Source organism: Bufo gargarizans, chromosome 6 (genome assembly GCF_014858855.1).
Source record: "Bufo gargarizans isolate SCDJY-AF-19 chromosome 6, ASM1485885v1, whole genome shotgun sequence".
In the NCBI taxonomy this organism is placed as follows: Eukaryota; Metazoa; Chordata; class Amphibia; order Anura; family Bufonidae; genus Bufo; species Bufo gargarizans.
In genome coordinates, this window is record NC_058085.1 from 42,287,505 (window position 1) to 42,348,267 (window position 60,763).

Sequence of the window (60,763 nt, forward strand, 5' to 3'; positions counted from 1 at the left end):
TACAATTAACCCCTTTAGGTGCCGCACCTAAAGGGGTTAATTGTGCTATCATATCCCCCAGTAAGAGATCGGGTGCTGCCAGGCAGCAGGGGGCAGTCTTGTACAAAGTTTGTAGTGTATTCTAACCTGAAGCGTCCCCATCACCATGGGAACGCCTCTGTGTTAGAATATACTGTCGGATCTGAGGTTCACGAAGTAGCTCATATCCGACAGTATATTCTAACATAGAGGCGTTCCCATGGTGATGGGGACGCTTCAAGTTAAAATATACCATCGGATTGGAGAAAACTCCAATCCGATGGTATAAAAGAACTCCAGACTTTACATTGAAAGTCAATGGGGACGGATCAGTTTGAAATGGCACCATATTGTGTCAACATCAAACGGATCCGTCCCCATTGACTTGCATTGTAATTCAGGACGGATCCGTTTGGCTCCGCACGGCCAGGCGGACACCAAAACGACTTTTTTTTCATGTCCGTGGATCCTCCAAAAATCAAGGAAGACCCACGGACGAAAAAACGGTCACGGATCACGGACCCACGGACCCCGTTTTTGCGGACCGTGAAAAAAAACGGTCGTGTGCATGAGGCCTAAAGCTGATACATCATGATATGTGTAGCACAGGGTTGGAGGGGGGACATGACACAGGGGGTTCCATCTTTTTGGGTTCTTTCAATCCCTGTGTCATGCTCCACCCCCTCAGGCCCTCCTCTAGACATAACAAAGTAGGGGTCATTTACAAAGACGGGCATTTTACTCCGCTCTGCGATTTGGCTCATTTATGACCAGGAGTGCGTCTCGTCATAAATTAGGCGCACCTCTCCGCCAGTCCGTGCGCCTGGAGTGAAAACCAGTCCAGCCCCTGACTGAGTGGTTTTCACTCCTCTTTCCAGGCATAAAAGAAGTGAAATTTGATGGGGCCGAAATCCGGGCCCGGTCCCTGCCACACCCCACAACTCCCTCGACGCGCCCCCTACAGGCATAGCGCTCTTCGTAAATGACCCCCAGTGTGTCAGATCTACCTGGAGTGTTCTTTTGACTTAACAGGGTGGGACAGAAGGACCACCTAAACAGGGTAGGGGTACTTCCAGCGTAAAATGGCGCCATCAGTGCTGACGCTGATGATGTACTTGGAGAGAGGGCAGATTTTTAGGCGGCTGATGCTGCCGCTGTGACCGATGCCGACTTGGGTTACTTCACCCTCGTTGTAGTCCCAGACTTTTACCAGCTTGTCATCTCCCCCTGGAAGAAACATGAGAAGCAATTAGGATTAGGCCCCATGCACACCACCTCATCCAATTAGGGGTCCACAAATCCCGGATACCGGCTGCGCATCCCGCATTTCCCCTGCCGCTGGTCCCGCACTATGTTACACATTTTTGTCCACAAGAATAGGACATGTTCTATATTTTATTTTTTTGCGGGGCCGTAGAACGGACATATGGATGAAATTAATGGGTCCGCATCCGATCTGCAAAAAATAATGATTGGGCGCAGACGGAAATACGATTGCGTGCACGAGGCCTTAGACGGTGTATTCTCACCTGCCAAATGTGGTTTTTGACTGCAAGGCATACGGGTAAAACCAAGTAGAAAGCACTTGTTTTAACCCATACAAGCTGTGCGGCCAAAAACGGGTGAAATCGCAGTGATTTGAGGTAAACCGCGCACAGCACTGACCAGAATCACGGACGGGCGGCTGGCTGGAAAGAGAGAAGAACCCCTTGCTGATTTTGGCGGCCAAAGGCAGGAGAAGGGTAAAGTCCGTGGCTTAGAGATGCCACAACCAAAGTAAAGGTATGGAAAGAGGGGCTGCACTGCCACCTGGTGGCCATAACTGAGAGCCACAACGGAACAATACCAGAGAAGCTGCCTACGCACATGCAGTGTATGGGTACATGCACACGTTCAGGATTTACGTGCGGATAATCCGCACTAAAATCCGCAGGTGTTCCCAGGGAAATCCGTGCGGACAATCCGCATCAATTGGTGCAGATTTTCTGCATGTGGATTTTACTCTCCCCATTGAAGGAAATGGATAAATCCGGTCATTGACATTCTGCAGATTTTAAAATCCGCGCGGAAATTTGAAATTCTCATAGAATACAATGTGCATGCCCCACGGTGCAGATTTTCCACATTACCTGTGACAAAGTGACTTCCGCTGTCACTTATGTCCATCCCATTGATTGCTCCAGACATGGATCCATCAAGTCCTCTGATAGCGGAGCCGTCAAACACTTCCCAGTACCCGATCTACAAGAGAACGATAAGATGGGCTAAACAGTCAGCAACCTCGCCACTCCAGGTGTTGTGAAACTACATCTCCCATCGTCTACACTTGCTTGGCTGTTCTCTGAGCTTGCGCAGAAGTGAAAGGAGCATGCTGGGAGTTGTAGTATTACAGCAGCTGGAGTGGCGAGGTTGCTGAACCCTGGTGTAGGATCTCTTTACAGCATAATGTCCAAATGACATCTTAAAACAGCGCCACCTGGTGGGCTTATAACAAACTGCGCTGTAAACTATCTGGTGGTGATTGTTGGTACTGCAGATGTTGCACAGGGTCTGGCTTATAGATGAAGACCCCGGCAGGGACCCCCTTGTATTACAGACACCTGTCCTACCTGCAGCAGCCGCCCCCTGGTCGTAGGGAATATAAAGACCACCATCTACGGTGACACTGACCTTTCTGTCGGTGCCGCTGGTGATGATCTGGAACTCCTCGGGGTGGTAGCAGACACAGCGGAACAGCGTGTTGGATAGGACCATCTGTTTCCTTATGAACCTCCTGGAAGAAAGAAGGAGACTTGTCAGGTCCAAGAGGGAAGAAAATGCAGCTTATTAATTCTGAAAGATGTTATAACCTTTCCAAATGCTGTCGGTGTGCTAGTAATGGCGGTGTATCTACAGGGGGCGGAGTCAGGGCCCGTACACGGGAGACAGCCGGTGCTCCCACTGAAATCATCAGCTACAGCCGGCCGTCATCTAATGTGTATGAGCGATTCAATGCATTTCTTACGGTTCAGAATAATGTGCGCGCAGGTGTCATTTACCAACGCTGTGCCCTACACCGCCACCTCAAGACCTGAACCTACATTACAGCCTGTGTTATACCCCAGAGCTGAATTCACCAGTCTGCCGATTCTTACTTGAAGCATTCAGCAAGCTTGTTCATAGACGCATCCCTAATAGTCTGATTTCCAATAATGCGGTGATGTATGACTACACTTCCAAGATTGCTAAACCCCAGTGCAGACAGATTTCAGCTCTGAAGCATGTAGAATAGTTAGTGCAGCTCTGGAGTATAATACAGATATAACTCAGGATCAGTACAGGATAAGTAACGTAATGTATGTACACAGTGACTGCACCAGCAGAATAGTGAGTGCAGCTCTGGAGTATAATACAGATATAACTCAGGATCAGTACAGGATAAGTAATGTATTGTATGTACACAGTGACTGCACCAGCAGAATAGTGAGTGCAGCTCTGGAGTATAATACAGGATGTAACTCAGGATCAGTACAGGATAAGTAATGTAATGTATGTACACAGTGACTTCACCAGCAGAATAGTGAGTGCAGCTCTGGAGTATAATACAGGATGTAACTCAGGATCAGTACAGGATAAGTAATGTAATGTATGTACACAGTGACTGCACCAGCAGAATAGTGAGTGCAGCTCTGGGGTATAATACAGGATATAACTCAGGATCAGTACAGGATAAGTAATGTAATGTATGTACACAGTGACTGCACCAGCAGAATAGTGAGTACAGCTCTGGAGTATAATACAGGATGTAACTCAGGATCAGTACAGGATAAGTAATGTAATGTATGTACACAGCGACTCCACCAGCAGAATAGTGAGTACAGCTCTGGAGTATAATACAGCATGTAACTCAGGATCAGTACAGGATAAGTAATGTAATGTATGTACACAGTGACTGCACCAGCAGAATAGTGAGTGCAGCTCTGGAGTATAATACAGGATGTAACTCAGGATCAGTACAGGATAAGTAATGTAATGTATGTACACAGTGACTCCACCAGTAGAATAGTGAGTGCAGCTCTGGAGTATAATACAGGATGTAACTCAGGATCAGTACAGGATAAGTAATGTAATGTATGTCCACAGTGACTGCACCAGCAGAATAGTGAGTGCAGCTCTGGAGTATAATACAGGATGTAACTCAGGATCAGTACAGGATAAGTAATGTAATGTATGTCCACAGTGACTGCACCAGCAGAATAGTGAGTGCAGCTCTGGAGTATAATACAGGATGTAACTCAGGAGAAGTACAGGGTAAGTAATGTAATGTATGTACACAGTGACTGCACCAGCAGAATAGTGAGTGCAGCTCTGGAGTATAATACAGGATATAACTCAGGATCAGTACAGGATAAGTAATGTATGTACACAGTGACTGCACCAGCAGAATAGTGAGTGCAGCTCTGGAGTATAATACAGGATATAACTCAGGATCAGTACAGGATAAGTAATGTAATGTGGAGTTAGTCTATATGTAAAGTGTTATATAATGTTGGAGATATCCGGTAATAATAAGTTAACCAGTAGGTATACGATACTGACTCAATGTCCCATATGATGCAGGTCCCGTCAGAGCTGGCAGTAACGCACTCGCGGTTGTCGCTCTTCAGTTTGATGCAGGACACTGCTGACTTGTGCTCCTTCATGGACTCCACCATCCTCTGGCTTTCTCTTCCGATCTCCCACACTCGCACCTGCACAGTTATTCTCACTTCAGGGTCTATTTTTCTCACTCCCCAGCAGAATACTGTAATGTTCACATCTACAAACCCTTCCGTCTCCGCCGCCGCTCACAATCCTCTTGCAGTCGCTGGTGGTGGCAACCGCTGTGACTCCCATGTTGTGTGCGTTCTCAATCTGGTACATTAGACGGCCGCTCTCGGGGGTGAATGCTCGGATCTTGCCGTCATTCCAGGCTGAGGAGACAATACTGGGTAATATGTCATACCTGTATCCGATTTCACCATAGTATATGTGAATATAGGAACCACAACCTCCAGCATGTCCCTCTACAGATACCTGTCACCCTGTGCCACATAAAGGGTTACAATGTTGCCACCTAGTGACACAGAATTGTACTACAGCCTCAGCATTTCATTGACGTGTTAAAGGGACATTTAAAGGGCATCTGTCAGCAGTTTTGTCCCTATGACACTGACTGACCTGTTACATGTGCACTCGGCAGCTGAAGGCATCTGTGTTGGTCCCATGTTCATATGTGTCCGCACTGCTGAAATAAAATGATGTTTTTATGTATGCAAATGAGCCTCTAGGAGCAACGGGGGCGTTACCATTACACCTAGAGGCTCTGCTCTCTCTGCAACTGCCGAGCTCTCTGCACTTTGGCAGAGCCAGGCACTATGATTGTCAATCAAAGTGGAGCTGGCACGGCAGTTGCAGAAATTAACAGAGCCTCTAGGTGCAATGGTAACACCCCCGTTGCTCCTAGAGACTCATTTGCATATATTAAAACATACTTTTTCCCAGCACTGCGGGCACATATGAACACGGGGCCAACACAGATGCCTTCAGCTGCCAAGTGCACATGTAACAGGTCAGCCAGTGTCCTAGGTACAAATCTGCTGACAGATGCTGTTTTGTCACACCCCATTTGTGCGCCAAAATGGGCGATATGTCCCCCTTCACAACACTTTTCAGAAGTGGCAAGAAAAGGAAGCCAAAGGCTGCCACATTTATCTTTTTTCATGGCCGGAAGATGCACCAAAATGAGGCCGTGTTGTGCGCTGCTGTAAACCAAGAGCAGGCCACAAACGCATGACCTCTCCATTGACAGCTATGGGACTTCCCAAAATATCCAAGCAGGCGTGTTCAAATAATTTTGGAAGTCCCATACCAGTGAATGAAGAAGCCATTAACCTGCAGATGGGTATTAACCCATTAAGTAGCAATCCAGAGCAACTAAAGGCTGCGGCATCTTCTACTTGTGCCACTGCTGGACTAATGGCATCTTCTGTCCACAGCCTAAAGCCTTTTGGACCGGTATTGCGGCCCACAAACAGCGGGTCTGCAATATGCGGGCACCGGCCGTGTGCTCACCACATCACGGATGCGGATCCATTCACTTTAATTGGACCGCAATCCAGAGGTGCGGTGGGGAACAGAGGTACTGAACCCCTACGGAGTGCTTCCGTGGGGTTTCTTTCCGTGCTTCCGTACCGCAAAAAAAAAAATAGAACAAGTTCAAGTTGAAGGGTCTAGATCCGTCTGCAGAATCCACATGGATGTTGCCCAATGCATTGGGGACCGATAACACGGAACGGCCGAGTGCATGAGGCCTTAAAGGGAATCCGTCACCAGCGCCGTTCCTCTCCAACTGTTTGCACCGACACACAACTGTGCTTCACCTAATTAAAACTCTGGTTCTCCTTTGAAGGTTTAAGGCTCCATTCCAGAGTTATAGTAACTTTTCTTAATATGCAAATTAGGCCTTTGGTGCAATGAGGGCATCACCATTGCTCTTGTTGCACCCAAGCTCCGCTCCTTTCTGTGGTTAGCCCCTTCCTCGATGCGTTAACACTGCCTGGCCCTGTCAATCAAAGCACCCAGAGAGGGGCTGGCCACAGAAAGGAGCAGAGCTTGGGTGCAACAAGAGCAATGGTGACGCCCTCATTGCACAAAAGGCCTAAATTGCACATTGAGAAAAACTATCATAACTCAGGAACGGAGCCTCGGATCAACAAAATAAAAACAGCGTTTGAATCAAGTGAACCATAGCTATGTCTCTGTTGGATAGGAAGGTTGCTAGCGACAGATTCCTTCAGTAAGACCTCATGCACATGGCCGTGCATTGGGGACCGCAATTAATGCACAGGCAACATCCATGAGGATTCCGCAGATGGATCCAGACCCTTCAACTTGAACATGTTCTATTTTTTGCGGTGCGGAGGCACGGAGAGAAACCCCACGGAAGCACTCCGCACCTTCCGGATTGTGGACCCATTTAAGTGCATGGGTCAGCATCCAGGATGCGGCGAGCACACGGCTGGCGCCCGCAGATTGTGGACCCGCTGTTTGCGGTCCGCAATACGGGCACGGCCGGGCAACAGCCATGTGCATGAGCCCTAAATGAGAGTGACATAAGGTGAGATCCTATGGAGGGGATGGGGGCTATTCTCACCTGATAAGATGCTCTTCCCATCTCTCATGAACTGGATGGCGTTACAGGTCACGTTGGGGACGGTAATCCTCAGCAATTCCTTGTGGCTGGTGGTGTGCCAAACACGGATGTCATTCTTGGAACAAGTGGCGAATAGTTCTGACGTACCACTGAAAGAGCAAAGTGTAAAGAGCATCCTGATAACAGAGAGCCATAGAATGGCAGTCTATAGCGGTGCATGTGACACCGCACCAGTATACCGTCATACGGTTATGGAGCACGCCGGCGAGACACAATGAGATACGTACAAGGGGAAGACGATGTCGTTGATGGCCTCGCTGTGACAGGTAGCGATGATCTCCTCTTTGAATTCTGGATAGTTAAAGCGATAGATCTGGGACTGTCCGGTCCCAACGAAAAACTGGTGCCCCTGTCCTCTCAGCGTAATGGAGTTCACAGCTCCCTGCAGGTTCACGCTCCTGAAGAACAAGGAAAACAGCAGGTAAGATAATCATAGTGGTGGATATACTAATGTAGGTCGTCTAAAGACGCGCCAAATTTATCACAGTGGCTTAGACTGGATTTTGTGCACGACCAGATATACTGCTGTATCTCTACGCCACCGATTATTTAACTAACTTTGTGCCAAATTTTTGGTGCACGTTGTCGCATCTTAACCCATGCCCCTTTCCGTTAAAGTTTAATGAGATATTACGCCCCAAAAATGTAGACAAAATCACATTAGTAAATTTGCTTTATTCATTTCAAAGCAAATAAAACTGGACTTTGTCGCCACCTGCAGGACACTGATAAAATTACAGGAACCCGATAATTTCCAGGATTTTTAGATCATGACGGACACTTACTTAACGGCTTTGTAGTTTGGGGCTTTGCAGAGGGATATTTTTCCATCTCCGGAGCCAATAATAAACTCTCCAGTTTTCAGCGAGGTCAGAGAGGTCACCCCCTGGTAAAGGAGAGAAGAATGGGGTACGGGGTGACACTGTTAGTGCAGAGGTTCATCATGAGCACTGAAGACCAGACTGTTATCAGTCATTCATATCTCATCTCCACACATTGTCGCACAGGACCTCGCGATCATCTCACCAGGCTGAATCGGTCCTTCTGAGGTCCGCAGCTGTTCAGCAGCTTGTTCTTGGTGTTGACTTTGAGAATATCTCCTGTAGAAGTGCCGCAGTAAAAGCAGCTGTCGTCTTCTGCCACCTAGGAGGACAAGAGAGCGGTGAGAAACGAGGACCACGATGGAGAAAAGTAGAGATGCGAGGATGTCCATAGTCACTGCAGGTGGGATGCTCATTTAAAGGGGGCTGAATATGTCCATATTTAGAGACACCCTTTAAGGTAGGGAGATGTCTAACTCCAGGAGGAGGATACATGAAAGCTTTTTGCAAATTAGGCCTTTAGTGCACCAAGGTGCGGGGACATACTATGCCCCGCCCCCGAGGTGCCTCATATGCATGAACAGTAAGGCCTCCTGCACATGAATGTATATTCTTTCCGTGTCCATTCCGTTTTTTTTTGCAAACCGTATACGGAACTATTCATTTCAATTGGTCCGCCCAAAAAACGGAAGTTACTCCGTGTGCATTCCGTTTCCGTATGTCCGTATTTACGTTCCGCAAAAAAATAGAACATGTCCTATTATTGTCTGCATTACGGACAAGGACGGTCCTGTTTTATCAGGGACCAGCTGTTCCTTTCCGCAAAATACGGACGTCATTCGTATTTTTTGCAGACCCCAAAATACATACGGTCATGTGCATGAGGCCTAAGTCTTTTTCCCTCAAGAACGCCACAACCGATTTCATTTTAAATCAGCAGGATCAATCCCCCCAGGCAGGTTGGAAGCGAACCCGAGTTCGGGAAAAGGTTTCTAACAGTAGAAATTAACTTTTGAAGTTATTTCCTGAAGTCTCGCGAGACTTCCCAAAGTAATAACTTCGGCTCATTCTAATACTTCGGCTCATTCTAATACTGCTCACTTCGTACATTATTCAAACAAAGTTTTATGCGAATGGACTTCGGATGTTTCATCCGAAGTCGATTCGCTCATCCCTAGTAACTACATTACAAACCTTACAATTTTCCAATATGAGGCATCTTTGGGGTTTCTGAGTCATTATAATAATAATAAAATGTATTTATATAGCGCCACCATATTCCGCAGCAGTTTACAAATTCAGAGGGTTCATGTACAAAACAAAACTAACTGGCTGATATGCAGCTGAAACACTAGGAGTCGGGGGCCAAGCTCGCAAGAGTTTACAATCTATGAGGAATTGGGGGTGACACATAAGGTAGTTGATTGTGATAAGTAGGATTTGAGCCATTATTAAACTGACAGGAGTGGAGCCGGACGATCTGCTTCGGGTTTGGGACTACTAGAGGATTGAGTTTAGGCCAGAGGAGTTGGTGGGGGGGAGGTTTAGTCGGGGAACAGTCAGTTTAGGTAGCTTGATAAGCCTGCCGGAAAAGATGTGTTTTTAAGGCACGTTTAAAGGTGGAGAAGTTGTGAATTGACCTGACATTCCGGGGCAGAGTATTCCAGAGAGTAGGTGCAGCTCGAGAAAAGTCTTGAAGACGAGAAGTACGAATTTTAGAGATTATTAATCTTAGGTCGCTAGCAGAACGGAGAGCACGAGTAGGGTGGTAGATGGAGATGAGGGAGGAGATGTATGGAGATGCAGCACTGTGGAGAGCAGGAGTAGGGTGGTAGATGGAGATGAGGGAGGAGATGTATGGAGGTGCAGCACTGTGGAGAGCAGGAGTAGGGTGGTAGATGGAGATGAGGGAGGAGATGTATGGAGATGCAGCACTGTGGAGAGCAGGAGTAGGGTGGTAGATGGAGATGAGGGAGGAGATGTATGGAGATGCAGCACTGTGGAGAGCAGGAGTAGGGTGGTAGATGGAGATGAGGGAGGAGATGTATGGAGGTGCAGCACTGTGGAGAGCAGGAGTAGGGTGGTAGATGGAGATGAGGGAGGAGATGTATGGCGGTGCAGTACTGTGGAGAACAGGAGTAGGGTGGTAGATGGAGATGAGGGAGGAGATGTATGGAGGTGCAGCACTGTGGAGAGCAGGACTAGGGTGGTAGATGGAGATGAGGGAGGAGATGTATGGAGGTGCAGTACTGTGGAGAACAGGAGTAGGGTGGTAGATGGAGATGAGGGAGGAGATGTATGGAGGTGCAGCACTGTGGAGAGCAGGACTAGGGTGGTAGATGGAGATGAGGGAGGAGATGTATGGAGGTGCAGCACTGTGGAGAGCAGGAGTAGGGTGGTAGATGGAGATGAGGGAGGAGATGTATGGAGGTGCAGTACTGTGGAGAACAGGAGTAGGGTGGTAGATGGAGATGAGGGAGGAGATGTATGGAGGTGCAGTACTGTGGAGAACAGGAGTAGGGTGGTAGATGGAGATGAGGGAGGAGATGTATGGAGGTGCAGCACTGTGGAGAGCAGGACTAGGGTGGTAGATGGAGATGAGGGAGGAGATGTATGGAGGTGCAGCACTGTGGAGAGCAGGAGTAGGGTGGTAGATGGAGATGAGGGAGGAGATGTATGGAGGTGCAGTACTGTGGAGAACAGGAGTAGGGTGGTAGATGGAGATGAGGGAGGAGATGTATGGAGATGCAGCACTGTGGAGAGCAGGAGTAGGGTGGTAGATGGAGATGAGGGAGGAGATGTATGGAGGTGCAGCACTGTGGAGAGCAGGAGTAGGGTGGTAGATGGAGATGAGGGAGGAGATGTATGGAGGTGCAGCACTGTGGAGAGCAGGAGTAGGGTGGTAGATGGAGATGAGGGAGGAGATGTATGGAGATGCAGCACTGTGGAGAGCAGGAGTAGGGTGGTAGATGGAGATGAGGGAGGAGATGTATGGAGGTGCAGCACTGTGGAGAGCACGAGTAGGGTGGTAGATGGAGATGAGGGAGGAGATGTATGGAGGTGCAGAACTGTGGAGAACAGGAGTAGGGTGGTAGATGGAGATGAGGGAGGAGATGTATGGAGGTGCAGCACTGTGGAGAGCACGAGTAGGGTGGTAGATGGAGATGAGGGAGGAGATATATAGAGGTGCAGCACTGTGGACAGCTTTGTGGGTGAGGGTGAGAAGTTTGAACTGTATTCTGTGGTGGATGGGCAACCAGTGAAGTGACTGGCACAGACTAGTGGCATCAGTGTAGCGGTTGGCTGGATAGATTTAGGACAGACTGAAGGGGAGGGTTTAGTGAGAGGGAGACCAATTAGAGAACAGTGTCCTTAAAGGTTTCCTGTCAACAGAATTAACCCTAGCACTAGCTGACATTAGCGATGTGCTAATGTCAGCTGAACCTTACTAGCCTATTCCTACTTTTATCTGTGCCCCCGTTACTCCAGAAATATAACTTTTATAATATGCTAATTGGCCTCTAGGTGCGGGGGGGGGGGGGGGGGGGGGGGTTCCCCCTGCTCCTAGAGGCTCCGTTCTCCCACCTCTGGCCACGCCCTGCTACACTAGATTGACAGGCAGCCTTCACTTCCAACTGCCGGCCCTGTGAACTAGGGAAATCTCACGCCGTTCAGTATTCGGCACAGGCGCAGTGAGGAAGCAGGCCCTTCACTCACTGCGCCGAATACCGAATGGGATAGCGTAGACGCGAGATTTACACAGCAGACAGGGCCGGCAGTAGGAGACCAACGCTGCCTGGCCCTGTCAATCTAGTGTAGCAGAGCGTGGCCAGAGGCGGGAGAACGGAGACTCTAGCAGCAGGGGCAACGGCCCCCCCCCCCCCCCCTGCTCCTAGAGGCTAATAAGCATATTACAAAAGTTATTTTTCTCAAGTAACGGGGGCATAGATAAAAGTAGGAATAGGCTAGTAAGGTTCAGCTGACATTAGCACATCGCTAATGTCCGCTAGTTTAATAGGGTTAATTTTGGTGACAGAAACCCTTTAAGGCCAATTGAGTGGAGCATGGTGAGGAGGAGTTTATGGTCTACGGTATCAAACGCTGCAGAGAGATCCAGCAGAATCAGTAGAGAATAGTCACCATTTCTTTTTGCTGTTAGGAGATCGTTAGACACTTTAGTAAGGGCAGGGTCTGTAGAGTGAAGAGGGCGAAAGGCAGATTGTAAGGGGTCAAGAAGAGAGTTTGCAGAGAGATAGCTTATTAAGCGAGAGTAGACAAGACGTTCAAGGAGTTTAGAGATGAAGGGGAGGTTAGAAACAGGTCTGTAGTTAGCAGCACAGGTCGGGTCAAGAGATGGTTTCTGTAGTAGTAGGGTGATAATAGAGTGTTTGAAAGAGGAGGGAAAGATACCAGAAGAGAGAGTAAAGAGGTTAAAAACTGTAGGTAGGTGAGTGATGACAGCCAGGGAGAGGGACTGGAGGAGGTGTGATGGAATAGGATCACTGCTACAGGTCGTGGGTCGAGAAGAAGAGAGAAGCCTGGAAACTTCTTCCTCTGTTAAAGCGTCAAAAGAGGAGAGAGAGCATGTGGAGGAATGGGAGGGAGGAGGATTGAAATAGTTTGGGGACTGGGAGATTATTTCCGGGCGGATACTGCCAATCTTGTCTCTGAAGTAAGTGGCCATGCCATCAGCGCAGAAGTCAGTGACTGGGTTCTGTAACTTTAGGGCTCAGAAGGGAGTGAAAAGAGTCAAAAAGTTGTTTTGGGTTATTTGAGAGTGAGGAGATGAGAGGTGAAGTACTTTTGTTTGGCAATGTTGAGAGCCGAATTGTATGTTTTGAGCATAAATTATAATGGAGGAAGTCTGCTGGTATTCGTGATTTTCTCCATAAGCACATCTGGAGCAGGGCTGGAGAAAACGTGTTTCAGGTGTGTGCCAGGGCTGCCGTGTTCTGTGTCCAGAGGGTCGGATTGATATTGGAGAAACTTCATCTAGGGTGGTTTTGAGGGTCTGGTTGTAATGATTGGCAGCCAGGTCTGGACAGGGGAGGGAAGGAATTGGGGTAAGAGCTAATTGTAGGGTGCCAATAAGTTGCTGGCAGTTAAAGGGATTGTCCGGATTCAGAGCTGAACCCGGACACACCTCAGTTTTCCCCCCGGCAGCCCCCCTGACTTGAGCATCGGAGCAGTTCATGCTCCGATCCTCTCCTTTGCCCTGCGCTAAATCGCGCACGGCAAAGACATTTTCAGGAGTCCCGGTGACGAACCAGGCTCTCCATGGGGCTGCCAGGAAGCCTGGTGACGTCACCGGCACTGATGGGCGGGCTTTAGCGCTGCCCTAGCCTTGATCATGCGTGGCAGAGGAAGTAAGTTGTGATAGGCCAAGAGAGGAGGTTAAAGAAAGAAAGTGAGCGGCTGATGGGGAGATCGGATCATCAATGTGTACTAATTTCCAGACCTCTCAGATAGGCGAGACCTGTGTTGGTTGGATTATACTTACCTGATCCCCAGCGCTAGGTCCCAGTTAGCTCGCTCCCAGCCTCCGCTGCTGGCGTGAGGTCCCTCCACGTAAACTTCTGGATTGACGCCGCTGCAGCCAATCACTAGCAGCACTGATGTGCTCCCCTTGCATGATGCAACCATTTGACATGACTCAAGGGGAGCAGCGATTGGCTGCAGCGGCATCACACAGGATGTTTACATGGAGGGACCGGGATCCGGTAAGTATGATCACCAATGCGGGCCCGGCCAGTCTGAGAGGTCTGGACAACCCCTTAAAACAAATTAAAAAAAAACAATCAGAAGCCCCCTATAAGGGGCCTCTACACACGGCAGGTTTTGTCCACATATGGCTTGCAGAAATCCATGTCCTTCCTGCCAGAACAACCCTATTCAAATGAGGGGAACTGATTTTCAGTTGCAGAAATTTCTGCACCAAAATCTGCCGCGTGTGAAGGCGTCCTAACGAGTGTCATCCAGAAATACATCTCCCTCTGCCTCCATTATGTCTGCGGGACTCCAGGCGTCTGAGAACACCACTAAAATCCTCCCTGCGAAAAAAGTGGATTCTCTCCGCATGGTACTCACCGTCAGGCAGGTGACCACCCGCTTAAGCTGACCCATCTGACATTCGGTGGGGCGCATTTTCCGGTTGGGCAGATCCACCTCCCACACACGCAGGGTCCCGCTGTGAACAGACGAAGAGGTCAGATTCCATTATGGTCCCTTTCTTGCCGTTTCCAGTGGCAACTAGCAGAATTATGAGTGCAGCTCAGACATTAATGCATACATCTGTCTTTATAAACCACTAGCAAAAGGACCCAGCTTCGCACAGGTTTATTTCAGTTTCCCCCATAACAGTGACCTCTACAGTACCCGCCCCTTTAACATTGACCTCCACAGTGCCCACCCCTTTATCAATGACTTTTACAGTGCCCGCCCCTTTAACAGTGACCACCCCTTTAGCATTGACTACCCCTTTAAAAGTGACCTTCATAGTGGCCGCCCCGTTAACAGTAACCTTCACAGTGCCCGCCCCTTTAACAGTGACTTTCACAGTGCAGCCCCTTTAACAGAGACCTTCACAGTGCCCGCCCCTTTAAAAGTGACTTTCACAGTGCCCGCCCCTTTAACAGTGACTTTTACAGTGACTGGCCCTTTAACAGTGACTTTTACAGTGACCGCCCCTTTAACAGTGACTTTCACAGGGACTTACATATACAGTGTACAGTACTGGAAAAAGATGAAGAACACCTAGAAGGAGATCAAAGCCTCCTCACAGTATGGAGAGGCTGGAGGATGTCACATGTGGAGATCAATGATCCAGGATCCTTACTTTATATACAGAGGCTCCATGGACTTACAGAACTGTTCACTGACTGACAGATCAACTGCAGAAAGTTCTCCAGGGGCTCTTTTATCCTTTCCGCTGGTGCATATTACTTATCCTTTACTGACTAAGCTATACCCTCTGTTATACTCCAGAGCTGCACTCACTATTCTGCTGGTGCAGTCACTGTGTACATACATTACATTACTTATCCTGTACTGATCCTGAGTTACATCCTGTATTATACTCCAGAGCTGCACTCACTATTCTGCTGGTGCAGTCACTGTGTACATACATTACATTACTTATCCTGTACTGATCCTGAGCTACATTCTGTATTATACTCCAGAGCTGCACTCACTATTCTGCTGGTGAAGTCACTGTGTACATACATTACATTACTTATCCTGTACTGATCCTGAGTTACATCCTGTATTATACTCCAGAGCTGCACTCACTATTCTGCTGGTGGAGTCACTGTATACATACATTACATTACTTATCCTGTACTGATCCTGAGTTACATCCTGTATTATACTCCGGAGCTGCACTCACTATTCTGCTGGTGGAGTCACTGTGTACATACATTACATTACTTATCCTGTACTGATCCTGAGTTACATCCTGTATTATACTCCAGAGCTGCACTCACTATTCTGCTATGTGCTATGGCTGTAAGGTCATCCTTTGTAGACCACGCAGAACTTACTTTCCTCCTGTTATAAACACGTCATCGCAGTTGTTGGTGAAGGTGACGGTCAGGGCGTGTCCTGCGCTGACAGAAGACGCTGGGCTGCCACAAATAGCTTCTCTGGTGGCCACGTTCCACAGGACGACACTATGAGACAGAAAAAGACAGTTCAGAAGATAAATACTTACCAGCAGATCAGGAACAGGATGGCAGAGGTAAGTCACTGTGTGAGAAAATGGCCGCAGAACTTATCATAGTCACCTGGTCGGCTTCGCCAACTTACCTGCCATCATCCTGCCCTCCAAGAGACACCAGGAATCGGTCATTTGGAGAGAAGGCTAGCGCCTCCACCTTGACTTTGTGTAGACTGAGCTTCGCGCAGGACTCTCTCTTGGCGTAGTCCCAAAGGAAAATATCTGCCTGTGAAAAAAGATTTTTGTTAGAACTCCAGAGCTTAATTCACAATCATGTAAGCTTCAGAGCTGAAATCTCTCAGCATTTCTTGGATATTCTGTATCTTTACAGAACTTGCTCTGGTGATTTGCATGTAAAAAAAACGACCTTCCTCTCCCTGCATTATAAGGGCTCAGGTAAGAGCTTCCTGACTGTTTCCAATCAGTAGAACTGTGAATTCAGCTCTGGGCTAGAACACAGGCTGTGACCCAGGTTCAGTACAACCAAAATTATGAGTTTCTTACCTTGAAGCCCATGTAGGTGACTTGTCCTGAGGCCAGGTATTTCCCGGACTTGGAGACGGCCACGCAGGACACGTTATTGGTGTGACCGTGCAGGAAGTGCTGCTTGTGTCTGTTCACACTCTGGATAATGACTGTGCACCCCAAGGGGTAGATGAGGTGTTCTCTGTCCGGATGACTGATCAGCCCAGAGGGCACGTGCCCTGGAACAGAAAGGGGTTAAAGTGACACACCCTTAAACTAATCTACACCCCATATATACCTACACACTGCCAGAAAGGTCCGCATAACAGTGTCCTCAACAGATCCCCCATAACAGTGTCATCCACAGATCCCCCATAACAGTGTGTCATCCACAGATCCCCCATAACAGTGTGTCATCCACAGATCCCCCATAACAGTGTGTCATCCACAGACCCATAACAGTGTGTCATCCACAGATCCCCATAACAGTGTCTCACAGATCCCATAACAGTGTCATCCACAGATCCCATAACAGTGTGTCATCCACAGATCCCCCATAACAGTGTTCATCCACAGATCCCCCATAACAGTGTCATCCACAGATCCCCCATAACAGTGTGTCATCCACAGATCCCCATAACAGTGTGTCATCCACAGATCCCATAACAGTGTGTCATCCACAGATCCCCCATAACAGTGTGTCATCCACAGATCCCCCATAACAGTGTGTCATCCACAGATCCCCATAACAGTGTGTCATCCACAGATCCCCCATAACAGTGTCATCCACAGATCCCCATAACAGTGTGTCATCCACAGATCCCCCATAACAGTGTGTCATCCACAGATCCCCATAACAGTGTGTCATCCACAGATCCCTCATAACAGTGTGTCATCCACAGATCCCTCATAACAGTGTGCCTCCACAGATCCCCCATAACAGTGTGCCATCCACAGATCCCCCATAACAGTGTGTCAGCCACAGATCCCCCATAAACAGTGTGTCATCCACAGATCTTCCATAACAGTGTGTCATCCACAGATCCCCCATAACAGTGTGTCATCCACAGATCCCCCATATCAGTGGTGTCATCCACAGATCCCCCATAACAGTGTCATCCAAAAATCCCCCATAAACAGTGTGTCATCCACAGATCCCCATAACAGTGTGTCATCCACAGATCCCCCATAACAGTGTGTCATTCACAGATCCCCCATAACAGTGTGTCATCCACAGATCCCCATAACAGTTTGTCATCCACAAATCCCCCATAACAGTGTCCTCCACAGATGCCCCATAACAGTGTGTCATCCACCAGATCCCCCATAACAGTGTCATTCACAGATCCCCCATAACAGTGTCATCCACAGATCTCCCATAACAGTGTGTCATCCTCAGATGCCCCATAACAGTGTCATCCACAGATCCCCATAACAGTGTGTCACCCACAGATCCCTCTAACAGTGTCCTCCACAGATTCCCCATAACAGTGTGTCATCCCAGATGCCCCATAGACAGTGTCATACACAGATCCCCCATAACAGTGTCATCCACAGGTCCCCCATAACAGTGTCATCCACAGATCTCTCATAACAGTGTGTCAATCCACAGATCTCTCATAACAGTGTGTCATCCACAGATCCCCCATAACAGTGTGTCATCCACAGATCCCCCATAACAGGTGTTCATCCACAGATCCCCCATAACAGTGTGTCATCCAACAGATCCACATAACAGTGTCATCCACAGATCCCCCATAACAGTGTCATCAACAGATCCCCCATACCAGTGGGGTCGATCCACAGATCCCCATAACAGTGTGTCATCCACAGAGTGCCCCATAAACAGTGTTGTCATCCACAGATGCCCCTAAACAGATGTGTCAATCACAGATTCCCCCATAACAGTGTGTCAATCCACAGATGCCCCATAACAGGTGTCATCCACAGATGCCCCCATAACAGTGTCATCCACAGATTCCCCATAACAGTGTCATCCACAGATCCCCCATAACAGTTGTCATCCACAGATCTCCCAGAACAGGTGTCATTCACAGATCTCCCATAACAGTGTGTCATCCACAGATGCCCCATAAAAGTGTGTCCATCCACAGATGCCCCATAACAAGGTGTCATCCAACAGATTCCCCCATAACAGTGTGTCATCCACAAATTCCCCATAACAGTGGTCATCCACAGATGCCCACATAAACAGATGTCATCCACAGATGCCATAACAGTGTGTCATCCACAGACCCATAACAGTGTCATCCACAGATCCCCATAACAGTGTGTCATCCACAGATCCCCCATAACAGTGTGTCATCCACAGATCCCCCATAACAGTGTCATCCACAGACCCCATAACAGTGTGTCATCCACAGATCCCCATAACAGTGTCATCCACAGATCCCCCATAACAGTGTGTCATCCACAGATCCCCATAACAGTGTCATCCACAGATCCCCCATAACATGTGTCATCCACAGATCCCCCATAACAGTGTCATCCACAGATCCCCCATAACAGTGTCATCCACAGATCCCCATAACAGTGTGTCATCCACAGACCCCATAACAGTGTCATCCACAGATCCCCATAACAGTGTCATCCACAGATCCCCATAACAGTGTCATCCACAGATCCCCATAACAGTGTCATCCACAGATCCCCCATAACAGTGTGTCATCCACAGATCCCCATAACAGTGTCATCCACAGCCCCATAACAGTGTCATCCACAGATCCCCCATAACAGTGTGTCATCCACAGATCCCCCATAACAGTGTGTCATCCACAGATCCCCATAACAGTGTCATCCACAGCCCCATAACAGTGTCATCCACAGATCCCCATAACAGTGTGTCCCACAGATCCCCCATAACAGTGTCATCCAGATCCCATAACAGTGTCATCCACAGACCCCATAACAGTGTGTCATCCACAGATCCCCATAACAGTGTGTCATCCACAGATCCCCCATAACAGTGTCATCCACAGATCCCCCATAACAGTGTCATCCACAGATCCCCCATAACAGTGTGTCATCCACAGATCCCATAGTCATCCACAGATCCCCCATAACAGTGTCATCCACAGATCCCCATAACAGTGTGTCATCCACAGATCCCCCATAACAGTGTGTCATCCACAGATCCCCCATAACAGTGTGTCATCCACAGATCCCCATAACAGTGTGTCATCCACAGATCCCCATAACAGTGTGTCATCCACAGCCCCATAACAGTGTGTCATCCACAGATCCCCATAACAGTGTTCATCCACAGATCCCCCATAACAGTGTGTCATCCACAGATCCCCATAACAGTGTGTCATCCACAGATCCCCATAACAGTGTGTCATCCACAGATCCCCCATAACAGTGTCATCACAGATCCCCATAACAGTGTCATCCACAGATCCCCCATAACAGTGCGTCATCCACAGATCCCCCTAACAGTGTGTCATCCCAGATCCCCATAACAGTGTCATCCACAGATCCCCATAACAGTGTGTCACCCAGATCCCCCATAACAGTGTCCTCCACAGATCCCCCTAACAGTGGTCATCCCAGATCCCCATAACAGTGTCATCACAGATCCCCCATAACAGTGTCATCCACAGATCCCCCATAACAGTGCCATCCACAGATCCCCCATAACAGTGTCATCCACAGATCCCCCATAACAGTGTGTCATCCACATATCCCCATAACAGTGTCATCCACAGATCCCCCATAACATGTGTCATCCACAGATCCCCCATAACAGTGTGTCATCCACAGATCCCCATAACAGTGTGTCATCCACAGATCCCCATAACAGTGTCATCCACAGATCCCCCATAACAGTGTCATCCACAGATCCCCATAACATGTGTCATCCACAGATCCCCCATAACAATGTGTCATCCACAGATCCCCCATAACATGTGTCATCCACAGATCCCCCATAACAGTGTCATCCACAGATCCCCATAACAGTGTCATCCACAGATCCCCATAACAGTGTCATCCACAGATCCCCCATAACAGTGTCATCCACAGATCCCCCATAAGTGTCATCCACAGATCCCCCATACAGTGTCATCCACAGATCCCCATAACAGTGTGTCATCCACAGATCCCCCATAACAGTGTGTCATCCACAGATCCCCCATAACAGTGTGTCATCCACAGATCCCCATAACAGTGTGTCATCCACAGATCCCCCATAACAGTGTGTCATCCACAGATCCCCCATAACATGTGTCATCCACAGATCCCCCATAACAGTGTGTCATCCACAGATCCCCCATAAAAGTGGTCATCCACAGATCCCCCATAACAGGTGTCATCCACAGATGCCCCATAACAATGTGTCATCCACAGATGCCCCATAACAATGTGTCATCCACAGATCCCCCATAACAATGTGTCATCCACAGATCCCCCATAACAGTGTCATCCACAGATCCCCCATAACAGTGTCATCCACAGATCCCCCATAACAGTGTCATCCACAGATCCCCCATAACAGTGTCATCCACAGATCCCCCATAACAGTGTTGTCATCCACAGATCCCCATAACAGTGTGTCATCCACAGATGCCCCATAACAATGTGTCATCCACAGATCCCCCATAACAGTGTGTCATCCACAGATTCCCCCATAACAGTGTGTCATCCACAGATTCCCCCATAACAGTGTCATCCACAGATGCCCCCATAACAGTGTCATCCACAGATCCCCCATAACAGTGTCATCCACAGATCCCCCATAACAGTGTCATCCACAGATCCCCATAACAGTGTGTAATCCACAGATCCCCATAACAGTGTCATCCACAGATCCCCATAACATGTGTCATCCACAGATCCCCCATAACAGTTTGTCATCCACAGATCCCCCATAACAGTGTGTCATCCACAGATCCCCCATAACAGTGTCATCCACAGATCCCCATAACAGTGTCATCCACAGATCCCCATAACAGTGTGTCATCCACAGATCCCCATAACAGTGTCATCCACAGATCCCCCATAACAGTGTGTCATCCACAGATCCCCCATAACAGTGTGTCATCCACAGATCCCCCATAACAGTGTCATCCACAGATCCCCATAACAGTGTGTCATCCACAGATCCCCATAACAGTGTCATTCACAGATCCCCCATAACAGTGTGTCATCCACAGATCCCCATAACAGTGTCATCCACAGATCCCCCATAACATGTGTCATCCACAGATCCCCCATAACAATGTGTCATCCACAGATCCCCCATAACAGTGTCATCCACAGATCCCCATAACAGTGTGTCATCCACAGATGCCCCATAACAGTGTCATCCACAGATCCCCCATAACAGTGTCATCCACAGATCCCCCATAACAGTGTCATCCACAGATCCCCCATAACAGTGTCATCCACAGATCCCCCATAACAGTGTGTCACCCACAGATGCCCCATAACAGTGTCATCCACATATCACCCATAACAGTGTCATCCACAGATCCCCCATAACAGTGTGTCATCCACAGATCCCCCATAACAGTGTGTCATCCACAGATCCCCCATAACAGTGTCATCCACAGATCCCCCATAACAGTGTCCATCCACAGATCCCCCATAACAGTGTGTCACCCACAGATCCCCCATAACAGTGTCCATCCCATATCACCCATAACAGTGTCATCCACAGATCCCCCATAACAGTGTGTCATCCACAGATCCCCCATAACAGTGTGTCATCCACAGATCCCCATAACAATGTGTCATCCACCAGATCCCCCATAACAGTGTCATCCACAGATCCCCCATAACAGTGTGTCATCCACAGATCCCCCATAAGTGTATCATCCACAGATCCCCATTACAGTGTCATCCACAGATCCCCCATAACAGTGTGTCATCCACAGATCCCCCATAACAGTGTGTCATCCACAGATCCCCCATAACAGTGTGTCATCCACAGATCCCCATAACAGTGTGTCATCCACAGATCCCCATAACAGTGTGTCATCCACAGATCCCCATAACAGTGTGTCATCCACAGATCCCCCATAACAGTGTCTCATCCACAGATCCCCCATAACAGTGTGTCATCCACAGATCCCCCATAAGTGTGTCATCCACAGATCCCCCATAACAGTGTGTCATCCACAGATCCCCCATAACAGTGTCATTCACAGATCTCCCATAACAGTGTCATCCACAGATCCCCCATAACAGTGCGTCATCCACAGATCCCCCATAACAGTGTGTCATCCCCAGATGCCCCATAACAGTGTCATCCACAGATTCCCCATAACAGTGTGTCACCCACAGATCCCTCATAACAGTGTCCTCCACAGATTCCCCATAACAGTGTGTCATCCCCAGATGCCCCATAACAGTGTCATACACAGATCCCCCATAACAGTGTCATCCACAGATCCCCCATAACAGTGTCATCCACAGATCCCCCATAACAGTGTGTCATCCACAGATTCCCCCATAACAGTGTGTCATCCACAGATTCCCCCATAACAGTGTAATCCACAGATGCCCCATAACAGTGTCATCCACAGATCCCCCATAACAGTGTCATCCACAGATGCCCCATAACAGTGTGTCATCCACATATCACCCATAACAGTGTCATCCACAGATCCCCCATAACAGTGTGTCATCCACAGATCCCCCATAACAGTGTGTCATCCACAGATGCCCCATAACAGTGTCATCCACAGATGCCCCATAACAGTGTCATCCACAGATCCCCCATAACAGTGTGTCATCCACAGATGCCCATAACAATGTGTCATCCACAGATCCCCCATAACAATGTGTCATCCACAGATCCCCCATAACAATGTGTCATCCACAGATCCCCCATAACAGTGTCATCCACAGATCCCTACCCATAACAGATATGTGTCATCCACAGATGCCCCATAACAGTGTCATCCACAGATCCCCCATAACAGTGTCATCCACAGATCCCCCATAAGTGTATCATCCACAAGATCCCCCAATACAGTGTCATCCACAGATCCCCCATAAACAGTGTGTCATCCACAGATCCCACATAACAGTGTGTCATCCACAGATCCCCATAACAGTGTGTCATCCACAGATCCCCATAACAGTGTGTCATCCACAGATCCCCCATAACAGTGTGTCATCCACAGATCCCCCATAACAGTGTGTCCATCCACAGATCCCCCATAACAGTGTGTCATCCACAGATCCCCATAACAGTGTCATCCACAGATCCCCCATAACAGTGTGTCATCCACAGATGCCCCATAACAATGTGTCATCCACAGATGCCCCATAACAATGTGTCATCCACAGATCCCCATACAATGTGTCATCCACAGATCCCCATACAATGTGTCATCCACAGATCCCCCATAACAAGTGTGTCATCCACAGATCCCCCATAACAGTGTGTCATCCACAGATCCCCCATAACATGTGTCCATCCACAGATCCCCATAACAGTGTGTCATCCACAGATCCCCCATACAGTGTGTCATCCACAGGAATCCCCCAGAAGTTGTATCACCACAGATCCCCCATTACAGTGTCATCCACAGATCCCCCATAACAGTGTGTCATCCACAGATCCCACATAACAGTGTGTCATCCACAGATCCCCCATAACAGTGTGTCATCCACAGATCCCCCATAACAGTGTGTCATCCACAGATCCCCCATAACAGTGTGTCCATCCACAGATCCCCCATAACAGTGTGTCATCCCACAGATCCCCCAATAACAGTGTGTCATCCACAGCTCCCCCATAACAGTGTCATCCACAGATCCCCCATAACAGTGTGTCATCCACAGATGCCCCATAACAATGTGTCATCCACAGATGCCCCATAACAATGTGTCATCCACAGATCCCCCATAACAATGTGTCATCCACAGATCCCCCATAACAATGTGTCATCCACAGATCCCCCATAACAGTGTGTCATCCACAGATCCCCCATAACAATGTGTCATCCACAGATCCCCCCATAACAGTGTCATCCACAGATCCCCCATAACAGTGTGTCATCCACAGATCCCCCATAAGTGTATCATCCACAGATCCCCCATTACAGTGTCATCCACAGATCCCCCATAACAGTGTGTCATCCACAGATCCCACATAACAGTGTGTCATCCACAGATCCCCCATAACAGTGTGTCATCCACAGATCCCCCATAACAGTGTGTCATCCACAGATCCCCCATAACAGTGTGTCATCCACAGATCCCCCATAACAGTGTGTCATCCACAGATCCCCATAACAGTGTGTCTCCACAGATCCCCATAACAGGTGTGTCATCCACAGATCCCCATAACAGTGTGTCATCCACAGATCCCCCATAACAGTGGTCTCATCCACATGGATCCCCCAATAAACAATGTGTCATCCACAGATCCCACATAACAATGTGTCATCTCACAGATCCCCCATAACAATGTGTCATCCACGAGATCGCCCCATAACAGTGTGTCATCCACAAGATTCCCCCATAACAATGTGTCATCCACAGATCCCCCCATAACAGTGTCATCCACAGATCCCCCATAACAGTGTGTCATCCACAGATCCCCATAAGTGTATCATCCACAGATCCCCCATTACAGTGTCATCCACAGATCCCCCATAACAGAATGTGTCATCCACAGATCCCACATAACTAGTGTGTTCATCACAGATCCCCATAACCGTGTGTCATCCAACAGATCCCCATAACAGTGTGTCATCCACAGATCCCCCATAACAGTGTGTCATCCAACAGATCCCCATAACAGTGTGTCATCCACAGATCCCCATAACAGTGGTCATCCACAGATCCCCATAACAGTGTGTCATCACAGATCCCCATAACAGTGTGTCATCCACAGATCCCCCATAACAGTGTCTCATCCACAGATCCCCCATAACAGTGTGTCATCCACAGATCCCCATAACAATGTGTCATCCACAGATCCCCCATAACAGTGTGTCATCCACAGATCCCCCATAACAATGTGTCATCCACAGATCCCCATAACAGTGTCATCCACAGATCCCCCATAACAGTGTGTCATCCACAGATCCCCCATAAGTGTATCATCCACAGATCCCCCATTACAGTGTCATCCACAGATCCCCCATAACAGTGTGTCATCCACAGATCCCACATAACAGTGTGTCATCCACAGATCCCCCATAACAGTGTGTCATCCACAGATCCCCCATAACAGTGTGTCATCCACAGATCCCCCATAACAGTGTGTCATCCACAGATCCCCATAACAGTGTGTCATCCACAGATCCCCATAACAGGTGTCATCCACAGATCCCCATAACAGTGTGTCATCCACAGATCCCCATAACAGTGTGTCATCCACAGATCCCCCATAACAGTGTCTCATCCACAGATCCCCCATAACAGTGTGTCATCCACAGATCCCCCATAAGTGTGTCATCCACAGATCCCCCATAACAGTGTGTCATCCACAGATCCCCCATAACAGTGTGTCATCCACAGATGCCCCATAACAGTGTGTCAGCCACAGATCCCCCATAACAGTGTATTTTGGATTTGGTGATGTTTTATTGTGATGCCATCCTTTAGGTATTGTGTATGGACATGTGGTGGTATATTTGGTTACTTGTGCACTATAGAGCGGGTTTATTTAAGGCCCTGTTGCTTCGCTTGTGATTCTGTTTGTCACTATTATTACACTGGATTTATGTAATATTTATCTATTACCTGCGGCCAGATTCTATTATTTCCCCTCTGCCCCCCCTTTCTAAGGAATGGGGGCTCTGCATGGAAAGGCATGAGCGCTGCAGCCCCCCATTAATGTAATGCAGGTAGGTAGTTGGGGGGAGGGGGGCGGGTAATGAAAATGTAGGTGTCCAGCACAATACAGGGCCCCTCTCACTCTACTCACCATTAAATCCGATGACTGACTCCAGCTCCAGCTGCAGTCCGTCGTCCTGGATCGGGGATGCCATGTTGTCCCTCGGTGCTCCTTCCTCTCTGTTTTACTGTACGGTTCTAGACCGCTTCCTCCGGTCTCCTAGCAACGGGTCCTACGTTGTGTTATTGCCGTCGGCATGGATACGACGCACGGAGCATGCGCATTCCTCCTTGTGAGAAATCTGGTCACCGGGTTGACTTCAGAGTAGGCACTGCGCATGCGCTGTCGGTGCGTGGCAGCTACCGCGCATGCGCTTCTTTAGGCGCCTAATTTCCTGTCAGCAGTGCTAAATTCATAATTTATTTTCCAAAAAGACTAGTGACTCGGTGTAATAATATAGATTTTTATTAACTATTGAACAGTTTAACCATGTGGAGGGTAGAATCCAAATGTACAATTATTTAGTCTTAATAAACAACCAAGCTGAACATTTTACAATGGTTATTCGCTCTTTTTGTGACAAAAGTAAAATATGAGGAAAAAAAAAAAAACTATAAAAAAAAATGACATGGCTGCCACAATATTCCAGTAAGTTCCCTTAAAATAAAAAGAAAAAAAATGATGGGTTAATGGCGATTTTGGCCATGACACGACCAGAGATCGTAGTACAGAGCTGCCTGCGTCGTAACTAGGGTGTCGTGACGTAGTCAGTTCTATGACTGCAACACGACTCTAAAAATACAGCAGGTTTAGGTTCTTATGACTGTCGTGTGGCAGTAACCATTGGGTCGCAACGCAAACCCATTTGCTTTCCTTAGTTGGATGCAGGCGGTGCTGCGCTGCAACGTCAGTTCTTTGTGCGTTTTTCTGTGTGCATTTCACTCTTTTCAATGCAAAGGTGAGATCTACAGGGAAACCACAAGTAACATATGCGTTTTTTGGTGAAACGCACAGAACATGGTGCCGATTTTTAGCTTTATGCCTTAGGTCTCATGCACATAACCAAATAATTGAAAGAAGAAAAAATAGAGGCACTCACCGTCCACTTTCTACGGCAGTTTTATTGTAATTAAAATCACGGTAGATGCGGGGCACCGCACAAAACCGTATCCATTTTTTGGTCCGTAAGAGACAGGTGACGTCCATGTTGTGTCTGGTTTTTGCGGGCCCATTGACTTTAGTTGGTCCGTGGTCTGCAAGTTGCAGACAGCACACAGATGAATTCCGTGTGCAGTCTGTTTTTTTTTGCGGACCCTATGAAATGAATGGGTCCGTGTGCGCGGATCAGACACAATTGTGTGTGTGAGGCCTTACTGACATGTCTGCGAATTGCAGATGTGTACCGTCCGGGTCCTCCATAGACAGCCTACATCTGTCAGCAGATTTGTACCTATGACACTGGCTGACCTGTTACATGTGCACTTGGCAGCTGAAGACGTCTGTGTTGGTCCCATCTTCATATGTGTCCGCATTGCTGAGAAAAATGATGTTTTAATATATGCAAATTAGTCTCTAGGAGCAACGGGGGTGTTGCCATTGCACCTAGAGCCTTAGTTCTCTCTGCAACTGCTGCGTCCTCTGCACTTTGATTGACAGGGCCAGGTATGATGATTAGGGATGAGCGAATCGACTTTGGATGTTTCATTCACATAAAACTTTGTTCCAATACTGTATGGAGCAGGAGCTCCGTTAGAATGTATTGGCTCCGATGAGACGAAGCTATTGCTTTGCGAAGTCTCGCAAGACTTCGATTAATTTCAGAAATTGATTTAGGGTCCATTCACACGTCGGTAGTGTATTGCAGATCCGCAATTTGCGGACCCATTTGTAGACGTGTGAATGGGGCTTTATACTGTAAAAAAAAAATAACATTTCCCGAACTCGGGTTAGATTCCAAGTGGTAAATGTTTTTTTACAGTACAAATTCATTTATGAAGTTATTACCAAAGTCTCGCAATAACTTGGGCTCATTGGAGCCAATACATTCTAATACTGAACAGAGCTCCTGCTCCGTACAGTTTTAGAACGGAGTTTTATGCGAATCGACTTCGGATGTTTCATCCGAAGTCGATTCGCTCATCCCTAGTGATGATGTTTACACTGCCTGGTCCTGTCAATCAAAGTGGACAGAACACGGCAGTTGCAGAGAAAGCAGAGCCTCTAGGTGTAATGGTAACGCCCCCATTGCTCCTAGAGGCTCATTTGCATATACTAACACATTTTTCTCAGCAATGCGGGCACATATGTACATGGGTCCAACTTCAGCTGCCGAGTGCACATGTAACAGGTCAGCCAGTGTCATAGGTACAAATCTGCTGACAGATGCCCTTTAATGTGTGTATTCACACATCCGTAAATTTCCACGTGTTTACGTCACAGAAGCATCACTTATTTATGTCCGTGCTGACGGATCCTGTGTTTCGTGGATCATTCATTTTCAGCTGACCATTGTCCATGGAATTCGGATGACATACATTGGGCAAAACACACGGACCGAACATGGATCCTTCACGGACATCTTCTTGGATGAACCACTGGCCATGATGTCACGTATGTGTGAATGAGGCCTTACTAACAGAAAATCTGCACATTTTATGTGCATTTGAGCACCAAAAACTGCATGTTTTTGGTGCGGATTTGATGCGGTTTTGCCACAGCTCTCACCCTTCCATTAAACAAAAAAAATTAAAAAAGGGAGGGGGCAATCCGCATAAAAGACCCGCACAAACAGTTGACAGGCTGCAGATTATAAAAATCCGCGCGGCAGGCCAATTTCCGAATGGAATAAAAAAAGCGACGTGTACATGAGATTTGTCTATTCTCATACACTTTGCTGGCGCTGTATCGCAGCATGTCAACTGTGCAAATTTTGGTGCGAATTTCTCCCTTTGCAATGGAAGGGTTAAATCTGCGGCAAAACCGCATCAAATGCGGATTTGGTGCGGAAACCTAAAAAAATCTGCTCGGAAATTCGTATGGAATTTTCTGCACGCCTAAGTTCACAGAGGTTTATATTTGTAGCGCAAAAATCTAATCCAGAATCTGCAGAGAAATTTAAAAAAAATGTTATAAAAATTTTGCAACAAATTGTGCTGGTTTTTCTGCAGATTTTTTTGCAGTGGATTCTAAGACTTGAGATAAAAAAAATCGTTCTGATCATATTTCTGCCGCTTCTGTGCCGAGGCTTCCCTGGTCCCTCGACCGGCTCCTGTACCAGCAGTGACGATTGAGCACATGAGCTGTCACGTTTCGGCGCATCATCAGAATGACCTAGGGAACCGCCACCAGACTGATTTTCCAAATGCGAATCCATCTGCAGCATTTCTGCCAGCGTGCCGTAACCCACAGCTTTTTTAAACCTGCGCACGATATTGCAGAGTGTTTAGCACCGAGGGAACAGTACATTTCCACCCATAAGATAAGGCTGTTGTCAGTTTATGCAAATCTCATCATACATTTCCAGACGGAATAACAGAGGAACAGCAAAATGCAGAATTTTAAGAAAACGTTCTCTAAAATGTTTATTATATGAGGAATAGCGCACAACAACAGCGTGCTGGCCATGGCCGTGCTGCGGACCGCTATACAGGCACAGACCTGCTACGGTCGTGTGCATGAGGCCTAAGACTCAGCACAGGAATCACAGCAGACCCTTTGGTTTAGTGATCGATGACATTTATGGCGTAATTATATCAATATGCCAGAGATGTATATAAAATGAAGCCCCCTTTTAGGGCCTGTCCAGCCCAGAAACCCCATTGTCATACACGGTATTAGTTCAGGGTCCTCATCACTCGGGCAAAGAGAGTCTCTTCCTCTGGAGGACCCGTCCTGTCCTACATTACATAGACAAACACTGATTTGAATGGAGACTGTGTAATGCCTCATTTCCCCTGTGATGGCGCTGCAGGGAATTTGAACACTTTCTGCCAGGTTCCCCATGGATTACGTCTGATTGTTGGGGGTACCAACAGGGCACTTTGTGATCTATCGCCACCTAGTGTCCAAATGAGGGAAAACCTGTCATTAATAATGGTCATTATATCTATCGCCACCTTGTGTCCAAATGAAGTATTCTTCTGTTATTCATAATGGTCATTATATCTATCGCCACCTAGTGTCCAAATGAACAAAACTTCTCTAAATAATAATGGTCATTACATCTATCGCCACCTAGTGTCCAAATGAACAAAACTTCTCTAAATAATAATGGTTGTAAAATCTATCGCCGCCTAGTGTCCAAATTAGGAACACCTGCTATTAATAATGGTCATAATATCTATCGCCACCTAGTGTCCAAATGAGGCAGACCCCTGCCATTAATAATGGTCATAATATCTCTTGCCTCCGATCAGCCATCTTTAACACCCGCAGGGCAATCCCTTGCTATTTAAAGGGCACAAAGGGTCATCTCTTTGGGGTTATATACATTTTTTTGTTGTTGCATATTTAGGAGTTTTTGCAGCCCCAGACTTCCAGGTGCTGTATATGAAAGTTTTCTTCACACAGAGGCGGGTTGTCGAAGGTTTCACAATGCTCTGTCCTCCCCATATTCAGGTCAGCGTCAATATTCAAGGCTTGTCCTCCGCCTCCACCTGAAACAAGATATCACAGTATGCCTTAAAGGGGTGTTCCAGTATAATAATACCGATGATCTGTCCTCAGGATAGGCTATCAGTGTCTGATCAGCGGGGGTCCAGCACCTTGCACTCCTGCTGATCAGCTGTTACCGAGTAGCTCCAGTATTGGAGGTTGGCGCCGAAATGACACTGATATGTCTGCTGAGTAGGGAACTGTAATGTATTGGTATTTTTTAAGTACTGATTGCTTCTGTCCCTTTATTTCTGTTCCCTTTTATTATTACCATTCTGTGTAATGAGGTGCCTTGTAATCTACTATCCATCCCCCATTGTGATGATAAGAACACGTTCCTGAGTGATCTCAGAGACTGCACTAACAAGTTAATTGGGATTCCACCAGGAACTTCATCCTAGGTAGGATGTATGACTTGCCATATCTCTTGTACACCCTGGGGTGTTGGTCATGTGTTATAACTCAGCCATATGTTATAGCATGATCGAGCGGATCCCTAGCCTATATTTAGGCTAGTGATGCTTAATTACTTTTTATTATTCTGTATGTGATTTGTTTGTGTTATCATAGATTTAATCACTTAGTAAATATATGTATTTATTCACTTAGCCTGCGTAAGTTTATTCATTCTCTAATCTTTTGAATTCACGTTACGTTACATGGATGTGCTGGACACTGCAGCGCTGCTCCCCTTTACTTCAATCGGTGCAGTGCTTCAGTAACCAGCCCCATCGACTGCGTAGTATCGGCACCAACTTCTAGCACCAGAGCTGCTGCAAAACAGCTGATCAGCAGGGTGCCGGGTGTATGACCCCCCACCCATCAGATACGGATAGCTTGAGGACAGGTCTTCAATTTTAAATACCAATAAAAAAAATGGGAATTTGAAGGAAGGGGGTTCTTTCAGTCCTTCAGTGCCCCCCCTCCACCCCTGCAACGCTACTGTGGGATGCTGCTGGTTTACTATGGCCGCCAGGGACCTAACAATGGTCTTCATGTCTGAGGCAGGGTCTAATAGGCTGCCTGTCAGCAGAACACTGACAGGCAGGCAGTAATTTGGTATCTTCCGTAACACCCCATATTATAAAACAAAGATATCACGTATCCTGCATGATGAACGTCATCAAAAAAAGGAAAAACAATGCCAGAATTACTAAATAATTGCTAAAAAAAGTGGTCAAAAAGTCATATGTTCCCCCAACCCACAAGTCCGCACACAAAAAACAAGCCCCACGATGGAAAAATTTAAAAGTTACGGAATATGGCGGCATAAAAATGAATGATTTTTGTGCATTTATTATGCAAAAGTAGGAAAACATAAAAAACTCTTTAAATGTGGAGTCGTACTGATCAGCAGAATGAAGTTGTCATGTCATTAGTGTTGCACAGAGAACACCGTAAAAAGAATTGCTATTTTTTTCAATTTCCATGAAAAAAAAAATTAAGAAAAATGTACGCAATACACTATATGTACTCCAAAATGGTGGCCTTAAAGGGGTTGTCTCACCTGGAACATTGGTGGCATATCGCTAGGAGTTTCAACTATCTGTAGAATGCAGCTACCAAAGAGAAGGAGAGTGCACTGCGCATGCACAGCCACGCTCCATTTATTTCTGTAGAAATGCTGAAAATAGTCGAGCGCTGGAGCGGCTTTTTCCGGCAGTCCCATAGAAGTAAATGGAGCGGTGGCCACGCTGGCACAGCGTGCTCTCCATTAATTTCTATAAGAGTTCCAAAACCGCGCACTGTACGGCTGTTTTTGGTGCTCCCATAGAAGTGAATGAAGGGAAGCTGCGCATGCGCAGTGTGTTCTTCCAAACTTTGGTTGTTCCATTCTAGGACCTCTGGGACTAGCAATTTAAAGATGAGACAACCTCTTTAAATATGGCAGGCAAAAAAATAAAATAAAAAATCGCCAAGTTCGGAAGGCCACAATAAGCGGCGTATCTCAGCAATGACAGGACCCCCACCATGACCCACACCACCAGCGTCTTCCTGTCCCAGCTCACCTATTATAAAGCCCTGGCTGTTTCCAGACATAAACATGGAGGCCGTTTTAGAGGGCAGCTGGAAATGTCGTACAGAGAGGAACGGAGATAAGCGGTTTGGGCTTCCTTCCGCTGGGACGGTCAGGAAATTTGTAGACTGGGAGGGACTGCTGGGAGCTGAGGTCATAGTGGAAGACCGACGTCTCGGGGTTGGGGAAAGACGAGCGCCGTAAGAGTAAGATCGAGGTCTGGAGCGTGGGGAAGGCGGGGCGGTCTTCACCATCTCTGGTTTCCTCACTACGACCCACTCGTACCTCTCCATGTCTGGCCGAATCTGCAAGGAAAACAGATGAAGGCTGAATGAATAATATGTCTTCAGTAGATTTAGTAGGATTTCCCTGTTGTGATTCTGAATGTTTTCTATTGCTCCCTGTTATCTGCCACCTCAGGCTGGATACAAGATGAGATACGGCCTCAGGCTGGATACAAGATGAGATACGGCCTCTAGCCTGGATACAAGATGAGATACGGCTCTAACCTGGATACAAGATGAGATACGGCCTCTGGCCTGGATACGAGATGAGATACAACCTCTAGCCTGGATACAAGATGAGATACGGCCTCAGGCTGGATACAAGATGAGATACGGCCTCTAGCCTGGATACAAGATGAGATACGGCCTCTAGCCTGGATACAAGATGAGATACGGCCTCTAGCCTGGATACAAGATGAGATACGGCCTCTAGCCTGAATACAAGATGAGATACGGCTCTAACCTGGATACAAGATGAGATACGGCCTCTAGCCTGGATACAAGATGAGATACGGCCTCTGGCCTGGATACAAGATGAGATACGGCCTCTAGCCTGGATACAAGATGAGATACGGCTCTAACCTGGACACAAGATGAGATACGGCCTCTAGCCTGGATACAAGATGAGATACAGCCTGTAGCCTGGATACAAGATGAGATACGGCCTCTAGCCTGGACACAAGATGAGATACAGCCTCCAGCCTGCATACAAGATGAGATATGGCCTCTGGCCTGGATACAAGATGAGATACGGCCTCTGGCCTGGATACAAGATGAGATACAGCCTCTAGCCTGGATACAAGATGAGATACAACCTCTAGCCTGGATACACGATGAGATACGGCCTCTAGCCTGGATACAAGATGAGATACGGCCTCTAGCCTGGATACAAGATGAGATACGGCCTCTGGCCTGGATACAAGGTGAGAGACGGCCTCTAGCCTGGATACAAGATGAGATACAGCCTCTAGCCTGGATACAAGATGAGATACAGCCTCTAGCCTGCATACCATACAGCCTCTAGCCTGGATACAAGATGAGATACAGCCTCTAGCCTGCATACCAGATGAGATACGGCCTCTAGCCTGGATACAAGATGAGATACAACCTCTAGCCTGGATACAAGATGAGATACGGCCTCTGGCCTGGATACGAGATGAGATACAACCTCTAGCCTGGATACAAGATGAGATACGGCCTCAGGCTGGATACAAGATGAGATACGGCCTCTAGCCTGGATACAAGATGAGATACGGCCTCTAGCCTGGATACAAGATGAGATACGGCCTCTAGCCTGGATACAAGATGAGATACGGCTCTAACCTGGATACAAGATGAGATACGGCCTCTAGCCTGGATACAAGATGAGATACAGCCTCTGGCCTGGATACAAGATGAGATACGGCCTCTAGCCTGGACACAAGATGAGATACGGCCTCTAGCCTGGATACAAGATGAGATACAGCCTGTAGCCTGGATACAAGATGAGATACGGCCTCTAGCCTGGATACAAGATGAGATACGGCCTCTAGCCTGGATACAAGATGAGATACGGCCTCTAGCCTGGATACAAGATGAGATACAGCCTCTAGCCTGCATACCATACAGCCTCTAGCCTGGATACAAGATGAGATACGGCCTCTAGCCTGGACACAAGATGAGATACGGCCTCTAGCCTGGATACAAGATGAGATACAGCCTGTAGCCTGGATACAAGATGAGATACGGCCTCTAGCCTGGATACAAGATGAGATACGGCCTCTAGCCTGGATACAAGATGAGATACGGCCTCTAGCCTGGATACAAGATGAGATACAGCCTCTAGCCTGCATACCATACAGCCTCTAGCCTGGATACAAGATGAGATACAGCCTCTAGCCTGCATACCAGATGAGATACGGCCTCTAGCCTGGATACAAGATGAGATACGGCTCTAACCTGGATACAAGATGAGATACGGCCTCTGGCCTGGATACGAGATGAGATACAACCTCTAGCCTGGATACAAGATGAGATACGGCCTCAGGCTGGATACAAGATGAGATACGGCCTCTAGCCTGGATACAAGATGAGATACGGCCTCTAGCCTGGATACAAGATGAGATACGGCCTCTAGCCTGGATACAAGATGAGATACGGCCTCTAGCCTGGATACAAGATGAGATACGGCCTCTAGCCTGGATACAAGATGAGATACGGCCTCTAGCCTGGATACAAGATGAGATACGGCTCTAACCTGGATACAAGATGAGATACGGCCTCTAGCCTGGATACAAGATGAGATACGGCCTCTGGCCTGGATACAAGATGAGATACGGCCTCTAGCCTGGATACAAGATGAGATACAGCCTGTAGCCTGGATACAAGATGAGATACGGCCTCTAGCCTGGATACAAGATGAGATACGGCCTCTGGCCTGGATACAAGATGAGATACAGCCTCTAGCCTGGATACAAGATGAGATACAACCTCTAGCCTGGATACACGATGAGATACGGCCTCTAGCCTGGATACAAGATGAGATACGGCCTCTAGCCTGGATACAAGATGAGATACGGCCTCTAGCCTGGATACAAGATGAGATACGGCCTCTGGCCTGGATACAAGGTGAGAGACGGCCTCTAGCCTGGATACAAGATGAGATACAGCCTCTAGCCTGGATACAAGATGAGATACAGCCTCTAGCCTGCATACCATACAGACTCTAGCCTGGATACAAGATGAGATACAGCCTCTAGCCTGCATACCAGATGAGATACGGCCTCTAGCCTGGATACAAGATGAGATTTGGCCTCTAGCCTGGATACAAGATGAGATACGGCCTCTAGCCTGGATACAAGATGAGATACGGCCTCTAGCCTGGATACAAGATGAGATACGGCCTCTAGCCTGGATACAAGATGAGATACGGCCTCTAGCCTGGATACAAGATGAGATACGGCTCTAACCTGGATACAAGATGAGATACGGCCTCTGGCCTGGATACGAGATGAGATACAACCTCTAGCCTGGATACAAGATGAGATACGGCCTCTGGCCTGGATACAAGATGAGATACGGCCTTTAGCCTGGATACAAGGTGAGAGACGGCCTCTAGCCTGGATACAAAATGAGATACGGCCTCTAGCCTGGATACAAGATGAGATACAGCCTCTAGCCTGGATACAAGATGAGATACGGCCTCTAGCCTGCATACCAGATGAGATATGGCCTCTAGCCTAGATATCAGATGAGATACGGCCTCTAGCCTGGATACAAGATGAGATACGGCCTCTAGCCTGGATACAAGATGAGATACGGCCTCTAGCCTGGATACAAGATGAGATACGGCCTCTAGCCTGGATACAAGATGAGATACGGCCTCTAGCCTGGATACAAGATGAGATACGGCCTCTAGCCTGGAGACAAGATGAGATACGGCCTCTAGCCTGGAGACAAGATGAGATACGGCCTCTAGCCTGGATACAAGATGAGATACAACCTCTAGCCTGGATACAAGATGAGATATGGCCTCTAGCCTGGATACAAGATGAGATACGGCCTCTAGCCTGGATACAAGATGAGATACGGCCTCTGGCCTGGATACAAGATGAGATACGGCCTCTAGCCTGGATACAAGATGAGATACGGCCTCTAGCCTAGATATCAGATGAGATACGGCCTCTAGCCTGGATAAATGATGAGATACGGCCTCTAGCCTGGATAAATGATGAGATACGGCCTCTAGCCTGGATAAATGATGAGATACGGCCTCTAGCCTGGATACGGCCTCTAGACTGCTCCCAACATCTCCTAACAGCTAGGTCAGAACGCCCCAGATGGCGGGCAATTCATAGAAACGACCGTCCTTCTTTCAGTCCAGTAATGAGCCCCATCCTAAAGTCTGTCTGCTGGCCAAAATGTCTTTGAGTGCGTTGTCGAGATATGTCTAACAGACAACGATCTCTCACCAAGAGGTACACTACTCAAAAGTAGCCCCTGTGAGCCTTTTTATAAGGCAATAGGGGAAGCACTGTTAGACCGTCTTGTGGAAAGTCCTCACCTGTAGTCGCTTACATATCAGCCCGAGACAAAACTGCAGGATCAGTTTTGCAGCAATACGACATTTCTATCTGGGGCGGTATTTTTTGGGTCACTGAGTGTTCACCTTCAGGGGTGGGAGACATTAACATGCATATACAGCAATGACTGATATAACACTCTTATAATACTCCTGCACCGTAATAAACAGCCGGTCACTTACAGAAAACACGAAGCACTCTCCGGTTCCAAAAAACGTGCAGACCTGTCCGCAGCACTTCTTCCTTTCACTCCAGTCTGTAGAGAGGTAGGCCCCACACACCTGATGGAGACAGGACGGCAGATCGGGTATAATAAGGTACAGAGATTATATACACTGGCTCTGAAACCACAGAACCAAAGTGTACATATTCCTTGCCCTTTCCTGCTTGCTGTCAGTGAATGGAAAAACGTGTAACATCGAGAGGTTAAAGACATAACTTAACACTTATTGCAGGGTTTTATACATTTGTATCCAGTCTGAACAAACCTCATCCAAGTCTGATACATTTCACTTGCACTGATACATTGTAGCAAACTATCAGAGAAATGGCGCGGTTGTGTGACTGCTCCCTTAGAATGTAAACAAGAGTGTCCCTTTCACTGACAGCAAGCAGAGGTATTGAAATGGTGATGAATTGAATCACAAAATGTGTGTAAAAGGAGCCAAACATATCATTATACCATAATTAAAGGGTTTGTCCAGAGGAACTTATATATATATATAACTTGCAGAGGGTTTAAAATAAAAAAAGAAGCATTACTCACCTGCATCGATCCCCCGCCGCTGCCTACTGGTCCCTGCTGCTCTTCACTTCCTGGCAGGAGATGCTCAGCCAATCCCAGGCCACAGGAGTGACCTGCATCAGCTGAACGGGCCTTTCCTGGCATGTCCACACCGAGGAAATGAACAGCTGCGGGGATCGGTCAGCATTAAAAGCGCAGAAGGTCGGGAATCAGCAAGATGAGCAATGCTTCTTTTTTTAAAAAAAATTTAACCCACCATGAGCCATATATAAGAAAAATAAAACATTGTTACCTGGTTTTCGGTGGTCTTGATGAGCAAGACAGTGGGCTCCATCCCTTCACAATGTGAATAAAATCTGCAATCAAAGGCAAGGAGATTAGATCGGAAATCACAATGCGCTATATAAGGATTCACGTAGATAATCCGAACAGTGGCTCATCAGAAAAGGTGGCTTCACAAACCGTGCCTAGCCACATAATGAGCTTCTTAAAGGAGCCCTCCAGACCCAGGAATCAAGATTGGGTCCAACGTCTTAAAGGGAACCTGTCACAAGCCTTTCGCCCACCACCAACAACCAGTTCCACCCCTCTATCCTCGAACATTGTCCTTAGTATCCAGAAAGATGTCTCATTTAGATTTAAAAAAATTGAAGTTTAAAGCTCGTTCACACATAAGCAGATGACCTATTTGTAGTCAAGGAGGTGCAGACGCTCAGGAGCGGATGTTCACGATGTAAATCCCCAAATCTAGTTTGACTGACATCCCTGAGGACAGACATACATCATCGCAAGCCTGGTCAGAGTCAGGTGGTACAGGCCTAGCTTGGGCGCATGCGCAGTGGGACCCTGCAGCCATGACAGATACCCTGTGCTTCACCGCGCGTGCCACGGAAGCAGGGCACAACAGAATTTTGGCCGTGCTTGCAATGACGTACCCCTGTCCTCAAGGATGTCAGTCATGAATACCCCTCCTACAAGAAAAATGGCTGTCCTGTTCACTTGCTTTCCATGTAGCAGGGGATGCTGGGTAGTTCTGAAAACTTTGGAGAAGCAAAGCTCTTATAATTTTCTGCCACGAAGCTGGTCTCTCTCGGATGGATACAAGCAATTTTGGGATTTATTCGGCTATTTTATTTCGGGATTGACCTTAGTAGCTTTGTAGAAATTGTAAGAAAATTAGAAGACGTCTTAGAAATCAGAAGAGAAGAAGCAAGTTCATACGAGTGCTCTGACTGCCCCCTGGTGGAATTAAATGGAATGACAGACCAGTGAAGGTTGTGGGCTCCGCTTTACAGATACTGAGGACCTGTTCTGAGGGTAGGTATTCAATATCAGATCGGCGGGGGTCTCACACCTGGCACCCCCACTGATTAGCTGTTTCGGCTGCCAGAGACTATACAGTGTACAGAGCGGAAGCAGAAGGCCCCATATGCTGTGTAGTTTCTGGCATACTGAGAGCTAAGCTGCAGTACCCTGGTATGGCCACTACACAGTGGATGGAGCTGTCTACCTCCAGTGCCGCAGCAGCCAGATGCCCACAAATCAGATATTGATGACTTATCCAGAACATAAATCAACAATATCAGTAGCCCGCAGAACCCCTTTAATCAGCTGTCTGATATTTTATGTATTGGGTTGTTAAGGTGCCACACATCGAGTGTGTAATGTGTCCTGACTCTTCTCCGATGGCAGTAAAAGAGGGATCAGGCATGTTGGATTCAACATGCTCAATCCTTTGTTCCCAGAGGTATCTGGCAGCGTTTTTTTCCTCTTGAAACTAACTAGAGGCTAATAACCTGTAACATCACCGTTGGATCTTTTGTGATCCGTAAATTGTGGAGCCGCAAAACACGGATGACGTCAGTGTGCATTCCGTATTTTGCGGAACGGAACAGCTGGCCCCTAATAGAACAGCTCTATCCTTGTCCGTAATGCGGACAGTAATAGGACATGTTCTATTTTTTGCAAAATGGACATATGGAAACTAAATGCATACGGAGTCATTTTCGTTTTTTTGCTCCCCTCACGGAACGGACATGGGAAAACAAATACGTTTGTGTGCATGAGCCCTAAGTGATGCAGAGGCTTCACTATTGTGAGGGGAGCAATAAGGGGCAGCACTATTGTGAGGGGAGCAATAGGGGGCAGCACTATTGTGAGGGGAGCAATAAGAGGGAGCACTATTGTGAGGGGAGCAATAAGGGGCAGCACTATTGTGAGGGGAGCAATAAGGGGCAGCACTATTGTGAGGGGAGCAATAAGGGGCAGCACTATTGTGAGGGGAGCAATAGGGGGCAGCACTATTGTGAGGGGAACCATAAGGGGCAGCACTATTGTGAGGGGAGCAATAAGGGGCAGCACTATTGTGAGGGGAGCAATAAGAGGGAGCACAATTGTGAGGGGAGCAATAAGGGGCAGCACTATTGTGAGGGGAGCAATAAGAGGCAGCACTATTGTGAGGGGAGCAATAAGGGGCAGCACTATTGTGAGGGGAGCAATAAGGGGCAGCACTATCGTGAGGGGAGCAATAAGGGGCAGCACTATTGTGAGGGGAGCAATAAGGGGCAGCACTATTGTGAGGGGAGCAATAAGGGGCAGCACTATTGTGAGGGGAGCAATAAGGGGCAGCACTATTGTGAGGGGAGCAATAAGGGGCAGCACTATTGTGAGGGGAGCAATAAGGGGCAGCACTATTGTGAGGGGAGCAATAAGGGGCAGCACTATTGTGAGGGGAGCAATAAGGGGCAGCACTATTGTGAGGGGAGCAATAAGGGGCAGCACTATTGTGAGGGGAGCAATAAGGGGCAGCACTATTGTGAGAGGAGAAATAAGGGGCAGCACTATTGTGAGGGGAGCAATAAGGGGCAGCACTATTGTGAGGGGAGCAATAAGGGGCAGCACTATTGTGAGGGGAGCAATAAGGGGCAGCACTATTGTGAGAGGAGAAATAAAGGGCAGCACTATTGTGAGAGGAGCAATAAGGGGCAGCACTATTGTGAGAGGAGCAATAAAGGGCAGCACGATTGTGAGGGGAGCAATAAGGGGCAGCACTATTGTGAGGGGAGCAATAAGGGGCAGCACTATTGTGAGGGGAGCAATAAGGGGCAGCACTATTGTGAGGGGAGCAATAGGGGGCAGCACTATTGTGAGAGGAGCAATAAAGGGCAGCACTATTGTGAGGGGAGCAATAAGGGGCAGCACTATTGTGAGGGAGCAATAAGGGGCAGCACTATTGTGAGAGGAGAATAAGGGGCAGCACTATTGTGAGGGGAGCAATAAGGGGCAGCACTATTGTGAGGGGAGCAATAAGGGGCAGCACTATTGGAGGGGAGCAATAAGGGGCAGCACTATTGTGAGGGGAGCAATAAGGGGCAGCACTATTGTGAGGGGAGCAATAAGGGGCAGCACTATTGTGAGGGGAGCAATAAGGGGCAGCACTATTGTGAGGGGAGCAATAAGGGGCAGCACTATTGTGAGGGGAGCAATAAGGGGCAGCACTATTGTGAGGGGAGCAATAAGGGGCAGCACTATTGTGAGGGGAGCAATAAGGGGCAGCACTATTGTGATGGGAACCATAAGGGGCAGCACTATTGTGAGAGGAGCAATAAGGGGCAGCACTATTGTGAGGGGAGCAATAAGGGGCAGCACTATTGTGAGGGGAGCAATAAGGGGCAGCACTATTGTGAGGGGAGCAATAAGTGGCAGCACTATTGTGAGGGGAGCAATAAGGGGCAGCACTATTGTGAGGGGAGCAATAAGGGGCAGCACTATTGTGAGGGGAGCAATAAGGGGCAGCACTATTGTGAGGGGAGCAATAAGGGGCAGCACTATTGTGAGGGGAGCAATAAGGGGCAGCACTATTGTGAGGGGAGCAATAAGGGGCAGCGCTATTGTGAGGGGAGCAATAGGGGGCAGCACTATTGTGAGGGGAGCAATAAGGGGCAGCACTATTGTGAGGGGAGCAATAAGGGGCAGCACTATTGTGAGGGGAGCAATAGGGGGCAGCACTATTGTGAGAGGAGCAATAAAGGGCAGCACTATTGTGAGGGGAGCAATAAGGGGCAGCACTATTGTGAGGGGAGCAATAAGGGGCAGCACTATTGTGAGAGGAGAAATAAGGGGCAGCACTATTGTGAGGGGAGCAATAAGGGGGAGCAATAAGGGCAGCACTATTGTGAGGGGAGCAATAAGGGGCAGCACTATTGTGAGGGGAGCAATAAGGGGCAGCACTATTGTGAGGGGAGCAATAAGGGGCAGCACTATTGTGAGGGGAGCAATAAGGGGCAGCACTATTGTGAGGGGAGCAATAAGGGGCAGCACTATTGTGAGGGGAGCAATAAGGGGCAGCACTATTGTGAGGGGAGCAATAAGGGGCAGCACTATTGTGAGGGGAGCAATAAGGGGCAGCACTATTGTGAGGGGAGCAATAAGGGGCAGCACTATTGTGAGGGGAGCAATAAGGGGCAGCACTATTGTGAGGGGAGCAATAAGGGGCAGCACTATTGTGAGGGGAGCAATAAGGGGCAGCACTATTGTGAGGGGAGCAATAAGGGGCAGCACTATTGTGAGGGGGCACCATAAGGGGCAGCACTATTGTGAGAGGAGAAATAAGGGGCAGCACTATTGTGAGGGGAGCAATAAGGGGCAGCACTATTGTGAGGGGAGCAATAAGGGGCAGCACTATTGTGAGGGGAGCAATAAGGGGCAGCACTATTGTGAGAGGAGAAATAAAGGGCAGCACTATTGTGAGAGGAGCAATAAGGGGCAGCACTATTGTGAGAGGAGCAATAAAGGGCAGCACGATTGTGAGGGGAGCAATAAGGGGCAGCACTATTGTGAGGGGAGCAATAAGGGGCAGCACTATTGTGAGGGGAGCAATAAGGGGCAGCACTATTGTGAGGGGAGCAATAGGGGGCAGCACTATTGTGAGAGGAGCAATAAAGGGCAGCACTATTGTGAGAGGAGCAATAAGGGGCAGCACTATTGTGAGGGGAGCAATAAGGGGCAGCACTATTGTGAGAGGAGAAATAAGGGGCAGCACTATTGTGAGGGGAGCAATAAGGGGCAGCACTATTGTGAGGGGAGCAATAAGGGGCAGCACTATTGTGAGGGGAGCAATAAGGGGCAGCACTATTGTGAGGGGAGCAATAAGGGGCAGCACTATTGTGAGGGGAGCAATAAGGGGCAGCACTATTGTGAGGGGAGCAATAAGTGGCAGCACTATTGTGAGGGGAGCAATAAGGGGCAGCACTATTGTGAGGGGAGCAATAAGGGGCAGCACTATTGTGAGGGGAGCAATAAGGGGCAGCACTATTGTGAGGGGAGCAATAAGGGGCAGCACTATTGTGAGGGGAGCAATAAGGGGCAGCACTATTGTGAGGGGAGCAATAAGGGGCAGCGCTATTGTGAGGGGAGCAATAGGGGGCAGCACTATTGTGAGGGGAGCAATAAGGGGCAGCACTATTGTGAGGGGAGCAATAAGGGGCAGCACTATTGTGAGGGGAGCAATAGGGGGCAGCACTATTGTGAGAGGAGCAATAAAGGGCAGCACTATTGTGAGGGGAGCAATAAGGGGCAGCACTATTGTGAGGGGAGCAATAAGGGGCAGCACTATTGTGAGAGGAGAAATAAGGGGCAGCACTATTGTGAGGGGAGCAATAAGGGGCAGCACTATTGTGAGGGGAGCAATAAGGGGCAGCACTATTGTGAGGGGAGCAATAAGGGGCAGCACTATTGTGAGGGGAGCAATAAGGGGCAGCACTATTGTGAGGGGAGCAATAAGGGGCAGCACTATTGTGAGGGGAGCAATAAGGGGCAGCACTATTGTGAGGGGAGCAATAAGGGGCAGCACTATTGTGAGGGGAGCAATAAGGGGCAGCACTATTGTGATGGGAGCAATAAGGGGCAGCACTATTGTGAGAGGAGCAATAAGGGGCAGCACTATTGTGAGGGGAGCAATAAGGGGCAGCACTATTGTGAGGGGAGCAATAAGGGGCAGCACTATTGTGAGGGGAGCAATAAGTGGCAGCACTATTGTGAGGGGAGCAATAAGGGGCAGCACTATTGTGAGGGGAGCAATAAGGGGCAGCACTATTGTGAGGGGAGCAATAAGGGGCAGCACTATTGTGAGAGGAGAAATAAGGGGCAGCACTATTGTGAGAGGAGCAATAAGGGGCAGCACTATTGTGAGGGGAGCAATAAGGGGCAGCACTATTGTGAGGAGAACCATAAGGGGCAGCACTATTGTGAGGGGAGCAATAAGGGACAGCACTATTGTGAGGGGAGCAATAAGGGGCAGCACTATTGTGAGGGGAGCAATAAGGGGCAGCACTATTGTGAGGGGAGCAATAAGGGGCAGCACTATTGTGAGGGGAACCATAAGGGGCAGCACTATTGTGAGGGGAGCAATAAGGGGCAGCACTATTGTGAGGAGAACCATAAGGGGCAGCACTATTGTTAGGGGAGCAATAAGGGGAACTGCTGGATGTAAACAAGTATGTTCCTATTCAATGACAATAAGCAAAGATCTTGCAAATAGGAATTAAAACACAACGGCCCAAATTTATTAATCCGTTTACATCAGCTTTTGCTGTAAACAGTTGAAAATTGTGCAATTCCACTTTTTACGCAACATTTAGCATAAGTTACCAAAGTGGGTCTGGTTTACCATGAGGAGGAGTGGTCTAAAACATTTAGGAGTATATTTTATTTTCTGACTTTAGGACAGTCCAAAATGCACTACATTTATTAAGAGGTGTGCGCCTTTTAATAAACTACAAAGGGTATTAAGACAGTTACATAAAATGGAAAACCCCTTTAAGGTATGGTTACTTGGCTATTAAAGGGAGTCTGTCAGCACTTTTTACCATGCTAAACTGCTGATAGCACAGGGTAGGGCCCGGGGAGAGCAGGACAAACATGCCTTTTGTTGAGCTTTTATTATCAGGTGTAGTGTGAATATGAAGTTTTATTCTGACAGGTTCTGCTTCTTAACCCTAAGTTCACACCTGAGCGTTTTACAGCGCGTTCAAACGCGCTGTAAAACGCTCAACACATGAAAAGCAATGCTTCCCTATGGGAATGGTTCTCACCTGGGCGTTTTACAGCGCGTACGATCGCGCTGTAAAACGCCCGACGCTCAAACAAGTACTTGAACTTCTTTGGGGCGTTTTGACGCGCGTTTGTGGCCATAGGACACTGCAGTCAATGACACAAACGCACGTCAAACGCGCGTTTACTATTACAAAAACCGCGCGTCAGAAACGCACGTCAAAAACGCGCGTTTGACGCGCGTTTGGGAAACGCTCAGGTGTGAAAGCAGGGTAAAAGCCAAGGAAGCTGAGAATTACTGTTCCCTGGGCTGCAGCGGTGACATCCCGTATCAGTAGTATAACTAGAATTAAGGGCCCCACCACCAGTCCCCTTAATGCAGACCTCAGGAGCAGTGAGTAATACCAGTGCTACGACTACTGTAGGAGCACCATACTCGCTGCTCCCTGGACCTTTAAAATACATTTATATGTCCTCCTCCTTCCTGAGTCCCTGTAGCTGCAACTTCCCCTGCTTCCATGCTAGCTATGCCCCTGTCCCGTATACTGCTGCAGCAAATCAGTGGTCTCAGCGGTCTCTCAGGGCATACAACACTGAGGCCAGTGATTGGCTGCAGCAGTATATGGAATGTCACTGCTGCAGCCACAATACGTTACTGGCTGCAGCCCTGGGAACAGCGAGGAGCAGTTATGGTGGCGGTGAACGCAAGGTAAGTGTTTTTATTATTTTACGTGCCCCACAGCAGATTAGTATAATAACATTTTAACTCAGACAATCCCTTTAAGGCCTCATGCACACGACAGTATTGCTTTTTCAGTGTTTTGCGGTCCGTTTTTTACGGATCCGTTGTTCCGTTTTTTGTTTCCGTTGTGTTTCCGTTTTTCCTTTCCGTTTTTCCGTTCCGTTTTTCCGTATGCCATATACAGTATACAGTAATTACATAGAAAAAATTGGGCTGAGCATAACATTTTCAATAGATGGTTCAGCAAAAACGGAACGGATACGGAAGACATACGGATGCATTTCCGTATGTGTTCCGTTTTTTTTGCGGACCCATTGACTTGAATGGAGCCAAGCACCGTGATTTGCGGACAAGAATAGGACATGTTCTATCTTTTCACGGCACGGAAATACTGAAATACTGAAACGGAATGCACACGGAGACACTTCAGTATTTTTTGCTGAACCATTGAAATGAATGGTTCAGTATATGTTCCGTATACTGAGCTAAAAAAACGTCCAGTATACTGAACGCAAAATACTGTCGTGTGCATGAGCCCTAAGGCAGACAGCACTTAACAGTGAAGCTCCTCCCTGGGCACGTGTAGGAGCAGACTGACAGAATAAAACTTCATATTCACACTACTTCTGATAATAAAAGCTCCACATAAGGTATATTTGTCTTGCTTTCCCCAGCCCCTAGCCAGTGCTGTCAGCAGTTTCGCATGGTCAAAACTGCTGACAGATTCCCTACAAGTCAGCTTCATGGATGGCAATTTTAAGTTATCTCTACGCTCATAATGCTTCCCAGAATATCTGAACAAGATGTCACCTTCGATTACACAATTAACGCCGGGCATGCAAAAATCCGTTCCTCGCCCTGTTTTTATTGCAATGTCCTAATTCCTATTTCCTGCCCTTGATAAATGTGTTTTCTCGGCTTCTGGCAATAGATTGGCTGCATTTTATACAAACCGCTCGGTAAAAGTGACTCAGGCATTAAATTACTTTTCCTTCTTAGAGGTCTATCTCTAAAAGCTATGCAAAATAGGAAACCTGGAAATAAATCACTGGGTGTAAATTATTAGTCATTTTGCCAACTGTATTATTTTAGGCCAACTTTCAGCCATTTAGACCCATTTAACCCTTGGGTGGACCACCCTGTGCACACATGCATCCATCGGGGAGCATGCCACATATGGTGAGCAACAAATGTGATGGTTCATCACCTACCATGGGGCATTGGCCAGGTACCATGCTGGTGGTGTGGTGACGGGAGCTACCCCATTGTTGTTACAGGACAGGTGATTGATTGTTACCTACTTTTACTCTGTATGTGATTTGTTTGTAACTTTATAGTGTTTTATATTTTCATTCTATCACACTTAGTAAACACTTTATTTCACCTAGCCTGTTTAAGCCTATTTTATTATCCAATCTTTAAATTCACACTATAACACTACCCTATAGGAGTCTAGTGGCTGCCTCTATGGTATGCTTGTCTTTGACTCCCACAAGCCTAAGGCCTCTTTCACACGGCCGTTGCGGGAAAATGTGCGGGTGCGTTGCGGGAACACTCGCGATTTTTCTGCGCGAGTGCAAAACATTGTAATGCGTTTTGCACTTGCGTGAGAAAAATCGTGCATGTTTGGTACCCAAACCCGAACTTCTTCACAGAAGTTCGGGCTTGGGATCGATGTTCTGTAGATTGTATTATTTTCCCTTATAACATGGTTATAAGGGAAAATAATAGAATTCTGAATACAGAATGCATAGTAAAATAGCGCTGGAGGGGTTAAAAAATAAATAAATAATAATTTAACTCACCTTAGTCTACTTGATAGCGTAGCCCGGCATCTTATCTGTCTCCTTTGCTGAACAGGACCTGTGGTGAGCATTCATTTCAGGAACAGGACCTGTGGTGACGTCACTCCGGTCATCACATGATCCATCACCATGGTAAAAGATCATGTGATGGAACATGTGATGACTGTGACGTCACCACAGGTCCTGTTCAGCAAAGGAGACAGACGAGATGCCAGGCAGCGCGATCAAGTGGACTAAGGTGAGTTACATTTAAAAAATATATATAATTTAACCCCTCCAGCGCTGTTTTACTATGCATTCTGTATTCAAAATGCTATTATTTTCCCTTATAACCATGTTATAAGGGAAAATAATAATGATCAGGTCTCCATCCCGATCGTCTTCTAACAACCGTGCGTGAAAATCGCACCGCATCCACACTTGCTTGCGGATGCTTGCGATTTTCACGCAACCCCATTCACTTCTATGGGGACTGAGTTGCATGGATTATCGCACTGCAACGCACAAAGAGGAGCATGCTGCAATTTTCACGCAACGCACAAGTGATGTGTGAAAATCACCGCTCGTGTAAACAGCCCCATAGAAATGAATGGGTCGGTATTCAGTGCGGGTGCAATGCGTTCAACTCGCGCATCGCATCCGCGCGGAATACTCGCCCGTGTGAAAGGCGCCTTATAGTGACAGATGACCCGAGTACAAATTTGATCAGTGCTGTTACCTCTGAAGACTATAGCCATGCTGAAGGGTAGAGAACAACAGAACTGGGGGGTACAGGGAGTAGCGTTCTGGAATCCATGACCACACCGTCCTCATTTCATGGGCTGTTACGATTTCCGAGGAGAACTGTGTGATGTCTATGGACATGTGAGCCGGTTGTCTGCAAGAAAACAGGACATGATTATTGCCAATGTTGCATCGATGCACTGAGCATTTCTATCTACAAAACTACAACTCCCAGCATGCACGCTTGCATGGCTGTTCCTGTTATTTCCTCAGAAGTGAATGGAGCATTCTGTGAGTCATGGTTTCAGAACAGCTGGAATGCGGGAGGTTGCTGATCCCTGATCTACTACTAAAAACCACAGTGCTACCATACAGCCAGATATTCAGTCGGTCCATATGGTAATGCGCCGTCCATTTGAATTGACTCAATACCTATGCAATACGGTAGTGCCAAACAATAAATTGGCCCCTACTGTGCCACACACTGGTGCCACATAATATAATTCAGCCCAGTACTGCCCACTTAGTTGTGCCACACACAACAAAAGTAACCACACATAGTAGTGCCTACATAGGACCACTGGCATCTATAGGGACATCCAAGTCAAGGGTTGTAATACTGCATTTTACTGGAGAAATTACATTTTGAAGAGATAACATTGATAGAGGTCCATGATTTGGGATCCCCAATGTTTCCCTAAAGAAAGGGTGCAACAGTCCTTTCCCCTCCCCACCACCAAACGTGGCTCAAAAGATGGAATTCCCTTCTAAATATCCATTCACCTTGGTTGCATGACGGTGATCCCACTCTGCGACAAAGCCTTTCTGTTGGCCATGTGTAGAAGCCAGATCTCCTTGTGGGAGAAAAGCCTAATGCTGAAGGCTTTCTCTAACAGCTTCTCCACACAAACGTGGCTGGAGATGTTCTTGACAAATTCCTGGATGTCATTTTTAACGTCCTGACCCTCATACTCAGTGTGGAGCTTGTACTGCTTGAGCAAGGCTAGAGCCACCCGGTACAGCACCTTGTTGCCCTCAAGAAGGAAGATATCAAAGACCCTGATGATGTATTCAAAGGGCAAGTCTCCGAAGATCCACATCAACCAATCTGAGAAGACCTCCGATGAGTTTTCACAGTGGATAGTGATGAACTTATGGCCAGCCTGGCAATACTTTTTGGCTAAGTCTCCAAAAGTCATGCCGGAAGCTTCATAGGACAAGAAACTTTGCTCGATGTAAGTCTTGTGGTGTTCCGAGCATGAAATGAGGCGGCATGTCCTCTCAAAACACTCTGCTTCATCTTCACTAAAATGCATCAAGAGGGCCACCACGGCGGGCAACGTGGGGCAATATGTGATGTCTGGATACTGGTCACCAATGCATATAAGTATCTTCTTCACAGCAGTTTCACCTCGAGCATTCAGGCAATACATGGGCATGGGACAACACTCCAGGAATTCTGGTAACGGGTGATCATCCAGTCCACTCTGCCCGAAAAGACGCTCCGACACATTATGATAAACGGTTGCGGTGGGTGTAAATATCCGACAATTAATATTTTTGGTGATCTGGTTGTAGGCTTGAGCCCTGACGGCTCGATTTTCACCCCAAGTTCCGTCTCTTGCCATTTTCTTCAGGTCCTTCTGTGATTGAGGAATCTCCACATGGGAGGTTTTCAGTGGTCCGGTTTTAGCGGGGAATTGGTCCCAGTCCACAAAGTGCCCACAGTCAGCATAGGCACTGGTATCGATTTCCCAGTCATCTGCGTCTGGTGTAATGATCACCGGGGGTTCACAAGAAATGCTCATTTCTGGGAAAGAAGGAGAACATATTAGATGATGGTTAATCATTTAGTAGGTGCTCTAATTAGTTTATGGGAGACTCCTACTAAAAGGCCCCAGTAGGGGGGACACTCTTTACATGATCAAGAAAAGTGCCTGGAACAAAGTGTGGAGGGTAGAGGACCTTTGGTTCATGTATCTAAGTCTATCATGAGTGGTACTATCTCTGAGAAACCCACAGTACTACATCGGAGGGTTTGGCCACCGTACATCTAATGTGTATGGGCAACTTTAAAGGGGTTTCATCAATATGAGATTGGCAGGGGTCTGACTCTCGGAACACATTGCCGATATACGGCGGTCAAAACAGCAGGACCGATCAACCATGTAATGCTGACGGAAGATCTTGGGGGGAGAAAAGGATTGGGCTGTTGGATTACAGCATGCCTGATCGTTATGCTCTGGGTGAGAGAAGCTGCTGGCAGAAGTATGTGGCAGCAGCTTTCTCCGTTTTTCCCGTTCAGAATACATGCATGCTCGACCGCTTGTATCGCAATGTGTATGGCATCCTCCTGACTCTCCCCGGATGTCAATAAGGATTGGGCATGTTGAATTTAAACTGCCCGATCCTTTTGTTCTTGGTGAGATAAGTGTATGGCCAGCTTTAGCCCAGGTAGGGTTAGGTTCACATCTGCGGCAGATTTTATGTTCTAGCATAGGACACTTGCATCGCCCGATGGATCCCGCTGAGTGCCGCCCTTTCCGGAATGGATACCAATACTTTTTTGCCAGGATGTGCCATGAAGGCTCCTGCCGGAACCTCCGCTGCAGATATGAACCTGCCCTAGGAGACAGCCGGCGACTATGGGGGCTGCGCCAGCTGCTCTATTTCACATAAATGCAGCAGAATTGCACATAGCCTAGCCCACATGGTTGCTGTTTATGTGGCTACAGGGCGCAGGGCGTGACCCTCAAAGTAAACCCGTGACCCAGCAATTACCGCACTGCAGTCAACAAGTCCATAGGCAACGCACAACACACGCCGCTCTTTATGGTGAATTTGAGGTCACATTTTGCCCTTGTTTTTCTACAGTGTTGTGAGAGGGTTTTTCTTGTGTAGATGTTTTTGAGTTTTCTGAGAGGCAGATGAAGGAGGGAGGTGAAGTATAATAATGCCATAATACAAACCCAATAACAGTCTGAATAATACTGCCATATAGTGCTTATATAATAGTGCCATGGAGTATAACACTAACAGTGCTATGATCTGCCTATATAATACCACCATTATGCTGCCTATATAATACTGCCATAGAGTACAACACGAGCACTGCTATGTACTGCCTGTGCAATACCACCATAATGCAGCCATACAGTACCTGTATAATAGTGTCACAGAGTACAAAACTAACACTAGTGCCTATGTAATACCACCATAATGCTGCCCTATAGTGCCTATATAACAGTGCCATAGAGTACAACACTATGCAGTGTGCCTATATAATAGTGGTCCAAATGGCGATAAGAAAGCAATGTCTGACCGAATGTGGCCAAACAAGTAATCATTGAGCCAGAAAAAATACCGCACTGACTGCACTTAACCCGCTATCCCTCTCCCAGGAAGCCTGTACCAGGCTGTGTGCGGTGTTTCAGTAGAGCTGACCTGCAGTACTGCACACAACCCGTGGACAGGTGTGGCGCTGTCGACAGGTGTGGACACCTGGATTAGCCTACAGCAGGGTAACTAGGTTAGAAGTCCCCAAGGACAGATCACCGTCTTGAATATGAAATGTTTTACGCTAAGGAAAAATGTCTGGGATGTCTCTCCTACTGTTTTGTGTCAGTCTTTACTTTAGTTCTGGTATTCTATTCATGAAAAAAGGAAGTGCATGGGACCCTCTCAGGCTACATTCACACAACCGTATGCATGAGTCCTCACCCGTTCCGCAAAATTGTTTTTTCATTGATTCATTCATTATACAGCATGTCCTATTCTTGTCGCAATTTCTATGGTAGCGGCAGCCACGTGCAGTCCACAAATTGCGGAACGCACGCCGGCCAGTATCCGTGTTTTGCGGATCCGCACGGTCGTGTGAATGTAGCCTTATGCTGCAGGGAATGAGCTAGTGGGAAGACACATAATAAGGCTACATTCACACAACCATATGTGTATGTGTTTTGCGGTCCGCAAATTGCGTATGAGCAAAACACGAATACCACTTGCGTGAATGTAGCCGGCCCTATGATAGAAAAACCTATTCTTGTCCGGATCTACGGATGCGGACAGCACATTGTGGGCTGTCCGCATCTTTTGCGGCCCCATTGAAATGAGTGGGTCCGCACCCGTTCCGCAAAATTGCAGCATGGATGCGGAGCCCAAAATACGGTCGTGTGAACGTAGCCTAAAAGAGATCTGGAGCAGCGGCACGCATTTCCGACCAGCTGCTCCATCCACTTCAGGGGGGCTCCCCGTTCTCATAATCAGTCGGAGTCCCAGCGGTAGGACCCCGCCGATCTAATAGTATCCCCTATCTCAGCGATGGCTAACCTCCGGCACTGGAAAAACTACGACTCCCAGCATTCTCCATTCATTTCTATGGAGTTCTGAGAACAGCCAAGCAAGTGTATATTTTGGGAGTCGTAGTTTTAGCACAGCTGGAGTGCTGGAGGATAGCCATCATCCTATGGATAGGGGATAATAACTTTCTGTAACCGGAATACCGCTTTAAGGAAGCTGAGATATGAGTAGCTGTTTGCTCTGGTCCTATACTGTAAATGGAGGAAAATGGGATTACGGGCTTAACTGGAGTTACCCTTTAAGTGTGGATCAGCCTTTAAAGGGGTATTCCAGAAGTTTCAAGTTATCACCTATCCACAGGAAGGGGGATATCTATTAGATGGGTGGTGGTCCCACTGCTCAGACCCCCCCCCCCCCCCCCCCCACACCCACCTTTAAATGAACGAGGTCGCACATGCTCATTACTATGGCTGTTCCGGAGATAGCCCCAGACAGCGCTCCACAGAAATGAATGGAGCGGTCGCACGCGTGCCCGACCGAGCTTTAGGGGGTAGCTCGTGATGGGTGGGGGTCCCAGTGGTAGGACTCCCACCATCTAATATCCTGTGGATAAGGGATACATCCAATGTGAAGGTGAGGATAGTAAACAGTCCTTACCTGCATGTACAGGACTCGGGTCCCGTCTGGATCCGTCACAAGCAGCAGCTCGGATGATGTCTGAGGTATGGTCTCACCTGTACCTCAGGAGGAGCAGGTGTCTTATCGCCGCCTCCGCCCACACCGCCCGGGCCTTGTTTTCTGTAATTACTGGAGATGTGGAGATACGGAGGACAGATTGCGCTCACACTCAGAGAGGAGCGAAACCATCACTTCTCAAGGACAAAACACGTATCGCCCGTGCAAAACATCAACAGACATTAGTCACCTCCATAAGTGCACTACCCTACAACCTGAACACATTGCTATTTCTAAGTGGATGAGTTACAACCGCGCACCCTGCCAGGAGGAGCAGTAAAGTGATTTAAAGGGGAACTCCACGTTTAGCTAACTTCTGATGCATTCTGCCAGGAAGAGCAGTAAAGTGATTTAAAGGGGAAACTCCACGTTTAGCTAACTTCTGATGCACCCTGCCAGGAGGAGCAGTAAAGTGATTTAAAGGGGAACTCCACGTTTAGCTAACTTCTGATGCATCCTGCCAGGAAGAGCAGTAAAGTGATTTAAAGGGGAACTCCACATTTAGCTAACTTCTGATGCATCCTGCCAGGAAGAGCAGTAAGGTAATTGAAAAGGGAACTCCAGATTTAGCTAACTTCTAAGCATCCTGCCAGGAAGAGCAGTTAAGTGATTTAAAGGGGAACTCCACATTTTGCTAACTTCTGATGCACCCTGTCAGGAAGAGCAGTAAAGTGATTTAAAGGGGAACTCCACATTTAGCTAACTTTTGATGCACCCTGCCAGGAAGAGCAGTAAAGAGATTTAAAGGGGAACTCCACATTTTGCTAACTTCTGATGCACCCTGTCAGGAAGAGCAGTAAAGTGATTTAAAGGGGAACTCCACATTTAGCTAACTTCTAATGCATCCTGCCAAGAAGAGCAGTAAAGTGCCGTGGCTTATAAGGTGGCACACACATGTCCATCCCTCGCTGCAGGCAGAAATACATGGCTTCTGGTCTGGGTGACAAGGAACCGATCCAGCAGCAGTTATCCGACGCTTGTCAGGAACGCTGGCAATAATGCCCCTCTTCTGTGATACCTTGTATCTAACAGGCGCTTAATTGTCTGCCAGCTCCAGCCCTGGCATCGCCTGGCACCTGACTAACATAATGCAGCCATTGTTACCCCGCTACTACAGCCGCCTTAGTGTTGTGGTGATGGGGAGCAGAACTGCTGCGCCCTCTGCAGACCCACAGAGTGTACTGCAGCATAATGGAAATGAGACTGTATCACATGACAGGCTTAGATACAGGGGCTCAACAGACAGTATCACATACAATAGGGTTAGATACGACGGCTCAATAGAAAGTATTGCATACTATAGGCTTAGAAATAACGGCTCAGCAGAAAGTATCACACATGATAGGATTAGATACACAGCTCAGCAGACAGTATCACACATGATAGGATTAGATACACAGCTCAGCAGACAGTATCACACATGATAGGATTAGATACACAGCTAAGCAGACAGTATCACACACGATAGGATTAGATACACAGCTCAGCAGACAGTATCACACACGATAGGATTAGATACACAGCTCAGCAGACAGTATCACACATGATAGGATTAGATACACAGCTCAGCAGACAGTATCACACATGATAGGATTAGATACACAGCTCAGCAGACAGTATCACACATGATAGGATTAGATACACAGCTCAGCAGACAGTATCACACATGATAGGATTAGATACACAGCTCAGCAGACAGTATCACACATGATAGGATTAGATACACAGCTCAGCAGACAGTATCACACATGATAGGATTAGATACACAGCTCAGCAGACAGTATCACATATGATAGGATTAGATACACAGCTCAGCAGACAGTATCACACAGGATAGGATTAGATACACAGCTCAGCAGACAGTATCACACATGATAGGATTGGATACACCACTCAGCAGACTGTATCACACATAATAGGATTAGATACACAGCTCAGCAGACAGTATCACACATGATAGGATTAGATACACAGCTCAGCAGACAGTATCACACATGATAGGATTAGATACACAGCTCAGCAGACAGTATCACACATGATAGGATTAGATACACAGCTCAGCAGACAGTATCACACATGATAGGATTGGATACACAGCTCAGCAGACTGTATCACACATGATAGGATTAGATACACAGATCAGCAGACAGTATCACACATGATAGGATTAGATACACAGATCAGCAGACAGTATCACACAGGATAGGATTAGATACACAGCTCAGCAGACAGTATCACACATGATAGGATTGAATGCACAGCTCAGCAGACAGTATCACACATGATAGGATTAGATACACAGCTCAGCAGACAGTATCACACAGGATAGGATTAGATACACAGCTCAGCAGACAGTATCACACAGGATAGGATTAGATACAATACTCAGCAGACAGTATCACACATGCTAGGATTGGATACACAGCTCAGCAGACAGTATCACACAGGATAGGATCAGATACACAGCTCAGCAGACAGTATCACACATGATAGGATTAGATACACAGCTCAGCAGACAGTATCACACAGGATAGGATTAGATACACAGCTCAGCAGACAGTATCACACATGATAGGATTAGATACACAGCTCAGCAGACAGTATCACACATGATGGGATTAGATACACAGCTCAGTAGACAGTATCACACAACAGGAAACAATACCAAGGTTCAACAAACAGTATCACAGAAGATAGAATTAGATACATAGGTTCAGCAGACAATATCCCATGTGACAAGCTTAGATACGGCAACTCAGCAGACAATATCACTGAAGGTAGGATTAGATACCCCAGCTCAGCAGACTGTATCACACATGATAGTCATGTCCTCTAATAATACCACCAGTCTCCACATGTCTGCCATGTTTGTTGTGTAAATTCAGCTCGAGGGCGGCATGTACGGCGTCGTCCTCCTCCTCCTCTCCCTGTGACCTCTATGAGGACATCACATGACTGATCCAGGTTAATGTAATAGAACATTAAAAAATAACAAAAACACCAACTTAAGTCGCAAATAAAGTACATCAAGTGCAATGCACACCTGACTGCAAAGTGGTGATACTCCGGCAGCGGGTCATGGAGGAAATGGAAGGAAGCATATAAAAGGCATGGACAAATATATTTAGACCCCCCCAAAGAAATCCCCTAAAAATATTCAGACCCCTATATTAATATCAGGCAAATCCCCTATATCAATCCCCAGACAAGAACCCTGTATTATTATCAGTCCCCAGACCAGACCCCTGTATTATTATCAGTCCCCAGAGAAGACCCCTGTATTATTATCAGTCCCCAGAGAAGACCTCTGTATTATGAGTTCCCCAGACCAGACTCGTATATTAATAACAGTCCGCAGACCAGAACCCTATATTATTCTCAGTCCCCAGACCCCTGTATTACTATCAGTCCCCAGATCAGACCCCTATATTATTATCAGTCACCAGACCAGACCCCTATATTAATATCAGTCACCAGACCAGACCCCTGTATTATTATCAGTCCCCAGACTAGACCCCTGTATTATTATCAGTCCCCAGAGAAGACCCCTGTATTATGAGTTCCCCAGACCAGACTCGTATATTAATAACAGTCCGCAGACCAGAACCCTATATTATTCTCAGTCCCCAGACCCCTGTATTACTATCAGTCCCCAGATCAGACCCCTATATTATTATCAGTCACCAGACCAGACCCCTATATTAATATCAGTCACCAGACCAGACCCCTGTATTATTATCAGTCCCCAGACTAGACCCCTGTATTATTATCAGTCCCCAGAGAAGACCCCTGTATTATGAGTCCTCAGACCAGACTCGTATATTAATAACAGTCCGCAGACCAGAACCCTATATTATTCTCAGTCCCCAGACCAGACCCCTATATTATTATCAGTCACCAGACCAGACCCCTATATTAATATCAGTCCCCAGACTAGACCCCTGTATTATTATCAGTCCCCAGACTAGACCCCTGCATTTTTATCAGTCCCCAGACTAGACCCCTGTATTATTATCAGTCCCCAGACAAGACCCCTGTATTATTATCAGTCCCCAGACAAGACCCCTGTATTATTATCAGTCCCCAGACTAGACCCCTGTATTATGATTAGTCCCCAGACCAGACCCCTATATTATTATCAGTCACCAGACCAGACTCCTATATTAATATCAGTCCCCAGACCAGACTCCTGTATTATTATCAGTCCCCAGACAAGACCCCTGTATTATTATGTCCCCAGACAAGACCCCTGTATTATTATCAGTCCCCAGACAAGACTCCTGTATTATTATCAGTCCCCAGACAAGACCACTGTATTATTATCAGTCCCCAGACAAGACTCCTGAATTTTTATCAGTCCCCAGACAAGACCCCTGTATTATTATCAGTCCCCAGACAAGACCCCTGTATTATTATCAGTCCCCAGACACGACCCCTATATTATCAGTCCCCAGACAAAACCCCTGTATTATCAGTTCCCAGACCAGACCCCTGTATTATTATCAGTCCCCAGACCAGACCCCTGTATTATCAGTCCCCAGACCAGACCCCTATATTATCAGTTCCCAGACCAGACCCCTGTATTATCAGTCCCCAGACCAGACCCCTATATTATCAGTTCCCAGACCAGACCCCTGTATTAATATCAGTCTTCAGACCAGACTCCTATTTTAATAACAGTCCCCAGACATGACCCCTATATTATCAGTCCCCAGACCAAACCTCTATATTAATATTAATCATCAGACAAGACCCCTGTATTATTATCAGTCCCCAGACCAGACCTCTGTATTATGTCACCAGACAAGACCCTTATATTAATATCAGTCCCCAGACCCCTGTATTATCAGACCCCAGACCAGACCGCTATATTAATTTCAGTCCCCACACCAGACCCTTATATTAATATCAGCACCCAGACCAGAGCCTTATATTAATATCAGATCCTAGACCAGACTGACACATTAAAGGGGTTGTTCGGACGTTAATATTGATTAACTATTGTCAGGATAGGTCATCAATATCTGATAGGGGGTCTGACACCCGGGCCCCCGCTGATCAGCTGTTTGTAGAGGAGGTGGCGCTCCATGCAAGTGCTGCTTCCTCTTCATTATACTGCACTTCATCTCTGAAGTGCAGTGTCATACAAGTACTCACACCAGTGGGTGCCTGTAACTACACTACGCCACAGCTCCACTGGAGACGAGATGTAGTGTATTGGTGAGGAAGCAGCTCCGCCTCCTCATCTCACAGCTGTTTGGCGGGGGTCCCGGGTGTGGGACTCCCACCAATCAGATATTGATGACCTATTCTGACAGTAGGTCATGAATATTAATGACTGGACAAACCCTGTAATATGAGACCAGACCGCTACATTTATATTAGACCCCAGATTATAATGCTACATTAGTTACAGCCCGCTACATCAATATCAGACCAGCCCGCTACATCAGTATCAGAACAGACTGCTGCATTAATATCAGACCAGACCGCTACATTAATATCAGACCAGCCCGCTACATTAGTATTAGACCAGCCCTCTACATTAGTATCAGACCAGCCCTCCACATTAGTATCAGACCAGACCGCTACATTAGTATCAGAACAGACTGCTGCATTAGTATCAGACCAGACCGCTACATTAGTATCAGAACAGACCGCTACATTAGTATCAGACCAGCCCTCTACATTAGTATCAGACCAGCCCGCTACATTAGTATCAGACCAGCCCGCTACATTAGTATCAGACCAGCCCGCTACATTAGTATCAGAACAGACCGCTACATTAGTATCAGACCAGCCCTCTACATTAGTATCAGACCAGCCCTCTACATTAGTATCAGACCAGCCCGCTACATTAGTATCAGACCAGCCCGCTACATTAGTATCAGACCAGCCCGCTACATTAGTATCAGACCAGCCCTCTACATTAGTATCAGACCAGCCCGCTACATTAGTATCAGACCAGCCCGCTACATTAGTATCAGAACAGACCGCTACATTAGTATCAGAACAGACCGCTGCATTAATATCAGACCAGCCCGCTACATTAGTATCAGACCAGTCCTCTACATTAGTATCAGAACAGACCGCTACATTAGTATCAGACCAGCCCTCTACATTAGTATCAGACCAGCCCGCTACATTAGTATCAGACCAGCCCGCTACATTAGTATCAGAACAGACCTCTACATTAGTATCAGAACAGACCGCTACATTAGTATCAGACCAGCCCTCTACATTAGGGTCAGACCAGCCCGCTACATTAATATCAGACCAGCCCTCTACATTAGTGTCAGACCAGCCCTCTACATTAGTATCAGACCAGACCGCTACATTAGTATTAGACCAGCCCTCCACATTAGTATCAGACCAGCCCTCTACATTAATATCAGACCAGCCCTCTACATTAGTGTCAGACCAGCCCTCTACATTAGTATCAGACCAGACCGCTACATTAGTATTAGACCAGCCCTCCACATTAGTATCAGACCAGCCCTCTACATTAATATCAGACCAGCCCGCTACATTAGTGTCAGAACAGACCTCTGCATTAATATCAAACCAGACTACTACATTAATATCAGACCAGCCCGCTACATTAGTGTCAGACCAGCCCGCTACATTAGTGTCAGACCAGCCCGCTACATTAGTGTCAGACCAGCCCGCTACATTAGTATCAGAACAGCCCTTTACATTAGCATCAGACCAACCCGCTACATTAGCATCAGAACAGACCGCTACATTAGTATCGGAACAGACTGCTGCATTAGTATCAGACCAGCCCTCTACATTAGTATCAGACCAGACTGCTACATTAGTATCAGACCAGCCCTCTACATTAGTATCAGACCAGCCCTCTACATTAGTATCAGACCAGCCCTCTACATTAGTATCAGACCAGCCCTCTACATTAGTATCAGACCAGCCCTCTACATTAGTATCAGACCAGCCCGCTACATTAGCATCAGACCAGCCCTCTACATTAGCATCAGACCAGCCCTCTACATTAGTATCAGACCAGCCCGCTACATTAGTATCAGAACAGACCGCTACATTAGTATCGGAACAGACTGCTGCATTAGTATCAGACCAGCCCGCTACATTAGTATCAGACCAGCCTGCTACATTAGTATCAGAACAGACCTCTACATTAGTATCAGAACAGACCGCTACATTAGTATCAGACCAGCCCGCTACATTAGGGTCAGACCAGCCCGCTACATTAATATCAGACCAGCCCTCTACATTAGTGTCAGACCAGCCCTCTACATTAGTATCAGACCAGACCGCTACATTAGTATTAGACCAGCCCTCCACATTAGTATCAGACCAGCCCTCTACATTAATATCAGACCAGCCCGCTACATTAGTGTCAGAACAGACCTCTGCATTAATATCAAACCAGACTACTACATTAATATCAGACCAGCCCGCTACATTAGTGTCAGACCAGCCCGCTACATTAGTGTCAGACCAGCCCGCTACATTAGTGTCAGACCAGCCCTCTACATTAGTATCAGACCAGCCCGCTACATTAGTATCAGAACAGCCCTCTACATTAGCATCAGACCAGC

The 60,763-nt window shown here is 47.4% G+C and overlaps 2 protein-coding genes across 3 annotated transcripts; both read right to left on the bottom strand.

Moving 5' to 3' along the window:
- Positions 1-600: 600 nt before the first annotated feature.
- On the bottom strand, positions 601-26,285 carry CFAP52 (cilia and flagella associated protein 52). Its single transcript, XM_044299066.1, has 14 exons — positions 26,163-26,285; positions 16,292-16,491; positions 15,877-16,013; positions 15,612-15,740; positions 14,161-14,260; positions 8,279-8,395; positions 8,038-8,138; positions 7,480-7,650; positions 7,193-7,341; positions 4,825-4,970; positions 4,597-4,748; positions 2,689-2,791; positions 2,148-2,259; positions 601-1,245 (listed from the first exon to the last, which is right to left on the bottom strand). The coding sequence occupies exons 1-14, from the start codon at positions 26,224-26,226 to the stop codon at positions 1,070-1,072; spliced, it is 1,857 nt and encodes a 618-aa protein (XP_044155001.1). The 5' UTR covers positions 26,227-26,285; the 3' UTR covers positions 601-1,069.
- A 2,907-nt stretch (positions 26,286-29,192) lies between these two features.
- Positions 29,193-56,096, bottom strand: LOC122940771 (TBC1 domain family member 24-like). Of its 2 annotated transcripts, XM_044297519.1 has the most exons (8): positions 56,029-56,096; positions 53,109-53,258; positions 48,936-49,962; positions 48,148-48,306; positions 38,125-38,188; positions 37,270-37,368; positions 32,735-33,047; positions 29,193-30,727 (listed from the first exon to the last, which is right to left on the bottom strand). In XM_044297519.1, exons 3-8 carry the CDS (start codon positions 49,958-49,960, stop codon positions 30,582-30,584), a joined length of 1,806 nt encoding a protein of 601 aa, XP_044153454.1. In that variant the 5' UTR covers positions 49,961-49,962; positions 53,109-53,258; positions 56,029-56,096; the 3' UTR covers positions 29,193-30,581. The 2 variants fall into 2 exon arrangements, with proteins under 2 accessions (XP_044153454.1, XP_044153453.1); XM_044297518.1 differs by lacking the exon at positions 56,029-56,096 and having other exon boundaries at positions 53,109-54,552.
- Between the last annotated feature and the right edge of the window lie 4,667 nt (positions 56,097-60,763).

Excerpts from the sequence above, each read along its gene's own strand:
- CFAP52 (XM_044299066.1), bottom strand. The coding sequence starts at position 26,226 with ATGGCATCCCCGATCCAGGACGACGGACTGCAGCTGGAGCTGGAGTCA. Across the intron at positions 16,014-16,291 it reads TCACCTACATGGGCTTCAAG|GCAGATATTTTCCTTTGGGA; the intron begins GTAAGAAACTCA and ends CTTTTTTCACAG. Across the intron at positions 8,139-8,278 it reads AGAAGGACCGATTCAGCCTG|GGGGTGACCTCTCTGACCTC; the intron begins GTGAGATGATCG and ends CTCCTTTACCAG.
- LOC122940771 (XM_044297519.1), bottom strand. The coding sequence starts at position 49,960 with ATGAGCATTTCTTGTGAACCCCCGGTGATCATTACACCAGACGCAGAT. Across the intron at positions 48,307-48,935 it reads ATCACCGTCATGCAACCAAG|ACAACCGGCTCACATGTCCA; the intron begins GTGAATGGATAT and ends GTTTTCTTGCAG. Across the intron at positions 33,048-37,269 it reads GAGAGTGCTTCGTGTTTTCT|ATTCGGCCAGACATGGAGAG; the intron begins GTAAGTGACCGG and ends TTTTCCTTGCAG.